At 40.5% G+C, this 72,089-nt stretch overlaps 2 protein-coding genes across 3 annotated transcripts in view; both read right to left on the bottom strand.

The window, feature by feature from the left end:
• The window catches only part of OVCH2 (ovochymase 2), a 17,313-nt gene extending 5,829 nt beyond the window's left edge, over window positions 1-11,484 (bottom strand). Inside the window, exons 1-12 of the mRNA XM_010160575.1 lie at window positions 11,430-11,484; window positions 9,428-9,537; window positions 8,690-8,781; window positions 7,374-7,546; window positions 6,329-6,424; window positions 5,828-5,979; window positions 4,963-5,158; window positions 3,519-3,542; window positions 2,295-2,385; window positions 2,057-2,190; window positions 1,613-1,753; window positions 2-132 (exon numbers count right to left, since the gene is read on the bottom strand). Of these exons, the coding sequence (XP_010158877.1) occupies window positions 2-132; window positions 1,613-1,753; window positions 2,057-2,190; window positions 2,295-2,385; window positions 3,519-3,542; window positions 4,963-5,158; window positions 5,828-5,979; window positions 6,329-6,424; window positions 7,374-7,546; window positions 8,690-8,781; window positions 9,428-9,537; window positions 11,430-11,484 (1,395 nt within the window). The remainder of the gene's footprint in view (window position 1; window positions 133-1,612; window positions 1,754-2,056; window positions 2,191-2,294; window positions 2,386-3,518; window positions 3,543-4,962; window positions 5,159-5,827; window positions 5,980-6,328; window positions 6,425-7,373; window positions 7,547-8,689; window positions 8,782-9,427; window positions 9,538-11,429) is intronic.
• A 24,557-nt stretch (window positions 11,485-36,041) lies between these two features.
• Window positions 36,042-61,880, bottom strand: FAR1 (fatty acyl CoA reductase 1). 2 transcript variants are annotated; one of them, XM_010160573.1, is made up of 11 exons: window positions 61,690-61,880; window positions 59,030-59,205; window positions 56,190-56,369; window positions 53,228-53,405; window positions 52,122-52,166; window positions 51,899-52,017; window positions 51,336-51,403; window positions 49,656-49,827; window positions 41,685-41,814; window positions 37,048-37,175; window positions 36,042-36,533 (listed from the first exon to the last, which is right to left on the bottom strand). In XM_010160573.1, the coding sequence occupies exons 1-11, from the start codon at window positions 61,876-61,878 to the stop codon at window positions 36,371-36,373; spliced, it is 1,548 nt and encodes a 515-aa protein (XP_010158875.1). In that variant the 5' UTR covers window positions 61,879-61,880; the 3' UTR covers window positions 36,042-36,370. The 2 variants fall into 2 exon arrangements, with proteins under 2 accessions (XP_010158875.1, XP_010158876.1); XM_010160574.1 differs by lacking the exon at window positions 49,656-49,827 and adding an exon at window positions 49,172-49,343.
• Window positions 61,881-72,089: the final 10,209 nt, after the last annotated feature.

The raw sequence follows: 72,089 nt of genomic DNA, 5'->3' as shown, positions 1-72,089 counted from the left end.
CCTTGATTACATGGTCCTCCGGCGCACAAATAATCCACTGACAGTCTGCCATGTTGCCGTAGTGCTCTGGGTAGTGCATACTCTGTACCACTCCTTCTTCAAAAAGGACAGCTAAGGACTCACAGCCAGAATCTGGAAATTCAGGAAACAAAACCAGAGTCACTGTGATTTCCTATTAAATCATTCACAAAAAAAAAAAAAAAAGAAATCCAGAAAAACTTTTGTGGTGCTTTCACACTGCTGAGAAAGAGAACAGGACAGGAGCAAAAAAATATTTCATCTATTCTCAGAGAGAAGAGCGATCTGACCCGTGACTCTACCCTTTCCCTTTAGCTACGGGCAGTGCACTGCAGAGACGGGTACTTCCGTAGGGTGATAGAAGAGCAGGATGCGGGCACATCAAGAACCTTCGGCAACTTTCTTTGGAAATTAAAGTGGAGACACAAAATGCAACCAGCAGCTATGTCTTCTTGATGGCCTATGTAGTAGCAAGGCCCCTCAGAGGGAATTCCTCCCCGCGCTCTGCAAAGGAAAGAAACTACCTGGAAACGCTGCAGAAGCTACCTGGAAAAGCTGTACTGCATCCAGCTGTGGTACCCACAACATCAGAAGGATATAGACTGGTTGGAGCGAGTCCAGAGGAGGCCATGAAGATACTCCGAGGGCTGGAGCCCCTCTGCTCTGGGGACAGGCTGAGAGAGTTGGGCTTGTTCAGCCTGGAGAAGAGAAGGCTCCGGGGAGACCTTATAGCACCTTCCAGAGCCTGAAGGGGCTACAAGGATGCTGGGAGGGGGTCTTTTTACAAGGGCAGGGAGTGACAGGACAAGGGGTAATGGGTTTAAATTGAAAGTGGGGAGGTTTAGACTGGATATCAGGAAGAATTTCTTCCTGGAGAGGGTGGTGAGGCACTGGCACAGGTTGCCCAGAGAAGCTGTGGATGCCCCATCCCTGGGAGTGTCCAAAGCCAGGCTGGATGAGGCTTGGAGCAACCTAGTCTAGTGGAAGGTGTCCCTGCCCATGGCAGGGGGGTTTGAACTGGATGGTCTTTAAGGTCCCTTCCAAACTAAACCATTCCATGATTCTGTGAAACAGGAATAACTGGTGTCTGTCCATAACTGGATTGTCCAGACTCAGCAGACAGCCATTGGACCTGCTCCCTCATGATGGTGAACTGGTCTGGCAGCAAAACTGAAAGCAATTCTCCACTATATATGTATCTCAGCATTAGCTGCCTCCCCAGGGCGCCTCCAGGAAAGCATGCTTAGGACAGGGCAAAGCACCTTTCATCTGGAAATTCCCCTCTTTTGGCTAATCTCAATTAATTATGAGTTAAAACAGTCTGGAAGTAGGGAAGGAAATGAAATCTTGTGTAAAGTGGCTGGAGAAGAGGCAAAGTTAAATGAGGGCTTCTCTCAATAGTATCTATCCTACCTGAGATGAGAAACTCATCCCAGTTTCTCCACAATGTCACACAGCAGCCTACACACACTTACCTTGTTCATAACATCATCCACATAGAAAAATCATAGAAGCTTCCTCTGATTTATTTTCTCCTGTTCTTCAGGCCACCACCCAAGAGCACAGACAGATACATTACTAGACTTAGACTTACCAGGAAGAATATCTGGTGTAAGAGCTTTGTAGGTCACAGAAAAACCAGTTCCATAATCCTTGCTGTCAGAAACAAATTTTAGCCTTATACTATCGGAGCCAATCAAAATAGGTAATGGAAGATCTCCTCCACAGAATTTTCCTGAAATATTAGAGAATAATCATAGTTAAAAGCCTTTAGTCCCTTAAGAATACTTGCGTGTACTTGGCTGTGCAAATTTAAAGATGCACACTATTAAAAATTGAGAACACAACTGACAGTTCCCTACCAGGCATTTTCTATCACCCTCTTTGTCTTTTATTTTAGATCATATGTTACAGTGTATTCATTACTAAAACATAAGTTAAACACAATCAACTGCAGTGTGCTTCCTGGGTGTACCTGCCATCAGAATCACAGAGAACACTGACGGATTATTGCAGAGAGTAAGGGGACACAACTCACCGACAAGTCTGTCGTCTTTTGAATAGACTGATAAAGAATCATAGGCACAGAATGTTTCTGGCTCTATATCAAAGTGGGAAAAACGAAGCAATATGTAATTCCCTTCTGGTACAAAGAGAGTCCATACGCACAATCTGGAACAACAAATTAGTTCCCATTCACAAAGCTGCAACAAAACCCCACAACTACACCAGTACGGGGAACAGCTTCTGGGGAAAGTCTGGGCTGTTCTACTTACTCGTGGTTTTGATAGAACTGTTTGGGACTTCCAGGAAAATGTAATTCTCCTTCACTTTCAGGGAGTTTGCCATCCTGAATGCTACAAAGTGCTGCATTGTAGAGTTAAAACAAAATAGGAGGAATCAGGTTTGACACATCTGCAATCATCTGTTACACCAAAAAGCTCGAACATCTAGAGAATACTGTGAGACTCAGGATGGCTCAGCTGTACCTTGTTTCTGCTGGAAGACTGATGCTGGGTCTTCTCTCTCTTATTTTGTAAGTCAGTTGTTTTAAACCCCATAATTTGGGAGCAAATATGAAACACTGCCAACACACTATCATATTTTATTGAAAAAAATGGCAGTGCTTGCTTTTTACCTTAAAGAAACTATTTGTTAAACGAGGATTTCAGTATAAATATTTTTCCGGGAGGAAAAGCGCATTCCTCAGGACACTAGAAAAGTGTTCATTGCAGCCCATTTGTAACAATGACCTTAGCTATGTTACAGCAGGACACTTCAGCAACACGCAGCATGGTACTGAAGACACTTTAGCAGAAGAAGCAGAAGCTTTTCTCTCCAGATAAGTGTCGCTAAAAACACAATCACTTAGAAAAATTATCTCCTCTTGCCTTTCCTTCTCCTTGTAAAGTAAGCCAGTAAGACATTTAGCAACAACTATGTATATGAAAACAAATTTAAGGAGTCATGAGCTTACAAGATTATCTTACCTGAAGCATCCTAGGAAGAGCAGTAAAAAATTTCAAAAAGACACAAAGAGCATTTAAATACCAAATTCTGTCTAGCCACAGCAAGTCTATACAAACTGACTGTGTGCCCAAGCTCATTTATTATCTGAGAAATCTCACTCTAAATTACTCAAATTAAAATCTTAAGATCTAATTCACGAGAGTCATTTCTGTTATCTGTATGTGAACCTGTACCTCGATGAACAGTGTTCAACAAGAACATACACATGGCAGAATCAAAGCAAGACTTCAGTTTTAAAACATGTTACATTCATTGTTGGGGGGGGGGGGGGGGGCAGTATTCTACATCAATTGGGGTTTTTTTTACAGAACCAGGAGGATAAAAGCGTGTATTTAAAATATACATTTAAATGTGCTTTGATGAGTCAAGCTTCTTCACATTTCTTCCTTCACAGATTATATATCAGACAATTTTTAGCTCTTATTATGCTCTAACACAGTTAGAAGATACTGAAAAAATACTGTACTCACCTGTGGAGCTTTTCATTTTCAGATCTAATAAAAGAGAGAGGGAAGGGAGTGGAAAAAGAATAAAAAATACCTGTAGTTTCATATACACCACATAGGCCTTACTTTTTCGTGTGTGAAATTGTAATTTTATACACCTATCACTGAGGCAAATTCAAATGCTTCTTGGGCACTGGTGTCTACAATAAACTAAGCTTGGAATTAAAACAAAATTGCAAGTTCAGGCAATGTTGACATTGGAATAAACAATCCTGGAGTAGCCACTTCTAGAATTAATCACATGTTGAGAGGCCACTGCAAAGTCTGAGCAGCACAGTACTCGCTACTTGTTGAGTAAATTCTACCCATTTCAGGTAAGGGTAGCAGAATCCAACTGCCAGCATCACATCAGGGACACAAACATTAAGTCTGACAGCAATTACAGCTGAGGTCTTTTTCACCAGTGTGACAGCATAACAGAGTGAGCAAGCAAAACCTAGAGCAATGCAACTGAGAACTGTTTTCACTTCACCTCCCAAATGGCCTTTTCTGTTCACTGGAGCCAAGACACTTTAATTACCACCATCGCTAATCACATAATTTTTTCCTGATAATGAAATAAGCCAACTAGTAAATTTTCAATGAAAACAACTCTCTTGCTCCCCCTTCTTTTTAATTGAAAACCAAAACGCTTTACAAAAGCTAAACCCTTTTCATTTTTCTCCAGCATTATGAGGATTTCTTTTTTTCAATCACCATTTGAAGCTGGTTTCTAATGCAAAAGTTGTTTTATTCTCTCATGACTTCTTACCATTGACTAGCAAAACCTTTTAAACATCACTCCTCAGTTTTTCAGTTCTCTGTGTAAATTTTAATACAATCTCCAATACTTTTCAACAAAAATAGCCCAAACTGGAAGAAAATATTAATTCAGTTTCTTAATGCTCTGAGTGAAGTTCAGCCTGGGAGAGAATGTCATTTACATCTCCAGCTCCATGACTCTGATAGATAATTTTCAAGCTGTTTCTCTGCACGGAGGGCATAGAGCCTTTTGGGCAGAGTAAGCAAAACCCCTTCTGAGACCACCCTTTTCCTCATGTAGTCAAGTGTCTGATCCAACACATTTTAGCTGAGAAAAATGACAAGTTACTTTGAAGAGGTGCTTATGGAATTTCAGATAATTTCAGCTCATGAATACCAGGTTAACACACACACACACTCTCGCTCGCTCTCTTTCAAGGTAGAAGGTGAAATGGAAGAGAGGCAAGCATTTACAGTGTTCTCAATTTGGTTTTTTGCAACTGTCAATCCATACCATCTACGTAAGGGCAATGTGAAATGCAATAGTGCTTTTTCATGAAAAATGGGAAAAATGTAAGTGCTATATCTTGAAAAAGATAAAACAGAATGAAATATTAATGCGAGACAGTTGTCAGAAGGGAGGGACACATTACTGGAAACTGAATACCAGTACTCATGTTCTCTTGAATCCAGGAAAGCACCGCACTGAGGTCTGTGAATATTCCCGGAGATCCTCTGTCATAATGTTTCTTCCTCTCATTACTTATCCAGCCACGAGCACAGCCCATCCCCCAGGAGACCACACCAGCGAGAGTCCAGGCACCGTGCTCGCGTCGGCACAAAAGAGGGCCTCCCGAGTCTCCCTGTCAAAACAAGTCAAAGCCCACAACCCACAGCTTACAAGAGCTCACACATCCCACTGAGCAAGCCGTGAAGAATTGACTGAGGTCTCTCTTGTGCCAGGCTAAGAAACCTGCAACACAGGGAATAGCGGTTTTAAAACAAACTATGAAGAGAGACACTTCGGTTTTTATTGTGTTGTCAGGGTTGTCCAGAGGAGAAGAGATAGACTAACTCCCTCGTGGGTGCACATCTGTTGTGTTTTAGCATGTAAAAAGGAGTGAGAAGCTTTATTTTTTTACCTGCATGACAAGGAACAATCACTTAACCTTTATCTCCATTCTTTCCTTCCTGTAATCCAAGGCAATACTTTCCACTTTCCTCCTTAGGATCTTAGCAACACTACCTAATTAATGCACCACGTGCTCTGCAGTTAGAAAGCCCTAAGCACAACCACACTGGGATACATTGCGAAACTGCTCTCAGGAACCTGTCATACAACTCACGCAATAATTAAAATGGAATTGTGTAATTAATACATCGCCCCATACGGAACCCTTGAAAGAATTCACAGCCCAAAATAAATACACTCCAAATATCGCACTGTAGAGTGTATTTATTCGCTAAGGCACAGAGAGCCTTGAGCTTCTGCGAAACACTTGTAAGTACAGGAGGCCCCGTGCCCAGCTGACCTGGCAGGCATCTCTTCCTCCATCTGGAAATCCAGCACACATTATAGTGTCACCTTGGATGGGTTTCTTCAAAGTTGATAATGCTCTTGAACACTCCTTACTGTTCAGGATTGGCAGATTGACTTCATATAAGACCTGAGGGAGTGGTCCATCTGAAACACAAGAAAGTTGTTCATAAGAAAGGCTGGAAGACAAACTTCACGTCACTGTTAATACACCACAAATAAGGTGAGTCACAAAATTGCTCCAAGCCATTTTATGGTTACATAAACACCCACTTTTCTGTACATAAGCAGTTTTACTTGAATGAATTTCAAACTTTTTCAAAACTGAAATACAGGTCTACATATTGCAGTGATTGATAATTCATGGGTAGGCACAATAATTCTTTACGACCAGTTGATGGTTTTTACTGGTCGGTCTACGATGCAATCAAGCTCTTAGCTTCAGAAGTAAAACACTGAAAAACCTGAATGCCAAGGAACAATTCGAGTGGCTTACTCTCATGTAAACGGCCCCAACCACAAGCAGTGCAGATATATCCTGCTTCAAACTTTTCACCTGGATCAGGCAGACATGCTGGCAAAACCGATGAACCTGCCACACATGGACATGAATGTTATTGCTGAGCATTTGGAAAATCAACAACAAAAAGCTTCCTTAGTTTTTTAAAACTAAAAAGTACCGTTACTTTTGTGACATCTGAAAAATCAATCTGGCATTTGACAATTTATCTGTGCCTCCACTTCGCAGTGTTTTGGAAAGGAAATAGAAAGCCACGAGCATCACAAGCTTCAGCCCAGGCCTTTGACATTCAGCTTAAAGTCAGCTGCCATCATGATCCAAACTTCCATTAGAAAACGTAGCCACTCACCTTTGTAGTGGCAAAGAAAGTGCAACACACTGATGTGTGCTGGAGCCTTTGGAAGAGCCAAGTGTCGGGGGGGACTCTCAGTACTACGTAGAGCTGACGTGAGGTAGCCTCCCCAAAAAGCTGACTGTAAGGCCAAGTTAGCAGAGAGCTGCGGAACGGCTGGCTCACAGGCCAGCAAACAGGGAAGCAACAGCTGTGCTCCCCTTCCCCATCCCTTACAGCCCCCAGACAGACCATCCTGCCACTGCAAAAGGAATGCCATGCTCCTGTCTGCAGGAAGGGCAGAGGGCCAGTGGCAGAGGGGGCTGAGTAAGGTACAGACAGTACCACAGTGCTCTCTGGGCTCTGGTCTGCCTTGGGCTAACTTTGCTGCTCACCAGAAGCAGGAATCTCCACCCACATCTACGATAAAGAATTAAACCACCTATTTGGGCAAACCTTTTTCTTCAGTCTGAAGAAGACCACTTAATTCCACGGATAGATTTTTCTTTTTCTGACTTACTCTGGTATTTCAAGTACTTCAGTTGCAAAATACTCTGGAGATTTTCAATGGTATAATCTGACAGATAGGAAGTGGGTTTAAACTGAGTTTCCAGACTTTTCACAGCATGTAGGAGAAGCAAAGGCCTTACCTCCCCCACTGAAAAAGATCACAGGTAACTATGGCCTTACTGAAGTTGAAGGCTCCATCCAGCTTCAGAAGGGCAATGTCGTAGTTCATCGGCCTTCTGGGGTCAAAGTTTGGATGCTTAATGACATATTTAACAGGGAGCGTCTGCTCGCCAGTCTCCCTGATCCTCAAATCATGCTCTCCTGCAGTGACATCCAGGTACTGGGGTAGGTTCCTGTAAAATAGAAAAACAAAAGTTCAGCTGCAGAATCTTCAAAATGAAAGGAAAAAATATAGTTGTTTTTAAACAGAAAAGTTATTACTACTGATACCTTTCTCCTTCAGATTTTTAGAGCACTTAATACATACAGCCAGTGAGAGCTGAGTATGCCCTGCAGTACAGACTGGGAGATGAAAAGGCTTGAGAAGAAAGATGACTTAGCTACACTCCTGACTGTGGTTTGGTGGCCCACTAAGGAAGCAGGTGCTCTTACTATGTTTAAAATGTGCAGTCACATTGCTTTTTGAAGAAGGAGGGAAGATATAGACATAGGAAAACACAGAAAAAATAAGATCACTTCTCTAGCCTTTCTAGTTTATACCTGAAAAGCATAGTGAAACCTGCTTTAGGGCTCCTAGTACCAGGTCAGATGTGCAGCAAGGAAACACAAAAGCAATCATCATAACCTTCTTATTCTGCTTAAAATTCATTCACCAGACTTGAAGAATCACTTTTGTGTCAGGAGGCTTTATGCTGATTTAGATATTGCCTGTCCTTCTCCGCAGTTATTGGCTAATTTGACCAAGATGTGATCACATACAATGTCAGATGCAGATCAGATGTGTAATTCCAGGTGACCCATTAGTACAAAGATTCAGTATTAATTATAAGGGAATTAGAATCTCAGTGAAGCCACTACAGAATCAGGACTGAACCCTTCCATACAGCATTCACAGACCCCTGTTGTTGGTTGGGTGGGTTTTTATTTTGTTTTGAACACTAAGGCTGAAAATCATATGCATGCAAGAGGTCAGTACTATATCCATTCACCATTTAATTGCATATACTCTGACAGGTGCTACCTCTGAAAAAGAAAACGCAGTCACCTGAAAACTATAGTTAGGCACAGATTTTCACCTACACTTCCCAATCAGTCTCCACCAATCCCTATAAGTTCATTTTATTCTTTATTATTTTTGAGATGTTCAAAGGTTTTGGTTTTTCTCCCTCTCTGTTAAAACGTGGAAAATACTGGTTACAAATGAAAGGGTAGCACCTGTAAGTAATTGCCACAAAAAGATGCTACAGCACACAGGCACTTTTACAGTCAGTGTTTATCTGCACCTGCAGCCTGCCCCTGAAATACCACATCCATACCTGTCTAAGATGCAGTGAGCTGCCGTGACCACCCACTGAGCAGAAACAATGGTGCCTCCACAGAAATGCTTCTGCCTTCGTTTCAAGGAAACCTGCATCACACAAAGATGACGTGCCAAACAAGGAAAATCTTTATACCTGCTCTGACTGTATTTGAGGATGAAAGCAGAGAATGCATGCAGGTACTCTCTGAAGACTCATGTGCTGTATTTCAAGCAAAGACACTTTCATAGCATTCTTGGGGTACCTGAGTCTACGAGAGCCTAAACCTAGTTGTTCCCTTCAGCTGTGCCTCGGTACTGGGACAAAAGCAACATAACATGTAACAACTGCCAAGTCACTGAGTACACGGCACGCTGTAGAGGTTACTGGCTGAGAATTTTCCCATTGCAGGACACGGGAGCATTGCAAATCCATGATGCCTGACAACAGTCAGGAGCTGGGGTCGGCCTCCTATTTCTGAGCAGTTTCACCCATTCCTCTTTACAATAGACTAATCTACAGATGCCCTTTTGAAAATAATGATAAACAAAATAATAAACGATAAGAAAGTTTTATCAGGGAGCAGGACAGGTTCCATGTCCTCTTCCCACTTCACTGCTTTTTGTAAAAGCAAGGTGGAGCTCAGCAATGCACCATGTCATTAAGCACGAAGTATGCCTGTTTTCTTCTTTTGTCATTTCTATGGAAAAATCAGGACTGTGTTCTGAAGATAAACCCACATTTGCTTGTGCACACCTGCCACGGATGTGAGCCTTGTTTCACCTGGGCTCCCCCAACAATCCGAGTGAAAAGGTGAAGGTAACTCCATGGGTTTGTATCTTGAACTTTCTGCCCACACTTAGGATCTGAGGAGTAAAATGGGAAAAAGAAGGAAAGATTTAGTCCAGATTTAAGTTTTTCTGCTTTTTAGTAACACAGCATTGGAAGGCACAGGCTGGCGCAGAAGTACGTGTGATCTCTCTGCCACGACAGGAACCACATTTTATACTTCCTAATAAAAACTGCCCAAACTAAGGTTAAACTGGGGTAAGAAAAAGGCAATGTGCTTTATTTTGTGGACATTTTCCAGAGGAGCACGTTTTGGTTTAATAGTATCACAAATATTAAATGTTGCCTGCCACGAGCGGATGCATGTGTAGATATATATACATATGAAAGTTCTCATTAGGTCCATGCTTACCTGAACGTTTTGAATGTGACCATTTTCTTTCAAGCAACTTTTGGAATGATTTTGGGATGAAATCACTGATTTGTTATCACTTTCAGAAATCTCTTTACACCCAGCATTAGTACTTAAAATATTTTGAACACACAGGGTCAAAATGCACAACATACAGTCCTTGATGACCAACAACAGTCGCTAAATTTATCCAGAACACCTATTTCTGGGCCAACTTAATTTCTTCTTAACTCACTACTTTTATCATCTACTATGTCTAAGTGAAGCTGATAATATTTATGTGTTTGTAAAGCAGTGTATTTATAGAAGCAAGTATTTGTAGTGATAACTACTGATTTGGTAGTATTTTAAGAAGCATAGAACCAATTCTGCCAAGCAGCACATCATAACAGGAATTATTTGTAGTGTCCTTTCCAAACGCAGCAGAAACCCCAATTCTTTTTTCCTTAAAGCTGTACGGAAATTCAGAGACAAACACATTTCTGCGATATTGTTATAGATACTTAGTGTTAAACACTACATTGGGAAAAATTTAGCACACAAAAAACTGAATCTTATTTCTTTCAGTGTCTGTTCTCCTGACATATGCAAGATAAGTTTAAAAGTTACAAGTTAATGTTTATATTAATATTATAGCAAATTTATAATATCTGTATTTTGACAAACTTTAGTATCTTCTGCTCCATGGCATTTGTAAGCCCAAGAGATTCCTGCCTGCCTTACAGACTGCTTCAGGAATGATGTTGTTCACTGATCAGATGAGATTTCCATGTAAACTGAATCACATCCATCTGCATGGCATGATGCCGAAGCAGGAGAATCCCATTGTACAGAACGCTATGCTTTGGATTGCTTAACTGAGCAACTTGTTACGATGATTTCAATAACACACCTGTTTTGACAGTCAAAATAGAGTTTTTACAGTGAAAACAAGTGATCTGCAGAATTTAGGAAATCAAGCTGTAAATTTCCCTTTTCCCACTGCAAATCCAAAATAGAAGCAAAATGGTTATGCAAACAGCCAAGATCTGATTTCCATTCCAGTTTGCTATAAACCAGAAAATCTTTATGAGGAAACTGGAACAATTGCAAATGTTAATTGTTCCAAAAAGAGAATACTCTGGATTTTAAGATATAAGACAGAGAACTCACTGTGTTTTGTTTGCAGCCCATGGCTAATATGGTAAACCATAACCTTCATTAACTTGCTGCAAATCTGAAAGTATGCTATTTTTTAAATTAGAAATCATATTTATTTAATGTTATTTATTCTGAATCATGAAGGAATCAGACATCAGTTTCCTAATAATTAGTCATTAAAAGACAACTTTCAGTTACAGACTTGGATTGGGCCAAACCCGAAGAATGGCAACTAGACAACTTATTCTAATGTTACCTGTGTCTAGGAATACGAGCTCTTAGGGTCAAAAACTTCGGGGGTGAAACAGGTACAGCTCCTTTATTTCAGCACTGACTCCCCTTGACTGTCACTGCCCAAGAACGAATCTGCTAGCGGCTAGGAAACTGTTAAAGCTGAATGTCAAATTTTCATCCTACCTTTCCGAAGAGCGGATGGTACAGCACGAAACTCTGTCACACAAACTATCCCCATCAGGAGTAACTGCAGCTTACCAGGGACAACACGCATCTTGGGATGCTAAATGACTGAGTGAAGAGAAGGAGAGTTTCATAGGGAAAAAGTGGCCCAAATACTACATTGCAGAAGAAGAGCAATTAATTGAAGTTACTCATTAATCCAGCCACAAAGCACTTACCTGAACAAGTAAGTTTTCCAAATTTAACGGAGCATGATTCTTTTATATGCCATTATAGAAGTCTGTTGTAAAATACTAGCTAAAATCTTCCCTAAAACTATTTTTTCAGGCAAAATGAAGTCAACATTTCTTGCTTTGCTAGCAACGCTTACCCAGACCGACCTACACGTCGAAGCAGAACACGCATGAACAGAACATGAATTGCTATTTGCCCCTACAATTTCTACAGCTTCTAAAGAGGCAATACTTAATTATTTCCTGTACACTTCATATTTAGCCAATTTTACAGACCTGAAAAACGTACCCAAAGTTTATCATTTTGTTGGCAGCATGCTCAAAGATAGCTCTCTACATCAAAGTGCCATTTTTTCAGAAGAGCAGTGTTTACATCCCATTTCTGAAAGGCAACTCACGAGGACAGGGGTCAGCTTTTTAAAAATATTTCAGAATAGCTGCAATTAGCAGTGTCAGTTCTGAGTCACTTTGATGGCTAAGCTCCACTTTTAATAACAATTTAAGTGCAAGTCTCTTAGAAGGCTATTCAAATCCTAAATAAGGAACACATCAGCAGCTAAATTTAAGATTTCACAAACCAGAAAGCATAAGTTAAATCACCCTGCAAATTCACCACTTAAAAACTTTTCTCTCATCAGTTTTAGCAAGTATTGCCTGACTTGGAAATGACTGAGCAAAGTGGTAAATACAATTAAAATAGTACCTGAACAGAAGTCACAAGTCCCACTTGTACCAGAAAGGGCAAGGGATATTTATACCTGGGAAGAAAGAAATATTTGCACTAGACAGGTAGAAGCATAGTTAAGCTTGTGGGTTTTTTCCTTTGCTTAAGTGGTTGCGATCCTCAGCTTCTCCCCTCTTTGTAAAGAATAATTCAGTATTTCCACCTTCAGTATTCCTCCAAAACCCATAATTTTCACATGGGAAATGCATCGAACTTTGAACACAGATACATGGGGCAAATAATATATGCATGTTAATAAAAATGTTAGTCAAACACCTTCACAGTCATACCTTATCAAAATTACATTTTTTCAAGATGCCAACAGGTAAATACAAAACATATTTTTTAAGATAAGTTGCAACAGTAATTAAACAGTTTCTCTTTTTGCGGTAACCGTCACAATGGACCAGACTCATGTTTTTTCAGTTCTGCTCAGTCTCCCAAAGAAAACAATCTTATACTTGACCCATTAGCCCCAGTCTATTGAATGTGTTCTATTATTTGGCCATGGATTTCACACAGACACCCCCCCAGATCCACCACCAGTCAACATTCCAACAATCACGTATGCATTATTCACTTCTATGTTTTTGTTCTATTCCTCTGCCAGGCAGAGGATAACAAAAACCAGCTTTTACTCTGGATAGGCAATTTCATAACAAACGACTGAATACAAACCCTCTCCTAGAAACTTTGAGTTGCAGTTGTTTTTTTCTGTTATGAATATACAGAAATTCTTAAGACCGCGGTTTTTCTACTGGTCCTGGGGAGAACCCCAATGCTGCAACTCCTGAACCCTGTATCACCAATATCATTCCAGCTCTAATCAAGAACTTTGAAGGCTGCTTTCCTTCGCTAATTCATTTGTTTTCTGCAGGGACAAAACAAAAACCCCAACATCAGTTCTACATACAGTAGACTTCTCTGATCACCCACCACAATGGCATCTTTGGAACAATGCCATCCAACAGGATGATATAAAAACAAGGATAAACAATCTTGCAGTTGTAAGTGACACTGTGCAAACTACATCTGTTACATTACCAGTGAAAATTAGAAACATCTGACCCACTGGAAAATGAAGAAACAATCAGCTCAATTAAAATTTATGAGAGAGAGGCAACACGTACCATGCAGCAGCCAAAGCAGTCAGACAGAAAAAGCACAGAAAGGCACGTTCTGTACAACTTGCTCCTTATCTGGGATGGCAAAACAGAAGTGCAGGCTTCCTTGTCCTCCTGTTCTTTGCTCTTCTCTTTTGCTACCTATTTGTCTTTCTGCTGAAGCACCTTTATCCAGTGCACAGACAGAGGCATTAATGACTTCACCTAGCCCTCCCGCTGGATAGCTGCTACTGCTCCTAATACTCACGGCTTTGGCAGGCAGCCCTGCCAGCATCATTCCTCAAAGGCAGGCAAAGGTCAGATCTTTCAGCTTGATCTCCATCCACACACGGGCTCTGAATCTCAGTGCAGAGCTGGCTTCCTAGCCTGTTAATGTCCCGCACCTTCGGAGTAAGATAAACTAAGCCATTAAATCACTATCTGCCCAAAATGGTTTGATCCATAGTTTAGCAGGTAGAGCCAGTCCCTAGCCCCAAAAAAATGGGGCTAATTGATGCTACTCAGCCTGGCCTGTCCCTTCTTTTGCTGTGAACTTCAAGAATAAGATTCTTGTAAATCCAAGTATGCTGAATGCTTAGGAATGTATATAGCTGCTCCTTCCTATGAGGGTATTAAAAAAATTAACATGCACACATATAACTTTAAGACCAAGAGAAAGCAAAGAAAATAGATAATATTCATTATTAGAACCTTCCAAAATTGTTGTTCTGTTCTTGTGGTTTTGAGGTGTTTTATTAAGGGGTCGGGGCCAATGGGAGGGAACACAGGCTGCTTTTCAGTGAAGGTTAGTGCACTGCTGAGACAGCCAGAGCAAGACACAAAACCCCACTTTCTCCTCCTGTCTGAGGAGGAAGGGTGGAAAATTTATTCTTCTAGTGCCAATGTGAAGTTTAAGAGAGAAGAGGATGAGGAGTGAATGACTGAGGGTGGGGAGGGTAAAAAAAGTGGCAAATGCTGGTTAGTAATTAACCTGTTAGAAGACCAGTAGAAAAGACAGATTTAAATTGGAGGAGTTCCTGTTGGGTTTGGTTGTGGGTTGGTTTTGGTTTCCTTAAACACAATGAGCTGCGCTTTCAGGGGTCACTGATCATATCCAAACCATTTGCAAGGTCATTGCTGGAAAAATGGAAAACCCATTAGCTTGATAAAATTAAGTTTCATGTTTTAAACAAGATATAATGCCTTGAAATGTTAAACTTCATAAATCTTATCATTCATGTATTACATCTATGAATCCACTAGTTCTTAACTGAAAGCAGATTAAGCTTTAATAGGGATTAAATGTATTCATGTTTTGATAGTAGTGCATGAATTTTTATTTTCCAGCAAACTTATTTTTCACCCCTGTCAGCCTACCGTAATTCCAATGACTTTATTCAAATTATGCCCGAGTGTGATGTATCAAGAAAAGCAAGTGTAATTCTCAAGATAAACCCATTATTGCCTACCATCTCCCCAAAATGAAAGAAGACATTAGAATCACAGGATCGTTTGGGTTGGAAGGGAACTTAAAGACCATCCAGTTCCAACCCCCCTGCCATGGGCAGGGACATCTTCCACTAGACCAGGTTGCTCAAAGCCTCATCCAGCCTGGCCTTGAACACTTCCTGGGATGGGGCATCCACAGCTGCTCTGGGCAACTTGTTCCAGTGCCTCAACACTCCCTCCAGAAGACTTTTTTCCTTATATTTAATCTAAATCTACTTGCTTTCAATTTACCCCTTGTCCTGTCACTACAGGCCCTTGTAAAAAGTCCCCTTCCTAAGATGCTTGTATGTCCACAATAGCTTTAAACCAATCCATTCAGGCTGCTACCAAGAGGGCAGTTGTGTCCCATCTCCTCTGAAAAGTGCCTGTTGCTGCCATTCCCCTTGTGCTAGCCTCAGTTCTGGTCAGGCTGCGTGGACAGCTGAATACTCGTTTTTGTGTAGCTGGATTTGCCCTTAGAGCTGGACTGGCTTCTTGATCAAAGCCGTTACTCGAAAATTGAATGCTAATGCCACTGTGAAGGAAGAACAATGAATGCATGCGCTAGACAGATCAGTCTGTTCCTTTTGATTGCAGCCTCCACTTACAATTTAAAATACCTAAAGCAATCCTGAAACTTCAGCCAGACTAGCTTCTAGACACAGTGCTGTCCTAAAAGCTCACCCAGGATTTTCAGTTCTGTTGAAAGCTTTTATGACCTCCCCTGTGGTTCTGGATAGCAAAAAACATTGCAGAACATTTAGCTGAGATATTAAGGATCAACTATTACACTCTGGGGATTATGAAGTCCCTTTTCTTAAGTTATGAATATCCCTGAAAGGACAAGTATCTTCACAGACTTTTAGCAGCATAGCAGAAGTTAAAAGGTACAGTCACCTAGTAACTCCATAGTTCAAACAGGGAAGTTGCTACCACCCCTGCACATCTTACGTCCATGCCACATCCTCCCAAGTATTAGTCAGCCTAATATATAAGATTCCTTTGGATGCAGGTTACAGCCTGAGGATTCATGCTTTTAACATTTCCTCCCCCACTACCACTGTGTTCCCATTACAGCCCTCCGCATAGCTGAAAGGGCCAGCCTTCCTGCCTCACAGAGAGACATTTAGTTATGGTTTATTGCTTCTAATTAACTGAAGTAAGAATTGAGAGGGACCAGTAAAACAAGAAAGGTTGGCTTTTGATAATGTTTTTACTTCAACTTGCTACATCCTCCTAAATTCTTCAGTTGACCTGTCAGGGCACAGAACAAAGCGCACAATAGCAGTACCGGGTGGAATTAGAACCCACAGAAACCCCCCAAGACACTGTTTCCCAGAACATTTGGTCTTTAATTAAGGCCTTTGGATACGCATCAAGATCTATTTGAGTCTCCTGTGCATAAAAGGAGCACAATTTTTGAAGCTAAGCTCTTTTCCATCGTGCAAAGCAAAGCACAATAGCTGCTGTACTGGCCACAAGAACTGAAATAAACAACACCTGCCGGCCTTTTCCCAGTTTTCACAACCCCATTTTTCCTGCTTTCAGACCACACCGATATATGAGAATTGTAGACACCGACCCAGTTACTTGCATCTGCGATGTGTAACGCTGTGACACACATTTTCCTTTTGTAGCTAAGCCTCCTCACAGACACAGATTTTACCTTTCAAAGTAAACAAGACCAAAACCAAACAAGAGCAGCAATGTCAACAAATGCCAAAACACTGCCGGCTATTAAGATACAGGCCAAAGCTTCACTTGGACACAGTTCAGCCTTACATCTACAGCATAACTGATTAATTGGCAAAATACAAATGAAGGAAGACAAAGGGGGCAAAATTGTGCTTATCTCAAGCATTTGGCCTGAATGTCTCAAAATGCTTTGCAAGGGAAAATCGATATAAATGCTTTCCAGCTAAGGAAAAGCTGGCAAATTGGTGACAGTCAGAAGTGTGCTGGTCACTTAGCTTCCAAACATACAGCATCCCCTCAACAATGTTTTGTTACTAATGGAGTACATAATCCTTCGCATAACAGCAGCTCCTCAGTGTAAACAAAAATAAAAAATAGGGGAACGCTGAAACATTCATTTCATGTAACTATTTTATGCTAACATACTAGCAATTACTGGCTTTGTTCTGCAGGTATCTACACCCTGTATTTAGCACCCCCACACACCCAGAAGAATAAAGCCTGAAATTCAATGAACCTGAGCTCATGATGCACTGTGCCACAGAGAAGTTGTTATGAGCACAGAGTGTGAGGTCCTGGCTCTCCTCACTCAGCAGGCAGTTTGATGATGTGAGACGTCAGGCACTGGGCAAACAGGCCCTCCACTGCTGCCAGTCCTCTCTGCTGCTCTGCACTGCTTTGCACACAGGCAACAGTCGGCTGCCACCATCCTTCCCTCCTCAGCCTCTCCCCCACTACTGGTACGGTGTGCAGGGAGGAGAGCCCTAAGGATGCCTCATACAGGTATGTCATGGTTTAGGCCCAGCTGGCAACTGAGCACCACACAGCTACTCGCTCACTCACTCCTCCCATCATGAGATGGGGAGGGAGAAGAAAACACAAGGAAAGGTTCACAGGTCGAGACGAGGACAGGGAGGGATCACTCACCAGTTATGGTCACAGGCAAAGCAGACACAAACTGGGGAAGAAAACGCAACTTAATTAGTTACCAATCAAATCAGAGGAGGACAATGAGAGAGAAAACCAGATCTTAAAAACACTGGTTTTAAGTGTTTTCCCCTTTCCCCTCCCTTCTTCCCAGGCTCAACTTTGCTCCCCATTTCTCTACCTCCTGCCCCCAAGCAGCTCAGTGGGACAAGCAATGGGGGTTGTGGTCACTTCATCACAAGTCATCTCTGCCGCTCCTTCCTCCTCAGAGGAGGATCCTCACACTTTGCCCCTGCTCCAGTGTGGGGTCCCTCCCACAGGAGACAGTCCCCCAGGAACCTCTCCAATGTGAGTCCTTACCACAGGCTCCATGGCTGCAGGGCACAGCCTGCCCTCTCACCACCGGCTGCAGGGAAACCTCTGCTCTGGGCACCTCCTCCCTGGCCTCTCTTCATTGACCTTGCTGTCTGCCTGGTTGTTTCTCACATCCCACTCCTCTCTCCGCTACAGGTTTCTTTATTTTCTCCTCTTAAATACATTAATCACAGAGGCGCTGGTTAGCTCAACCTCGGCCAGAGGCAACAGTAACATCAGGTATCAGGGGCCATACCACCTCTCCCCTGCCACTGGTGTGAAACCAATACAAGTGAGACAACAGTCCTAACCTGTCTTCCCTTCCCAAATTTAAGCGATCTCTTGCCCCAGATACACATTTGCCAGCAAATTCCAATTATCTACTACCTTCTAAGAAGGTTCAAAATACCATAACGGAGTAAGATATAAAAGGAAAATTTGCCTGCTACGTAGAAGACTTTCGCTGTATCTACACCAAACCAACTGCACTTCTCTTATTAAATTGATGCATAACAGACACATGGCCCAAAATAAAACCAACAAATTATTTTTGGAGAGCACAGTAAATACATTTTAATGTCTGATTGTAACATGGGAAAAACATTTACAGTATTATAGTGCCTAAATATGCTCAAAACACACCAACATGCCATCTCAGGCAAACAACAGTGAGACAAATTCTTGCATGCTTTTTCACACACATCCGAAAGTACTATGTTAGCGTGGCTATGCTGCCAGCAGCACCTGTGCTTCACATTCCACCAAGAGCAGGACATAACAGGACAGCACTCCAGGTGCCTGCTAAGTTCAGCAGTGGAAGCCCAGAACTCCTGGTTTCATTGCACAGCCTATTTCACAGAGGGTACCACTGCCTTAGAGATGGAACAGAGTCCAAATGGCAGGCGATCAGAGGCAAATTATTTGTAAAACTATCTTAAAAGTCCAGGAGAAAGAAGTACAAAAGTAATCCATGTATTTGCCCTTGATCAGTCAACAGAAACGAGCCTCCACTATTACAGAAAACTAGCACAAAACCACGATCTGTTTGCACTTGGCCAAACTTGGCCTCTATGGCTAAAAATCTTATTTTCAGGACCCAGGGGAAAATGCAGTCAGCACAGGAAGAATCAGAGAGCAGGTTCACAGCCCTCAGCTACTGGATTAGGTATTCATATTGTGCCAGAAAGGTGGATTTAAAAATCAGGGGGGAATGACGACTTTCCAGGCAGAAAACTAGGTAGTGGGTTTTGGGTTTCTGTGTGAAAGACTGCAAGATTCCTAGTCCACACCTTTAAAGAAGAAAATGGAGACACCAAGAAGACCACTAGACAGGAAGTCTGCAACAGTTAAGACCAGAACAAGTCTTCAATGCACTACCTTATACTACTGGAGCAATGGAAGAGCATGAGCCAAGTCAGCTCAAGCCCAAAGAGAAAGCAATTTCAGAGTGATGGGGAAAGCTAAACCAGACAGGGTTACTGAACAGGGATGGGATATTTCCTTTATTTATAATTAAAATACAACCAATAGTAGAATCAACTGCATTCATGTTTATTCTTCTAGCATTCTTCCACATTAATATGCATAATCTTCATAGAAACTGAAGTAGGAAGTGTTGTGTTCTGTTTCCAGCTCTGCCATAAGGTGGCAGAGCAACACCATTTCGGTCACGAGTAGTTGATTCGCATCTGACAGTTGGATAGTGCCTGATATAGGAAATACGCAGCCATGCAAGTAGCTGTAGAACTAAACCATCAATTGTGTCCCCTCTGTACTGCAAGACAAGCCTTGTTCAAATCCAGCAAGATATCTGAAGTCCTATCAGCATGATGAACTAGACTTTCTCTTGGTAGACTCTGCAGCAATACATTTTAAACTGTTTTCACGATTGCAGAGAACGCTTAAGGAAAACCAAGAAACCTGCAGCATTATCTAACCATAAGGAATGACGTTATAAATAACAGTGTGTGGTGGTGCATTTCTTCCCCTCTTAGCTCCTGGACAGCTTTATGGCCTTAGAGATTCCCATCAAGCCTCAGCCACTGTGCAGGGAGTTGGCATTTAAGTGCCCCTTATCACATCAAAACGCTCTTGCACTGCCAAGGTGGGGAATAGCCATACTAGGGGTCAGTTGCCTGGTTATGGTGGGGGATGAGAGTGAAATAATTCATCCCCTGCCAGCCCTGAACCTTATCACAGTCTGGGTAGATCAGTACCAGCTGGGAATTCCAATGATCACCTGCCACAATTAAGGCCAGGATGTAAAATTATTTATGCCTAAAGTCAATTGTCTCATGACCCAATAGCGGTCCCAAGGATGACCTTTTGAGCTCTCCTGGACTGCAGCGGGCTGTGCCCAGCATCTCCCTGTGAGTGGGACACCTCTCAGAGTTAGTCAACCTCTCATGTTTGTGAAATCAGAGAACAGTCAACACAACCTGGGCTGAAAAACTTCGAGGCTCAACTCCCCGCCCATTGAGAGATGCACTGATATCAACATGAATATTTTCACCAAACTCAAGGGGAAATTTTAACAGGTACCTTTACATACATATACACATCTCTACGTCTATATTTGTTTGTGTGAGTGTGCAACTTTACATCAGTAGCTTTGTTAAGTCTTCGATCAAGTTCGTGCATTGACTTACTGAGAGTTAAGTTCTGCTAGGGAATTGATCAATCTAATCGTGTGACATATCTGAATAGTGTTAATGAACTTTGAATTACTGCTGCCCCACATTGTTGCTATCCTGAAGTTTCACACCAAGCACAAAACTCCCCACACTGCGATCCTTTCCCCAACTCCTTAGGCATAAACCGTTGACCAGGTCTGGGGCTAAGGGTGGATTCAGCCACACCTAGACTTTTCTGAGGAGCTTAGAAAGAAAAGGGGTTCACTCTGCACCTTGTGACCAAAGAGGAGGAATTTCCTTGCCCTTTTTCCCTAGTCCATACCCCAACAACCCAATCCTGTCTTGATTTCCCTGAGTCTGTAAATAATTTTTAATTCATGTACAAGCTACTTTAATCCATTGCTAATTTGGTTTTGCCTTTGTATGCTTTTCCAAGTTGAGTAAGTAGTAGAGTGGACCTTGCCATCAAATTCTGTTAAGTCACACTTCTCACAAATTTATATTAAAGATAGTAGCTTTTCCCTTAATGTTTGCGATGCTGATCTTTTAAGTGGCCTAAACCACTCAGCATAGCCTCCCTTTCCTGACGCAGCGACACAGCACAGAACTTGCTGCATGTTTTGTATGGCTTTTCCAGTTTGCACCTCATTCTCAGTGACGACTGTACGAGGGACAGTAATTGCAAACGCTTGCTGCCTCATAGCAAACCTAAGTAGGATTCATCCTAGTACAGGTATATGCACTGATAAAGAAATAATCATGTGGATTTAAGCTTTAGGTAGCTTTTAATTCTCGAATTTTCTTACCTTCATAACCAGCCTCCTGCAGCCAAGACTTAGCAGACAGCTTGCATCAATGCAGCCATCCTCAGTGTTTTCTGTCACAGGAGGCTCACTGCTTAGGTGTTACTGGCCAGCAAAGAAACTACTACTACTTTCCCTTAGGGAGAGGTGCAACATACATTGTGCTACAGTAAATACCACACAGTAGGGTGAGAGAGGGAAAGTAGAAAACTTCTCTATTGAAACTGAGGGGATTCCTTGTCTCTGCAGTGGTAGACATAGTTCTAAGTAGCGAGGGGCAAATGAGAAGTCTGCCTTACCAAATATTCAGTACTTGGCAATGCGCAAACACAACTGAAGTCTTGGCAAAAATAACTGTGGTAGGGAGAAGAGGCAAAAAGAGCCAAAGCAAAAAAGCAGATGCATAACATTCCACACAAATCAGCCTTAGCTGAAGCTGCTAAATTCCTCCCACTCAGAACAATTGCAGTTCAGTCCACCTAAGCTAAGCAAGCAAATTTTAAGGTCAGCTCTCATTCTTCAAGACACAGTTATTTCTAAAAGTGGTACATGGTACTAGGAGACTGGTGACATGTGAACTGAACCAATACAGTGTTAAATGAAAGTGAACAAGCTTTTTCTTACGTTGATCTAAACAGGAGCTAGAACTAAACGACCTACAAATTCTGTACATGCTTGACTCAAGACTTCATTGCCATGGGGGATGGCGACGTATTTGTGAGCAGCACTGTGCTGATCGTGCAAGTTCTCTGGCCAGTTCTAAAAAAAAAAAAAAACCACCACACACCACCACCAGGCAGCAAATACTAACTCTCTCCAGAGAAACAGCTGAAACACTGAATGGCAGTGTTTCTTTCACAACTTTGTGCACAATGTACCCCTTTTTATGTAGGAAAGTGCCATGTCAAGCCCTCAGAACACTGCAGTTCACAAATACTGCAGAACACTATAGTTTTGTGCCACTCTGTGCTAGTTTATATTGAATTAGTGCACATCACTCACTGCACTGTTCCTTGCCCTAATGCAATATGCATGAGGCTGCATCACTAATTCATGATTTAGGAACTCTACCTTCTCTAGAGCAGAGGTCAGGGAAAAAGGATATATTTTAATGCCAAAAAAGCCGCAACATACAAAGCTTGAGTGGTACATGTGTGTATGAACAGATGGATGACAGGAAATGAGGTAGGACAGATAAATCTGCAGTCAAGTACAAGTTCAGTGACGCACATTTTAACCTCCAGAGTAACCTACAGAAAAAAACAACTTCCAGAAGCAGAAGTCATGTGTGATGTTGAGAACAAGACAACAGGGCTGAGGAGCGTAGTGAGAGGACAAGGGGTAATAGGTTTAAATTGAAAGCAGGGAGATTTAGATTGGCTATCAGGAAGCAACCCTTCCTGGAGAGGGGGGTGAGTCACTGGAACAGGCTGCCCAGAGAAGCTGTGGATGCCCCATCCCAGGAAGTGTTCAAGGCCAGGCTGGATGAGGCTTTGAGCAACCTGGTCTAGTGCAAGATGTCCCTGGCCCCTGGCAGGGGGGTTGGAACTGGATGGTCTTTAAGTTCCCTTCCAACTCAAACCATTCCATGATTCCATGACTAACATCACAAGCACTATCATTAACATTCAAGATTATCCTACCAACAAGGCAACTCCTTCAGTTTAGCAGCTTCAACATCTTTAGTGTGCTTTTCTCCACCCAGACAGACATTTTCTTTCTGCACTGTACTTCTCGCTGTAACATTAGAGGTCATCCGTGGGCCTAGTATCATTAGTCTTTGTAATCCTGAACTGTTCCCTGAAGCAAAACAGCAAGCCAAAAGGCTTCTGCAGTTTCAGACCGTCTCTCAACCTGCAGGATGCCAGGTTTAGAAATATGAAGAGTTAATAATTCAAGTCATCTCCAACATTTGCACTGTAACAGGCAGGAAAGAATCATGCAAGAAACTAGTGGTGACTTAATAGGCATGTTCAGTGTGAGGCATTTTCAAACACCAGATAGAGTTTAACACTGTAGTGCCACAAAGCCTATCCTGTGGACCTGGCTGCAACACACTGAGCACAAGAAGCTTCTGGTTACATTCCAGTTTGGTGTTTTCATAGCCTTTATCACTTGTGAGCTATGTTCAGCCAAGTTTCTCCCAATTCCTAGAATAAATTAAAAATAAAGTTGCATACATAAAGCAACTGTCTAGATTTCATAAACGTGAAAAAACCTTGACAGAGTTTGGGTACACTTTGAGTAAAACTTGAAATTGAAATTTTATTTTTTGTTACCCTCATTCCTCACTCTGAAATACAGGGTTTGCTCTACAAAAGTCCATTATTAAATGATATGATTAAACAAAACCAGAATTTCATCTCAATTAATACTGCATCAGTTGCCACTGCAAAGGTCAAAACAGCAATGGCTAAATTAAACTAAAAATAGATAGAAGGAAAAAATCCCAAAATCAATTCAGAACCTCTAATGCCACTCTTCTGTTGCACATTTTACACACACGTTTCTGACCACTTGGGACACCCAGAAACTTCCAGTATCTAAAACTCTAAGTTCAGCTGAGGCTCGTGAACTAGGCCTCTTAGCAGAAAAACTGAGCCCAGAGAGAAAGCTCCATTTTGTATTAGCTAGACCCATTACTGGCACCCAGACTTCCCAGCCAGCACTGCAGTCTTTGCTAGTGTAAAACTCTCTCCTGTAGAAAGCTTATGATTCTTGAAGTAAAAAACGGCTGTTTGAATTCTAAAAGTTTGCTGGGTATCGAATCTGCTGCAGCATAGTGACAACTGGCCAACCTCAAACAGCATCGGAGATGGGTTGTTTTGCCTGTTTAGTCATTTTTCCCCTCTCAGGAAAATTCTCTTTAAGCAGAACAATCCTCTTTCCTAACAAAAAGAGGGGGGTGCATACACAAGAATCCTTGGGAAGAGTTGGTTTTGCCATGCAGAGTACCCTGGATGTGGTATCTGTTTCAGAGTCCCTAGAAGACTGTTTGCTGGTTCAGTTCACGATCCTGCAGATGACATCAATGGCAGCAAAATGAGGCCTGGCCTGTTTGCCAAGTCCCACCCTGAAGGGCTCAGGCTGCAGACCCAGAGTTAACTACAGAAACACAGCCAGTCTCCCAACAACAGGGCTCTGAGCAACACTGCAGACATGTCAGCAACTTGGAGCTGGCCAAGAGAATTTCCTGTACATCCTATCTCTGCACACAGAGCCTTCAGAGCCACGCCAACGGTGACAGCGTGCAGTATTGCCATGTAACACAGGATTAGGTGTGCCCAGCAAAAGATGAGGTATCCGTCTCAAGGCATTTAACCACAATTACATTGCGCAACAGGCTAACAGCAGCCCCTGCAGTAGTGACACTGTATTTGTCAGAAGGCACAATTAAGTCTTCAAAACACAGCACACAGTAATTTCCATCAGCACGCCAACTTTATCACTGCTTACCTAACCGTCTGCATGCAACAACAGTCCATTGTATGATCCCTGTTTTAAAACCTCCTTTTTTGGCTGTCTCTCTCTATTCAACTGAACTGTCAGTCCATAAACTCACTGAAGCAACAGCATCTACAACATTATTAATGGGGTATCAGCATTTCAAACACTGCTTAGGTGGGAATTCAAGCTTGCGCTAAAAATTAACTTTAGAATACAGCTCCTACAGAACTTACAGAAGGTAAAACTTAAAACGTTTAGGTTCCCCCCACCCACCCCCAGATATGTGCAGTTACAAGCTCCCAGGTTGCCTGCATTAACTGCCAGGAGGAAAGTGCATGGAATGCAACCCAACTTGCTCCTCTTCTCTCACCCTCCATTTACTGCTACCTGCTCAAGCATGTGCAGTGTTTTAAGGCTGATACCATCTCTCTGCAAGTTCATTTACTAGTCCCCAAGTTTTCAAACCCATCAGTAAACAAACTAGAGCCTACACATCTTAATGCAGTCATAAAAATAGTTCTTATGACAGTTTTTAATTTTCCAGTCTCTTTATTAATCCTTTCTATTCAAACCTCAATTGTTCTGGAGCAGAACTAATTGACAACAAATGCACCAGCTCCTCTATATGCAATAACTAAACCAAAATGAACTGTGGCTCCAAACTGCATTTAGTATACTTATAATGATGGAATGGAGATGTAAAACCCTTTAGTTCTGTAAAGTGGTGAGAAATTTCTCGTACACTTTGCACTACAAGTATTTAAGCTTTTGCTATGAAGATTGGAATTGGAAATCCATTCATCCATTTGTGTACATACATGTGTGTATATATACACATATATGCTTGTGGAGTTTACACAAAACGTAAGCAAATGATGTTAGAGAGGATAATTTTTATTTGGAAATACTTAAGCCAGGGCCAATATTTTAATCTTCTGTTCAATAATGACATGGAAAATTATAACTCTATTACAATTAGGACTATCTAAATATCACAATATACCAGGTATTGCATGGATAGCATTAAACTTCAATTGATTTGAAGAGTATTGACTGTATAGGTTATTTACTTCAGTATTTTAAAGACTATATTGGTAGACATGCACCACTTACAAACAGTCCTGAGGCAAGCCTCTCTCCTAAAGAAGTTAATTGCCAGGTAAGAGATCTGGGTTCTGTTTCTTAGTTTCCAACAAAGAACTAATCTTCAGTCATTTTTTCTAAAGAAAAGAAGAAGTGAAAGAACAGGAGCATCAGAAAAATCTGCTATGAAAATGTTACAGCCTGAGTACATGAAGAAAGTCATTGTGTGCCACTTCTTCAGAACACTAAATACTGCTTTTCTAGTCAGCTTACTAATGCACACAGTTCAAAATAATAGTTCAGTTAAACCTAATCAGGGCTTAGCAGTTAACATAACATATATTTAAATTACTTTAGCTCCAAGACATCACAGCCAGTGGCCAGGAGTCTGTTGTTCAAAACCTGCAATCAACATTACAGTTACAGCCTTTGTACCTTTCAGCTTTCCTCAGGTACTTCGTTTTGGCAGAACTGAATTGAACAGCCTGAGAGATACCATCCTACATCAATTTTATCAATAAGCTATACCCAATTCCTGCAGGAGAAAAAAAAAAAAAGGCATTTGTAGTAACTCAATGAGAGTGTTTACTTTCAAAATACAAACTCTGAAGAGGTTATGCTTTCCACCCTAAAGAAAAGGGCAACAGTAGAAATATTTTAAGAGCAGTGATTCATCATCCTCCTTCCATTTTAACTCTCATTTTCCACTTCTCTTCCGGAAAAGTGCAAATACTACCACAAGCTAGGCAAGTTTTATTTAACCCAGTTGTATAAAATCTGACACTTTCACCATTTTCCCATTTCTCTTAGGCACACATATTTCTTAGCAGATCAGAAGGCTTTAGATAAGTCTCAAGAAGTAAGTTCCGCAATAAAGATGAAATGTTTCTTCCCACCTTCCACATCTATGTTGACACACTGGTGACAACCCGTGGTCCCTCACTTGAGTTTTTGTGCCCTTGATAAATCAGAAACTCGACAAATCTAGTAACATTTTAATATCTGTCCCTGGCGTATACTTCAAAGGTCTCTTTTAGAAACTCACCAACAACACAAGCTTAAGAGTATTGAATTCCACAGCATAGCAACTGTCAGCAGCCCCACAGAATTTCCAGTAACTCTGTATCCAGAGTAGCTTCCTATCTCCTCCTCAGACCAAACTGTGCTCTTTCATACAGCCCGCTTGAACACCACGGCATCAACACAACAAAAGGACTTCCGGCAGCACTGTACTGGTGCAGTTTTGACGCAGGCTGAGCACCCAACAGATGGCACAAGTTAGCACAGGCATGCTATATTTAGCCTTCTTGTAAAGCAGTTATGTTTTGAAAATAGTCACGGTTAAGTGCTTCCTCCCTCAGTTCCAGAAGCAGCCACAGGCAGAACATCAAATCAGTAGACAAGAACAAAAGCAGGAGAAACTGGTGATATATATTGCTCTTTATACATTTGTACGTGTTTTATGTAGATTATGAGACATGCACACATTAAACACCTTGGAATGCCTTCAAATTATTATACAATGCTTGCAAATTACTGAGTATGTTCACAGTGTGATTAATACAACCTTAAAGAAGCATGAAGATTCATGTTTGCTGTGGATATACCTGCTCTAAATAGGATTCTGGCAGAAAAGACTGTACCCAGAGAACACAAAACCAGCAATAAACCAGAAGGCTGGTCAACAGAAACCATGTGCATTGTATATATCGAGAAGTCCTATAAAATCCAACAATTAATAGACAGCATAGTATTACACATAGCTGGAAGGAAAAAAGGAAAAAACACACCAGTAGTTTTTCCACTTCACACATTTGTAAAGTAAATGTAATTAAAAAAAAAAAAAAACAACAAAAAACCAAGTTGAAGTGCTGACTCTGTGCAAATGAAGCCACATCAATGTTTTCCTGGTGAGCTGTTTAGGAACTGCACTAGCCTCCCAAGCTACCCAGGCCAAGGATCCTGAAGTGTTAAGACGACAAAGCACTACAGAAAGGAAGCTATTTGCAGCACATTTAGTAGGACAGTCATGAAGTTCTACAAAACCCAGACGCTGTGCAACATACCTGAACGCCCGCTAACGCACTGCATATGCTCCAAGAAAGAAATTGCTGCCCAAGATCAAAGAACTACAGCTGCAAACAGGCTTGCACAGGGGGGCAAATGCTTTAATTTAACAGTGAAGCAGAGGAAGCAAGCAGTTCCTCTGGAAGCAAGTGTTTACAAGGGAGCAGAGGGGCACATGGATGATGCAGAAAAGATGAACAAGTAGAGCAGCAAGTTCACTGTGGGTCAGTTTGAACAAGCAGCTATTCAGAAGAACCTCCGAGCCCTTTCTGTTCTCTCCTTACGGAAACTGCTCATTTATACTTTTCTCTTACCTCAAGCCTGCATCCATCTCCATCTGACCAACTTCCTAGGAATTCTATGAAAACAGCTGATGATGAAAAAAAGCAAGCGAAAGCTTCTAGAAGAGCAATCAAGATACAGCAGCCAACCCCAACAATCCCATGAAAAGGACTGAAGGCAAACTGGGCAGAAAGACTAGCAGCAGGTGCTCCCAGTTTGAAGTGGTAGCAGCCCATTCTTCCACCATCACCTGAGGCCCAGGGGAGCTTCTTGTCCTCCTACTCCCAAGAAGCTAATGTGCAGCAGCTGCCTTTTTGCAACACCACATGCTAATCACTACTTGTTAGAAACCCAGGTGGGAGAGTGTATAAGAAAGTGATCTTAAAATAGGAGCCACCCATTGTTTCACAGGTGGGAAGAGGAATTAATAGCAAGATGACCTATATGAAGATTTTATGCATTAAAGATTATAATCATCAAGATTCAACTCATGATCTTAATAGCTTTCTAACAGAAAAAGCAAGAAATATTCCAGTGTGGTGACAGAACCTCAGCATGCAGAAAGGGTATTACTTTTAAGTCTGCAGCTGACATCAGCTTTCTAGTTAGCATGGGGTGGTTGGTTGTCTTGAAGTGCCTGTCCTCTCAGGCGAGCCATCTCACCATGCCACCACATATCCAACTGCCCCTACAAGATGACAGAAAAAGGTTCATGACTAAACCTGTGTGCGAAGCACCTGCAGAGCTGCTGTGAGTGAAGGGAGCATGTGTTTTCAGATTCCTCATGCAGCTTCCATGCCAGCTACTCTGATCGCTGCTGGCACCCAGGGTAATAACTCCTGACATTTCAACAAAAGACAAACAAGAAGCACAAAACCCAAGAGTTTCCAACAGGATCTTTAAAGTGACAAGAGTGCATTTAACTAAAACAAAGAAAGTACCAAGGACTGGCTGTATTTTTAGCACTGGTTTTACTGGTTTTCACAGCAAAGTCCTCATTAGAGGCAAGGTTACTTAATAGGTACTTGCACAGCCTTTAAAGAGAGAAGTACCAACTGCTTCTATATTCTGTGGCCCTAAGTTTTCCTAGTACTTCTCTTACTAGCAAGGTTAATTAAAAATATTTTATCTCATTCAGACATAACTAGTGCATCCTACCAGTGGTTTAACTTGTAGTACTTTCTTCTTTCTCTACAGTAATAATGGCGACTGGTACAACAGTGAGATCACTTAACATTAAAAAAAAAAAAAAAAAACCCACACCAAAAAAAGCCCCAAACCTGTTCTCTCTCTCTAACCAGAGAGGATTGCTATGAGGAAAGCCTTCACATAATACTATTGGAGTCTAAGTCCCTAAAATATCTTCAACCACCAAACATTCTGCAGAATTTCAAGTCACATTTCCTGCTCTTTGAACTCATCCGCTGGAGCCACTAGGTGCTCAGCACCTAAAAGCAGAAGCCACCATGGAAGTAGCCAATTCATCCCAAACGTGACTTAGTGAACTAAGTGCAGCACATTCCTATTAAAAATGCATAACTTCGTTTTAAGTTAGAGTCGAAGAGTGGAAGTTACCTTGCATGTTTTTCTTTCCAAATCAAATATTTAACAGAGGAAAACCACAGGTGTCACTGACAAGGAAAGATTAGTTGTGGCTTAAAACCACACAGACAGACTGAGCAGCAGCGAGACAGGCTTTGCTAAGTAACCTTGTAAGTGCCAATACATGTTGTCACAGGAGAATTAGAAGCCTTTCAGTTGTTTGCCAGAATTGGAATTTAACATACTTAAAAAAAAAACACCGAAGTGCCCATTTCCCTGATATCTACAGTGCCTGGTATTAACGAAGTGTTTACAACCAACAGCACACAAACTTCTCACCTCCAGAGACCTAGAACTACAGCAGAGTGGGTGGCAAGAGCAGAGGAACCAATGGGAACATCTGGGTGGGGGAGAAAAACAAAGGGGCCAACAGTTTTTGAACAGTTTGCTTGCTCAGTGCAAACTAACCCACCGTAAAATACTCCAAAGATACCAGAGACCTTCCTGAAGAAGTTAAATTCAGACTCTGGTCTTGCTTTTGCAAAAGCCCCTCCCACCAGTGGAGATTAAACATGGAAGCAGCCTACTAGATTGTCTGTCTAGCAACATGATACGGAGGAAAAAGGTGATTATTACCTTAGATCCTGTTAAGTAGCTGACTACAGACAAGTGCTCTGCTTGAGTCCTCCACTGTTGCACTTGGCAAAGAGCCCTTTCACTTGCAGGCTTGGAGAAGGCTGCGTTAACAGTCTGAACCGTGTATGTTGTTAACTCCGTTACTCAGGGAAAGCTCAACAGCCTCATCAGGAGGATTGTGCTGGTCTTGGCCTGAAGCAGACCTGAATCATTACCCTAGTTACTAGGCACAAGATTCTGAAAGTATGTGCTGTGTGCTTCGTGCAACAAAGAGCAGGTCTCTGACCGGAACTGGGAGAGCCGTTATGAAACGGGAAAGGCAAGATGGATTTGAAAGACACAGGAAAACAAAGAAAAGTATCTCAACGTAAAAATAGCTTCACACAATGAGAGACTTAACTATTAAGTACAACTTAAAAATTAGGCACAACAAATATGCCAGCTGACAGCCTTGCTCCCTCAGACTCAGAGTTAACTAGTCTCATTTATCCGTTTGGGCTACAAGCCGTGTATACAATGCAGATCATAAGACACCTGACACAATAGTGTCAATACAGCCTCAACTCCACACACGTACTAACATAAGAACAAATATTAAATTACAGGAGCAGGCTGAATGTTGTTAACCATTTCCTTTCATTTCCACAGGTCTTTCCCCACACCATGTGACTGCTTTTCTAAAGGCCCTATTTATTTTAAGCAGTTGCCTTATGATTCTGAATCATACTAAGAAAACTGTAATAGAGGAAGTCAAGCCTCCTAACTTCAGATTCTTGACTTCAATCCAAGCTAGGTGCCTAAACCAGCAAATGTAGCTATTTGTGTCCCTACACATCCATGCAGGAATGAAGGAAAGGATGAGAGAGTTATCCTCATAAAGGATAAAAATATTCAGCTACACGATGATGTCTTGAATCTGGATTGAGACTGACATGATACATCACAGTGGCTAAGTACTAAATCATTTTCATTTAAGTGATAGGTCAGATGTTTCTTGATTAAAACAAGAATACTGCGACTGCTTTCTGACACTCCTGGTGGCAGAATGATTTGCTGTTTCTGCAGTAGGGACAGGGCATACACACAGGATGTAGTGGAAACTCCTACCACACAAGGCAAGGGCATTTTAAGATTCAATGTTCATTCTACATCGCAGAAAATTTTAACCAAGTGATGGTTTTAATTTTTTCCATTTCAAAGAATCTTACAGTAAGTTCATAATTCAGCTTTTTTTCATATGCTCATAAGAAGCAAAAGAGGTCTTGCTTCTGCATGTCAGGATACTCATTTTTCAGAAGTGATAGTGGCTACAGAATTACCATCCTAAAAGTTACAGCAATTCAATTAGAATGAAATTAAAGACTACTGGTAATAATCATTACATTTACAGCTAATGGATATAACTGAATCAAGTGTAAAAAAGTCCTATTTACCCTACCTAGAGCCCACGGCTCTAAGCTTTCCAATTTTATTCAGTGCATTAATGTGTTGGAACTTTTGCTTTCACCAATTAGTCATCGTTTCTCCTGCTTCTCATAGTAAGAATAAAAGCTGCTCAAAGCTGTCATTGCTCCATATTCGAGAAGACAGTTGCATAATTACTAATTATCTATTAGTGAGTCATATTTGTTGCAGAGCAGGGAAAGCCAAAGCAAATGTCAACTCTGCACTGAAAAGTACTAAGATAACATTAAGGAGGAAAGCATTTATATAAATATCTTCAAAGTAGAAGCAGGGTTAAATTTAGTTCGAGATGGCTGAGAAGCAGCTCACAGTCGGGTTAAGTAACCTTTAACTTGCAGTCATCTGCAGACAGAAAAAGTTGTTTGAAGAAGCTCTGAAGAATCCTCTAGAATAGAACAAGAAACCCTAGAATTTGAAGAGGTGAGACCTGTCAACCTGCACTTCTAAATTTATGATGGCACAGCACACATTAGAAATAAGAGCAGACAATTCATACCAGCTCCACTGGAACTATTTTAGAGTTTCTAGAGATTTACTCAAACACACAGTGAATGTCACCAGCCAAGGCAAAATAAAATCACATGTACTTCAGCACAGAGATTGACAAAGAGCAAAACCACACTTTAAAGCAATTGACTTACATTTCTCCAGAGTAGCTGTTCTTTGGTGACTTTTCTTCACTTCTGTTTTAAGGTCTGCTCAGCAGATTGTGAAACATATAAAAATATTATGGCAAGTTATACTTCCCAGCTCTGTGCAGCATACTTCTCAGATGCAAGTTACCTCTCTAAACCTGTTCTTTGTTTCTGAACAACATACGATGCAATACTGTACTATGAAGAAAGTTCAAAAATGTTTCACAGCACAAGACACATAAGGGATATCATCTTAAAACTTCTATGTTCCTTGCTTCCAATTTTGATTCAACTACAGAGACAAACTACCAAATACAGATGGGTTTTCTTGAACTCAAGTAAAGGAAGGGTTATGCTTTAAAGCAGGTAGCCCCCAAACCACAGCTTACAGATCATGCATGATCTCTAGAGCTGTGCTCTTGATAAAAGGAGGAGACCATGAAATCTGATGATTCCAAAAATTAAGGTTAAACAAAAAAACAAGCCATTTTGGTGCTGCACTAGCTTAAAGCTAATTTTTCCTCCCTCACCACCAAGTGTGGATGCCACAAACAGCTGTGGTTGCATGCAATTCCTTACCATGTTAACCCAACAGCTATTGCAAACCCACAGTACCCTTTTAAACCACATGATAAAGCACCCATCTAGTTAAATACATTTAAAACTAATACTACAAGCGAACAGACAATGACAGCGAGGAGAGAACTAGCTGACATACAAGAAAGTCACCATGACCAAGTATACCTCACCATGTGTTTTGATACCACCCCACAAAGGTTTGGATTGAAGGGGTTTTGTTTGTTGTATGGGGGTTTTTTTGGGTGATTGAAGTTTTATTTTTGGTTTGGGTTTGGTTTTTTTTTTCCCAATGCAGTATTAGTCATTAACAATTTTCAAAGTTTCTCCAAAGAAAGAGCATGTTTATGTATATTAAGATGGCATTTACACTATGCAGTTATTTTCCACAAATTAAACTAAAAGCATGCAAAAATACAATAAACACTGTAACAACACTTTCAAGGGATTTGTTTATTTTTGGTTTACAAACAAAGGCACCCAATATTTCTGTTTATATCTTATAAAAGCTCACGGATTTAGCATTTCTTTCCAAACATCTGTTCCTACAGCAGAGAAAAACATTACAGGAAAAGTGAATTTTTTTCCTGGTCCCCAATTTAAATACCAGTAACTGTTAAGTGATCATGTTGTTTCAGAGTGCTCTTCTTCCTATTTAACCCACTGGAATACCTCCTGTAACTCGCTAATCAGTATGGTAAGTCTAGCTTACTGTATCAAAATAAAGTTCTAGTATATTTTTGATCAACATCTGTTATGTGCAAACACTGGTATGAAGAACTGCAAGAGAACAGGGTTCTGATATGGAAAAACAACCAGTAGCTTCAGATAGAATTTCACAGACTGACCACAGGAAGTGACAAAACTAATGTAATAAACATGACACTGAATCTACTGTCAGTCAAACAGGACAACTGATGAATTTCTGTAATATACCAACAGTGCACAGAACCACAGTCTCCAAAGAGGGAAAAAATATGGGGTTTTATATTGGCAAATGTTTAAAGAGTAGAGGTTAAATATCCTTATGTTTAAAGTAATCCTTTTCTTCATTACTTATTCCAAAGAATAGATTTCTAAATAGTGTTTTGGACCAGAAATAATCAGTTCATTGGCTTCATAGTTCCCAGTATTAACAAATCAACATCAGAAGTATCATGTAAAATCATAGTTATAAACAACCAAAAATTCATGAGTTAATTGCTTCACAGAACCATTTTCAGAATACGATCTATTTGTCTTTTGCAAACTTCAGCCACATGCCAACACGGGACAAGGGGTATCATTGGATAGTAGGCACCTCTGAAAAGAGTCTACAATGCAGGAATCCTTAAGCATACTTTCAGGTCTAGTAAGGTATTCAGGGAAGCTGCTAAAAATGTAGTACACCTACTGCATTTGTTAAAGTGTAACATCTTCAATCTCAGAAGCCATAATTTATTTTCAGCCACTGTCAGAGGTCTCTCACACAAGGTGTGGTCCTAGACCATTTAGGCTACTCATCACTAGCTTTATATATACACAGGTAATCTTAAAAAGGAATTACAGCTTACCTACTTACTACAGAATATTTAGCTTCAACAAGCCATTATTTTTCAAAATGAGATATACACCTGCATGAAAAAGGTGTCCTCCTTAAAGTAAGTTTTCACAAAAATAGCAAAATAAGTTCTTCGCATACTTAACTCAAATAGGACAAAAAAAAACCCACTACCAAGAGCAAGTATAATATAGCTCTTAAATAATTAAGTCATTATTTGCCTTTCCAAGCAGATTCAAGAACATTCATCAGCATAAACTGATTTTAATGAACTAACACTGGGCAAGGGGGCTGGTCAGTGCATCAATTAGAGGAACGTTACAGCATTCTCAGATGGAATACCATGCAACCAAAATTTAAAGGGATCTTCACGTATTGCCTGAAACAAGGATTCAGTCTTTTCTTACAGCTTGCTATTTTTACAAATGTTTTTCCTACTGAAACAAACTAACATGCAGAAAAAACAGATTTCTTCAGATTTAAACCTAATCATTTAAATTAAAAGACAGATGGAAGAATTGTTAACATACTTTCATCTTGAAGCAAGGTGTGTCTTGCTCTGCTTGCCCAGTGAAGTGAGAGGTTTTATCAGGGCAAGGATGAGAGTGTGCTTACACATTGTTCATGCATAAAATCTCACAGCTCAGATTTAAAAAAAATCATTAATTCATGAAGTATTTGCTAACACTGCTTAAAATTTAAAGAACAGGTATATCGCTTCACGAAAGCCTATAGTTTGGCCAACTATTATTACCAGTATTATAAATAGCAACTAAGCATAATAAATTCCTTTCAAATACATTTACCTTTTGAAGTCAAAGTGTAGCAATCAAGTGCTGGCTCTGTGTTCCCAATAAAAGTAATTTAAAAAAAAGAGGACGGTCAATGACTTTATTTTTTCCCCCCTTCAGGGTTTCACTTCCTTTTAAATACTTAATGACAAGATCAAGTCTGCCTTCAGAGAAACAAATCTTCGATCTCATATAAATGCAAGTTGGCTGCAGCCAGTTTTGAGCACAGAACTGAATCACTAAGTGCATTCTGAAGACCAGACTGGACAAAAGGCCTTTCAGTAGTTAAGGAAAGTTATTTGGGTTTTTTTTTTTTCTTTTTTTAAGCAAAGTAGGCACGATTGTTGCATTCCTACTTTGAGAAGGGAAGAAGTGGCAAAAAGACAAATGACAAAAGTTCCTAAAGGTGTTGGGTGTTTGTTTTTTTTTCCCCCCCAGGAGATCCATCATCATTTATATACCTTTGCAACTTGGAAAATCCTTTGTAGTTTAGAAGAATTTCAAATAAATAGGCCTACAGCAACTACTAAGTCAATATTTATCTTGTTCAATGTAGAGTAAAACTTAAAAGAAAATAAATCATGTTAAGGCAGATTTCAAATCAAACACGTTCCAAATTGCACAGTTACATTGGTCAGTGGTCTAAAATGTTTTCCCCAGGCCAAAAAGTTAAAGTTATTTAAATGCTTGTCTAATGCCAATTCAACCTGGCACTTGAACATTCTATTTTCTCTTTTTCCAGGAAGATACACAACTAACATTACATATACCATACTGTATATTTCGCACTCCAATTTAAGATGAAGTTATGCTTTTACAAAGTGTGAGATGACTACATGTTACAGGCTGTGTGCAGTTAGACCACCAGATGCATAGATGTCCTAATGCTAAGTTTTCTTCAGTATCTCTAAGTTTTCTTCAGTATCTCATAGTACTGGAGGCTCTGAAGTAGGAGAGGAACTTGTAACACAGACTAACCACAAAGTACCAGATATTTCTTGCCATTTGTGATCTTGCAATGAAGATACGCCAGATCAGGATCACAAGAACTGTATTGAAGCCATAGCGTATATTCCTTAACCTAAGGAAAAACAACAAAAATAGTTAAAAGCCAAGGTAAAGACTGACTTACAGGAGAACACCACACTAAAAAATAAGTTCTTACACAGAATTTAATTTGTTCATCTATTCATCTCAAGATACATTATGAGTGGTTTTAAGTGAATGATGGAAACTGGTAAGTGAAGGACAGAGAAAGCTTTTCCATAGTTGACAGCTGAAAAGTGGAACACGGGAAAACTAAGGAACAGAGCGAGCCCTGTAACTACACTAGTATACACTAGTGATCAGAGCTACAACCATAATCCCAGACCAATGCTGTAACTATTAATACTGAGAGCAACGCAGGAGCAACAAGAAAATTAACATCTGATTTCTAAAGAAAATGCTTCAGACCACTGGACTGGAACACAAGAATTCTGGAGGACCTATTCAGGTGCTATAAAGAACAGCTAAGTTATAACATGGAAAAGCAAAACTTGACAAGGGCAGGAAAAAATAGAATACAAATGGAGGAAAATAAAAATTATACTTACTTATTCAAGTGTTTCCTAGCTGCAGGGAGGCCAGACATTTCTTCATTCAGCACATATTTCTTCGTTCCCATGCAGTAATTTTCCATGTATTCTGCCCAATGTAGTTGTCGAACATCAAAATTAAACATCTGCATAAAATAAAAGCTTTCACTGTTAGTTACCTAAAAGTTCACTTCTATATATAATAATTTTAAGAAAGAATAAGTGCCTTTATACCAGATAATTCCAACCTGTCTCTGATGCAAGAAAACTATCTTGGCCTTAAATCATAAGAACAATCTACAATAAGATCCCATTTGTGACTCAACCACCATCTCTTCCAAATGTCCAACATTTCAGGCCTTATTTTTCCTCCCCAGCATAATATTCTTCCCTCCACTTCCAAGTGCACTAATTGACCATGTCATCTGTCTGCAAGGAATTCCACTCTCGAAATAACTATTTTCTATTGTTTCCTTTTAAGCAGCAAAAACATTCCAACATGCTATATAATAAACACTGCTCTGTGCCAGGTTCACTGACAAACGCAGAGTTCTTTCAGCTGTGCTTATAGTTGTACAGCCATATTTTACAAAGAACCATGTGACTATCTTCCTCAGGAGAGGAAGTTACCACAGTAAATTCACAACTCAAGTTTGCCACTGATGTATTAATTTCCACATCTTAAGCGGCTGTTACTGCAGAATCTGAAGTCCCAATAAATACCAACATTTTCCTAGTAGGTTTTTGCCTGAGAAACCAGGCAAGGCAGACAGCTGCTTCATTTCCTCTGTCTTCAAGGCAGCTATACCAAAAGCCTGACAGTACCCTTTTGGGTCCTTAAATACCTTCTCCTGAGATAGTCTATACCACGGATACCCCATTGTGACTGGCCTGGAAGCTCTGTTTCCACCACTCATTCCCAGTTAGACTCACTTTGGCCTCCAATACAGTCAGCAGTTGGGATCCCTCTCATCACTCCAGAAAAGCAGATGGGTTCTGCCCCTTGATAGCTTGACAGCATTAGTGTACACAATGCACGAGTGTCCACTAGAGCCTTACACTCCTGTGGGTTTGACATTGCATCCACACAGTCCAGTAAATCCACGTGGTTGTCCCTTTCCTCCACCTAACTGGAGGCAGGGTTCCTCTACTCCTGGTCAGAGTAATCTTTACTCACTTCTCATAAATACAAGCCAGGAGTAAGATCAACCCTTCTGCTCTGCCTGGTAAGCTGCCCACTGGAGACTGGAGCAGCAATTTTCCTGGAAGAACCCCCACTTGTGATTGTTTTCCCTTGCAACTCACATAACCACACCTCTAGGGTCAAGGCAGATTTCCCATCCCACTTCACATCCTCTCTGTGGTCCTACAGGTCAAAACACAGGGTGCCCCATGGTGTATACCTGCTATATCCTCTCTTGAGCAGTGGAACGCTTACTCCTAATAGCTCAGATATTGGTCCATACAGGTGGGAAGTAGGACCTATTCTCTTTGAGTTGCTAGATCTTCCAGGACAGTTTCTCCACAGCTGAGATGAGCAAAGAAGAGAGATTTTCTTTGTATTCCCAGAGCTGTCTAGCCAATTCATCCACTGCTGGTCCCTTTCCATTCTTCCAGGTCAGTTCTGCTAATAAGTCTGCATATGATGATGGTGCACTCTGTAAGCACTTCTGCCACGAGTCATGTGCACTGCCTTCATCTGGATCTTTGGATAACTGCACATTGTCCAGGTCACCATAAGTCACAGCCAGCATGAGCTCATTGCCTCAGGTACTGCATACCTCTATCCATAATGGTCCATGTGCCTGGGCAATATATAACATCTTCCTTGAAGTGATACCATTCCTTCACATTTGACAGGAGTTGACTACAGAGGTTGAGGGCTTGTGCCCCTTTTCCAACCACTTAATTGATGCCCCTTCCCTAGAAGGATATCCCAGCTGCTTGGCTTCCCTACCCTCTAATTCAAGGCTACTGGCCCTGTTAGCCCAGCATCTGAGCAGCCAGGTGACAATGTGCTCACCTGGACAACAGCTGAAATCTTTTTGCATATCTCACAGCTCACTCAGGGACAGGCAGCAGGTGGTTGTGTCTCATTTATGAGTTCTTCCTCTTCCTCTCCTCACACCGACTCTGCTTTTTCATCCTCCTTTAGTAAGTGAGCTGACTTTTAACTTCCAGGATTTCTTCTTGTGTATGGGGGCAACTGATAGCAGCACAGGCTGGTTCTCTGGTTCAGCTGCAGTGCCTGTCAGGGGGGCTGGAACAACTTTTTCCCCCCTCTTCTCCACGAGGATGCTGCATAACACCAAGCAGCATTTGGTAGATACAAGCCAGAGCCCAGCACAGTGCATGAAGTTGTGCCTCTTTGAATAGCTACAGCATATTTTTTTTCCCCCCACACATCCTATCACTTCATCAGGATCCTGTAGGCATTTGGGAGTGAAGTTCCAGATCACTGGAGGTGGAATGTCCTCTAGGTATCTGCCTATACTCTCCCACATGCCATGCCACCCCATGACCATCCAGCTTCAGAGCAGATTTCTGAGTAATTCTTTTAAATAGCCCTTTAACCCAGAACAAGACCTGAAACACATTCAGCATTCAGGAGATACAGCAGTAAGAGCATGCTGACTTGAACATCCTACAGATATTCCTAATTCTCAAGACTGGTGTAACTAGCCTGAAGGAGAAAGGGAAGGTGCAAGAGTGGGGGAAGCATTACTCACCCACCCACCCCACGATGGTGGGATGGGGGCAGAAAATCTGTAAAGTAAAAATGAGAAAGCTTGAGGGTTGAGACAAGAATAGATCAACGGTAAAAATAAAAAAACTCTAATGAAAGTAAAAACAAGAGGGAGAAAAAACTCAAGAAAAACAATTGATGCAACTGCTCACCGACCAACACCCAGCCAGTCCCCAAGCAGTGGTCACTGTCCCCCAGCCAAGTCTCCTAGTTTATATAATGAGCATGACCTCATAAGGTATGGAATATCCCAATATCTCAGTCACCTTGGGCCAGTTCTCCCAGCTGTGCTCCCTTCCAGCTCCTTATGCACCTCTTCATTGGCAGAGCCTGGGAAGCTGAAGTATCCTTGACTTAGTATAAGGACCACTTCTTCAGTCACAACCAAAACACCCCTGTGTTACCACACTGTTCTCATGCCAAATCCAAAATACAGCCCTGTACAGCTACGAGGAGGAAAATTAACTCTATCCCAGTCAAATCCAGGAAAACATCCTACTGAAAATTCAGCTATTTTGAAACAGTAACAGTCTCCCGGGTTATTTTGGTTTTGTTTTTTATACTTTTCCTGAGCTCAAGCTACTGGGGGGAGGTGAGAAGAAATGGAATTCTTCACTCAAGAATCACCAAAAGCTATTCAATTCCTACTTTTACACTGTTTATTTAGAACAGCCGCCAAACTTCAACTTAACTACAGAATCAGTCTGGAAAACACTTGAATAGGCCAAAAATCTTTAAGATAACAAAACCTTATCCAAATGCATAAGGGAATTTGAGATTTTAAAACTCTAACTGGGGGTTTTATCCTGACGATTATTAAATGACAAGACCATAGCAAACAACAAAGTGTAAACTCAGTTCGGGCGGGCAGAGATTTTAGTCGCAGATGCAATACCTCTTTAGCACATACACGTATCTTCCTACAAGACATACTGGCAGGGAAACAAGAACAACTCCACTCCATTATCGCTTCACTATTGCACAAATATATTTTTAATAACTTGGAATAAATCCAGTACGACTTGCGTAACTTTTCACAGCCATAAGGAGGGTGGGGAGGTGGGAATCTGGCAGCACAGGCACACAAGCAGGAAACAAAGGTAGCTTCAGCCAATACTTATCACCAGGGTGACCAGCTAGCCACATCCAGGTGCTTCTGTTAGTCCAAGACTGGTAAAGGCAGCCTAAAAATAGAGGCTCACATAGATGGGCAACAACACAGCAAGATTTTTCCTTTGACTTTTCATTCACTCTTACTCACACCCTGCACTCAGTTTTCATGATTCCTTAACAACCCTTAGGACTTTTCTGTCATCCTACTTCTGTTAGGCTTTTCCCTCTGCATGGAGCAGTTTTAGTCACAAAGCAAAGCATTCCTCAGTAGGAAGTGAGGGAAGCACTCACTCTAGTAGCTTTTCAATTCACTCTAGTTTCTTTGAATACATGTGGCTGTCTGGCCAAAGAATGAAAAGGGTATGTCAAAGTTGTTACTAGTTTAAAAAGAAACAAGGAAGTCCCTCAAAATGCACCTCCTGTTCCTCAGAAAAGAGACAGCAATCACAAAGTCTTGTTTTATTCATGATGTAGGTAAAGTCGTAACAGCTTGGTCACTTGGTTGATATATGGCAACACCAGATCAGGCCACTCCACAAGCAACCATCTTTTACATCAAGCCTCCTTCAAGGGCATCCTGCTCTTCCTCATCTCTGATCACATCACTGATCTAGCTTATAACACAGCCCTGGCACAACTGAAAGGATGACACAGGAATCTCCAGCACTGAGTTAGTAGTAGGGTTCTCTCCACAATACAGTAAGCAGCATTACCAGCTCATGTCCTTATTCAACCCTAAATAAGTGAGCTTCTATTTCACTTTCAGTCTCCATGCCCACATCACACAGATACTTGCCTTTTTGTCTTCAGGGTTTAGCTTGTTCAGTAGCATTGTCATATTTTCAGTATTCCAGATCCAAGAATTGCTTGTAAAGTATTCTAACAACATCATGGCCTTATGAAGACGTGTTATTGTTTTCATCATCCTACAGTCCAAGGCATGGAATGTACAGGTTACAGTGGTAAAGATTAGTTCAAACAAGAAAAAACAGTAAGACCATAAAGTTTTTACCCTCCAATCCCACACCCCAAAGTTAACATATCCCATCTTGCTCTGTACCCAAAGCACATTACAGTATATCAACAGGACATTTCTGCATATTATTAAAGTGGACTTTGGCTGTGCAACCTTCATATGGAATCATAAGTTATAGGACAGTTCTTTTTTCCCCCCAATACTACTTCCCAGTGTCATAGTTTCTTCCACTTAAAAAAAAAAGAAGATGGTAAAATCTTGTCTTCTGTTGGCAACTCAGTTTAGGACAGAACGCTTTTCACTTCAGCATGCTGGAATATTTAGCTGTATTGAAAAATTTGACTTGATAAAAGAGTCAAATTGCACAGTGCAGAGCATATGCATGTGACAACTTTAAGTGAGTAAACTTCCCTGATCTTCCTGCACAATGTGCAAGACCAGATCTCTATAACAAAACTAAATTGGCTTATTGTGGTTAGAGAATGAGTCTTAAATCCACCAGAAATATGGCTTAGCCCCTTAACCCTACTGCTTCTGCAGCAAAGGTCAGGAAAATATTTAAGGGCACAGATAGAGCATAGCAGATCCTGCTAGTCATGTGATCAGTTCTATGCTACTTCAGAATATGCAGAAATATTCTTCCATCATCCCTTATTATGCAGGGGAAGCAACTCTACAAAATCATCACTTGGGAGTACAGAGAAGTTATAAGGATCAATCTGGGCATGTTTCTCTTTGAACAGGCTATCTGAAGTAGACCCAAAAATAGTACAACATCCAGTCTCTCGGACGCCAAGTTCCCACGTTTATGACAAGAATATTGTTTCAAGTGTTACAGTGCTAGAGTTGGTCACTCAATTTTAATAAATATTAACTAGTACCACATAACCTACTGTTATTGAATTCCTGCTTTGGGTGCTCAAGGTCTTTTCATCTTGCAGAACTGCTTCCAATTTGATCCTTATAGCACGACACAGTGATCATTTTAAGCAGAGAAGGGGGAAAGGGAGGGAGGATAAAGAAAGCAGAACAACCCAGCACTAATAGGAAATGGCTTTCTGAAGGTAAGTTTTGTTGAATAAAGTTCATAGAAGCAATAAAACAACCACCACTGATTTTTCTCTGAAAGCTGCCTTGATGTATTCATCCTTGTAGAAGGGATACAGTACATTGTCCTAGAAACTCTTATAAAGAAACTATTTTATATCGCACTAGGGTTCCATACTGTCACTAACAGCTGGCATCTCAGTACCTAAGGGATTATCAAAATTGCCTTTTTCTTCTCAGGAAATGGAGTAATGCAATTTGTAGAGGCTACTGAAGAGGTCGCGTATCTCTAAAGCACAAAAAGCACTAATATTTTTCCTAAAATCCCACCGGAACCTAACTACAGATTAATGCAGAGTTTTGTTCAAATTTTAGACCACCAGCTAATTGTATTAGTAGATATTTCTAGAAGCTTTCAAACACCTGTTTATAGTTTTATAGGTTGGGCAAGGTGGCAATACTGGGAGCTGAGTAGAACCAGAGGAATTCTAATTCAAGAGTTATTAGGAGTATAGACTGCGCATCCAAACCACATCCTGTGCTAGCAAGGCTGAACTGGAAAAAACAACGTATTAGTTAAGTCAAAAACTCAGAGAAGAACTCAAAACTTGGAAAGCAAAGATGCAAAATAGCTTACAGTGGTAAGCAGGACACAGTGGCCAAGTGCTTTTTGCAAAGGTCTGTCCATTGACAGTCTTAAAATTATATAACTTAGCTGCCTCGCCCTTCTGTGCCTCCCCAGTCTGTGCTCGTACACTAAGCTGGAAGAGCAACTGCATCGGAGTTAGTGCTCAGACTGCTACAGTTTAAGAAGGCTTATGCCCCTGCAAAATACTAAATGGTGCAAATGATTATCTGAACAGAACAGTGTAGATTTTGAGCTTGTTACTGGCCACTGACATTGGTTTTCACTCTTTTCTGTAAAGAAAAACTAAACTAAATACAAACTAAACACTAACCTCTACTGGGAAACAACTCTGCTTATGGATATGGTTTTAGAGCATAGCTAAGTTGATTTTAAAAATAATTTAAAAGTGGCTAGAGAGTTTTTCTAACTCAGCTGCAGATTTTTACCCCCTCCCTCCAACTCAAAACTGGTTTAGTGAATGGCCACGGAAGCAGCTGATTCAATTAAATCAGTGGAAATTTAATTTTTTTCTTTGTAGGGTTAGTTTCTTGATATATCAGCCAAAACAACCAAATGTCTCCGCATACTCTCAACTGCTAGATCAACTGCAAAGTTGGCAGAAGAGGACCAACTGTCTTGGTGACAGCTGGTTAGTCTGCACTACATCAACATAAAAACAGACTTTTTTTTTTGGAGAGGGAAAAGTAGTATGGTGACAGCCTCTCATTGAAAGATATTAGCTATGAGTGTCATTTAGGGGACCCTTGTGTAGCTCTGGCAGACTATGTTTTGCAGCTTCAATGGCACCATATTCCTCCTGTAAACGGGAACCCACATGACTCAAAAAAGCACAAATACACATAATGAAACTTTCTCTCTCAGCCTGAAGTTTTGAAATACACATTTCACAGGTTGTTCCAGAGATAGCCACTGGATACAAGTCATAAATACCAAAGCCATATACAAGCAGTCAGTATAATATCAGGCATTGCATCACACCTTCTTCATAAGCTGAAGACAGAAAAAAAAAGTCAGACCTGCTGATCATCATAAAGAACATTAGCAGCAGTCAGCAAGTCCATGTGACAGCATGGAAGATTTTCACCTATACACTATGTAGAATTTTGCCTCTACTAGGCAACCCTTACTGCCATTAACACAAAATACATTACAACAGTTTGAGAAGCACATCACAGGAATTAAAGGTTTTCAGCAATAGCCAAGTCAATTATGCGTAAGTTAAGTGAGCATGTTTCTATACCAGACACTTGAAAGCAACCTGGCTTAAGGCTATGACTGCATTCTGTAGAAGTCTGACACACAACCTATTGTTTCCAGACTAAAAACACATCTGATGCTACATACAGACTGATTCTTCAGTAGATCTACTGGCTGCCAATCTACAGGTCTCTGCATAAGCATTACAGACACTTAGCTTCTTTTTTTAGACAAGGATTCCTCTAAAATACATAAAGCAAGCTCTCAGATTTGTCTTTGTTCAGATTTTCATTTGGCTGTAGATTCCGACGTAAGACATACTACTGGAATTCTTATCTTCCAGCATTTCTGTGGTTCCTTTTAAGTGCACAACTTAAAAGTGCTTCCAAGAGAAAACAACATATTAGTATACTCAAAGTGTACTCTCCACTAATTTCTGGTTTGCAAGACACCAACATTGTGAAAGCTGCTTCACGTTATGTTTTAAGAAGCTTTAATTTCATATCTATCATTTCAATACGTCCTTTAAACCTCCCTACATATATATCAATCACACCTTCCCTTCAGCTTTTAAGCAGTAACAGGAAAAGAATTGCTGGAGAAATCCCTGGATTACAACTACTTTTAAATATTTCATGCCACATTCTGTTCCTCCAGAGTAATTGGAAAGATCTGCTGGGTGAGTATTTTTAAAGGCTTTAAGATTTTGAATATACTGAATTGTTTTTAAATAACATATGGTTCTGTTGTGCTAAGCCCTAAGCAAAGAGAAAACTATGCCTTATGTTAAAGTTAATTATACAATTACTAAGCTTTGCTATGCAACTAAGTATATACATGGCAAGCTAGGGAAACACTATCCTTGAACTTGGACAATAAGGATAATTGCCACTATTTATGTAATCACACAATGCTGAAACAGCCTTAAGTATTTAGTATAAAATATTAAATCTTCATTATGCAAATCTTTATTGTACATGTTCTGTCTATAAAATCTGGAAGAAATACATGCACTATTTCTTTCTTAACAGTTAATATCATAAGAGAATTGTTAAATTGAAGAACCTTCAACTAGATGCAAACAGCAAAGAGACGTCCATCTGACAAAAAACCTCCACAAGTGAGGTGCAAAAGAATAATTTCATATTGTAGAAATATTTCAACAGGTAAGTTTTCAAAAAACCCTGAACGGGAATTTTTTTTCATTATGAACATAATTATGTTGTTCTGGATGGTCATAGGCCTCATCTATTTCATCCACTTGGTAAAAATCTCTCATTAAGTTGCAGTACAATATCCAGAGAGAGTAACATTGTAGTTAAACCCACAGAGTAATTTCATTGCTTAGAGTTTCTCCTATATTGTACAAAATAAAGGCCTCAGAATTGTACTCCTGACTCAGACACAGCAGACTGTTGGCCATGTGAAGTCATGCTAGCAGAGTCTTTGACTTTTCTTGCGATTTTACCACATTTTTACTATACCGGTCAGGTTTTTCTGTTAAATTATGGTGTAAAAGTTCACACTTTGAATTAAGCCAGCCCCTCACTACTCAGAACAGCATTACACCGAGTTCAACAGTCTCCAATAATGTTTCCAAGGCTTTAGAAGTTTCCTAGTACATGCTACCTGGTAATTATACCCATTCTGCCAACTGCACAGAATGACAACAGCAACAGTAGTACACACCTATACCATGACTGTCTCCAGCCCATCAGTTAAAGCAGCTGTCAAAGTACTTTGAGATAGATCTTTACTCTTCTGGCTCAATTTCTTCTATTATCAAACAACACATGAAGCCCATTAGGATTTAACACTGCATGTCTTGCCTGCACCTACTTGCTTCTACTGCTCCTATTGCAGGCTCCTTTTTTTTTTTAAATGCTTAAGAATTAAAAATAAAAGAAAAAGAGGAGCACTTGTATTGGGTTTGCATGGCAAGGTTTTGGTAGCAGAGCAGGGCTACAGGGGTGGCTTTTGTGAGAAGCTGCTAGAAGCTTCCCCATGTCCAACACAGCCAATGCTAGCCAGCTCCAAATTGGACCCACTGCTGGCCAAGGACGAATCCATCAGCAACGGTGGTAGCGCCTCTGGGATAACTTATTTAGGAAGAGGAAAAAACGGCGCCAACAGCAACTGGAGCCAGTGAGAAGAGCAAGAATATGGGAGAAAAACAACTCTGCAAGGCATCAAGGTCAGTGGGTGCTCCAGGCACCAGAAGAGAGGTTCCCCTGCAGCCCATGGTTAAGCCAGCTGTGCCCTACAGTCATGGAGGGTCACAGGAGAACAGAGATCCACCTGCAGCCTGAGGAGGACCCCATGCCAGAGCATGGGAAGCCCACGCTGGAGCAGGCTCTTGGCAGCAGCTGTGGCCCCGTGGAGAAAGGAGCCCACACTGGAGCACATTTGCTGGCAGAACCTGTGACCCTGGGGGGGACCCAGGCTAGAGCAGACTGCTCCTGAAGGACAGCACCCTGTGGGGGGACACACTGGAGCAGTGTGTGAAGAACTGCAGCCCCTGGGAAGGACTTGCATTGGAGGAGTTTGTGAAGGACTGTCTCCCGTGGGAGGGACCCCACGCTGGAGCAGGGGCAGAGTGTGAGGATCCTCCCCTGAGGAGGAAGGAGTAGCAGAGACAACTTGTGACGAACTGACCACAATCCCCATTCTTTGAAAGAAATAGAGAAATGGGGAGCAAAACTGAGCTCAGGAAAAAGTGAGGGGAGGGGGAAAGAAGTTAAGATTTAGTTTTTCCTCATTATTCTATTGATTTAGTTGTCAATAATTTAAACTAATTTTCCTCAAGTCAGGCCAGTGACAGTAATTGGTGAGCAATCCCTCCCTGTCTTTGCCTCAACCCACAAGCTTTTCCTTATATTTTCTCCCCTGCCCAGCTGAGGAGGGCAGTAACAGAGCAGCTTTGGCAGGCACCTGGGCTCCAGTGTCAAGCCACCACAGCACTATATAATGAACAGGATATTCCTGGTAAGTACGCTGGGTATCAAACTTAAAAGCTTTCCAAGTGCATTTCAGTAACCTTAGCGACTGAACATTAGCTTGTTTTAGTCAAGTCTCCCATCCTTCCTCCAGCTGGAAGTCTGCGCACAATAGGAAACTCACCCACTTTCTGTTATATTAAACTTATTAGGCATATTCATATCAGTAATACTTCACAGACTACAAAATCCATATTTAATGTCACCAACTGTACTACCACTGATTGAAGTTACAAATTCCATCTTTGGACATCAAGTAAGAACTGCAGGAAAAGCAAAATCAGTATTCAACAGTCACAGTATTATAATATAAAACTGCTAAGTGTGCTGTAAATAACGTGACTATTCACAGACTTGTTTTACTCCCAGGGGTCAAATACTTAAAAGACTAGATGCCTTTTAAGGGCTGACAAGATTCTGGCAGCACTACCTCCTAAGCATCTGAAAGACAGTAGGTTGGCATTTATAGCATAACTATGTTTAGAGAGTGATGCAGTCTTCACATCTGTCAGGGAATTTCTATCTGGTTTTATAAAGAATAACTTAAAATTGCAGAACAACCTAAAAGCTAGGAACTTGCACGTTCAATACCTCCTTTGACCTGAAGAGCTTACGTCTTCTCAACGTGGGAAGGTAACTATACCGGCACAGCAAGGCTCCTGCCACTACTGTTGTGCATCACACCACTGAGCAGGCTGGGAACAACACAACCCAAGGCAGTTTACAGGTTCTCCTACAAACCACTCACAAGGCTTCCTTCTACTGATCCAGTGCTAAGTCTCAGAGAACACGTTACCCTTCCTTGTAAGACAGACCTAGACTACAGGACAATGAATGAATACTCACTTGTGTTAATACACTGTCACCACAGTGGAGATTTTATAGAGTCTGAAGACAAACACTTTTGAAAACATAACATATTCAGTAAGTTAAGATCATATGGCTTGGCAAATCTGAAACAAATTGAAGTGACATCTTATATTCCTTCTACATCATTTAGCTTAGCCTATTTAGCAGAGTTATGCCATTTTCACCACTTAAGAAGTTAGCCAGATACTAGTGTAAACATTATAAACTGAATGGAATGTTGAGATGATACAAACCAACATATCAGATTAAGTTGTATCATCTACAGGAATAACCCGCCATCAACAGCTCTGCTTCCCATTCCATTTTCAGTTTATAATAGCAACAACAATCTTAATGCAAGCCACTTCCTAGAGTTTAATGACTGACTAGGATTTTAATCCAAAACATATCTTGGACAGCATTGTTGAGCCAGTCATTAATCTCTTCAAAACGCCGCCAGTGGATTGTTATTGCTCATAGTTAGTAAATCTAGATAGTGCCCATGCCATGTCTTCTCACAAGTCTCCACCACCTTACCAGCAAGGTATTTTTAGCCCTGTCCTTCTTACCGTGGTTTATGACCTGTCAATCTGAGCAAAAGATCGTGCAAAAATGCAGGCACGACATGGCTGACTGCAGTCCGGTACTGACACAAGAGGGGGTTGGATTGTAAACTAAAGTTAGGCTGCCTTATGGCATTTTCTAACGGATTTATCTTGAAATTCAACTTAATGTGGTATCCTGTAGGAAAAAATAAGGATCAACATAGTTTGAATATTTATCACGCAAGAGCAAACATCACTTGCTAGATCTTGCAATTCTGTTTACCTCAACTACTCAAACCCCCAAACTATCCACAGACATACTCATTTTTGCTGGAAAGTTCAAAGTCACTTTGAATTCAAGGACCTGTTCTCAGGAAAAAAAGGCTGGGTTTTAGTCACAAAGCATTCAGGGGAAGAAAAAAATTTTTAAAATTAATATACATCATAGTGTAAGCATAGCTTTGTTTAAAGTCAGAGGAACAGACAAGACAGAGCTAGTCACCATTACCTTGGGTTTCTTCCAGTAATCCTGAGGTAGATATCATACAGGAATGCTGGGGCCTTATGGCTTACAGCAATCCAGTAATGATATAAAAGGTGATTGGAAGTTAGATTTACATTGGGCCGTCTGAAGGCCTGTTCGAGAGGATTCCTCTTGAAAGTAGAAATTACATGGTATTCTGAGAAAGAAAAGTTGCGTAACAGCTTTGATAATAACCATGTAAAATGTAATGGTTTCCAAAGTACATTACAGCGTACAATAACTATGTCAATATGTAATTTAAATAACCACTCTAACTCTTCTACAATCCACAGAAACTACAAAGTCATAAGCTTTTAACCTAAAATGCTGTTGAACTGGTTCTTATTATAATCAAGAGGTGTTTCATGCCTTCATCTTCAGTACCGTATTTTATTGTAGCTTCTCTCTTTCTGTTCCTCTTCCCCACCTTAGGAGCTGGTTTCAAAAACCAACAGCCATTTCAATTTATATAGCATGTAAAACTGTTTAGTCATCTCTGTTTCATGAAGAAAGCTATCCTGGTCTCTCAGGTGAAGAATAAATTTAAAAACAGACCGAGGACTAAGTGCATTTCAAATAACATTTTTAAACAACTTAGCCATATTTAAACATTAATAAAAAAGTCATTAGGGTGGGACTCCGTGTGAAACTCCTGATGACACCTGAAAATTCTGTACATGACAGATATGCAGGATCAGTGTCTTAAAAAGTCATGTTGAAATTCATCTCTCCTTTGAATCATCTGTTGATAAACAACAGCATAAAGTTACAAGAGCGTTTAAATATCCCAATCTGAATCGGGGTATACGCAAAGTCAGCCATCTTCCAAGCCTGGCTGAAGCAATAAGATATGTAAATTCAGATACATGTAAAATGGGCAAAAGCAAGTAAAAAGCATGAAGAAAGTAGTGAAGAAAAATAATAGATTTAAGTACTGGTTAACAAACAAAAATAATCCGAGCTTAAGAACTCCTTCTAAAAACTAGAAAGCTAACAGCTTTACCATGCCAGCCAGCTTGTACTGCTATAACAAAAACTATTACAAAGCTTTTGGCACGTGGGTTACCTTCTAGTCAGGATATCTAAGAGTTGAAAATAGGTGGCCATACTTTCTTAAAGATAAGTTTCCCCTGTACATGAATAGTTGAAGTCTCATGTAACTATCTGAAGGTTAAAAAAGCCACCTCAATCAACAATTAGCTTAAGCCAAACTCAAAGAGCTACACAACTGCAAAACTATTATCATACCTCTCAATTATGCAGATGTTGAAGACATCTAATTGTGGCTTGTTTATCCATATGTATTTAGTAAGGTTGGCTCTAAACCCAACATCACTACTACTCCTCTAAACAATGCTTTGCTCTGCATACTACCCACACTGCGGACTAGGTCATGGCAGCATCAAACAGAAAAACCAGCTGTCCAATAGTTTAAGTTATAATGGAATAAAAAAAAAAAAAATTAAAAAACCCTGAATGGTGCAAAGGTGGAGAATTAACAATGGAAGATAATGATAAAGCAAATACACTGCAAAACTGAGAGGTATGGCTATTATACTAGTTTCAACAATAAAAATGCAATATGACCTACTAGTTATAGCCTTTGCTTTTCTTATTTGACCTTACTTTTCTATTAAAGCTTATGAAAAAAGAAACACAGCATACCAACTTCACCCCAGTGGAAAGGATTGGTGCCACCTGTTGTGCAGTTATATACCATGACATTTCTTGGTCTGGGGGGAAAAAGAAAAAAAAAAAAAAAAGGACAAAAGAGCAAGTTAGAAGACAAACAACCTTTCAAACACACACAGACATACTCAAAGTTGTCCTTCCCCTCAAGAGTATCATTTACTTCAAGCAGAAAGGATCAGTCTTGTGTTAAGACTTTTTTCCTCTCCAGATAATCTTCCAGTATTTTTCTCCTCCTTTAGCTATTGTATTTCTTTTCTTTCAGATAAAGCATAACCTACATTACTGTAGATTGTATTGATTACAGCAAGATGCAGGAAAGAATTTTCATGCATAGGTTGTACAACAGTATCAGTAGGTGATGTCTTCCTCTTTGGCATAAGGAAGTTACACTTTGAGGTATGAAGGCTGTTAGAACCTTAGATTCTTTTGTCCTGGTGGAACAGCAGGACACTGATGAGTTCAATAGAACACTGATTTATTAAAATATACAATATAATTTCAAAATACTTAATACTTTCTATTGCCACCTGTTATACCTATTAATTCCAGAATACCAGGCTGCAGCCAGCGTTGTGTTGACAACAACATCTACGGGAACAAGATCTGCTACTGCATTGTTGGAAGCCCTCATTGTTCGAAGAATTCCTTTTCCTGCCTTAAAGAACAAAAACAAAAAAAGAGAGAGCATGCCCACCAGTAAAACAGAGGAAGCTTTTTCTTCTTCCAAAAGGAGGAAAAATAAGTATATTCATTACTTACAGCAATGAAGAGACCACTAGGTCCATTGAAGTTATCAATCCATCCCTATTATGAACAGAGAGGAGGGAAAGGATTTGGTTAGAATATACTGAAGTCAGCAGTTTCAAGTGAAAAACTGAGGTGTTTCTACAAGCCTAAGGGGTGGAAGGAAAAGAGAGTAAGGAGAACTATATTAATTTCCTTGTCTCTAAATGAAGTTCTTCCACAGCAAAATCTGGTGATGTAACAAGTTGCTATGACTCGGACTAGATCTTCCTGTAAATTCACTGGTCCTTCAAGGTGAGATGGCAGCTTCTTTATTTCTTAGCAAGTAAACTGCAGAGCATTGTCTGTATCAGTATGTTTATGATAGAAGTATTCAAATTACAATATTACAAATATTTTACAAATATTTTTAGACTAGCTTCTAGCAACTCATAGAAGACAGACAAGCAGTTTCACTACCAACTTTCATTTGAAAAATAAAAATTAATATTCTTGCTCGACTTTGATGACAGTATCTACAGGCTATATAACGACTGATTTGACTTGTACATACTTGAAAAGGCATGCAGTCAATTATATGGATTACGGGCTTGAGAGACATTCAGCCTTGAACTGGAGAAGCTATTCCAACACCAACCGCCCATATAGGAGGAAAGATACAACATACACGCTATGTATCAATAGAGCATACAGGTCATAGAACTTAGGCCATCCCCTGCAAGGCTTACAGGGTTTGACTAAAAGAAGTGGAGCCAAGACATCTTTATGACCTGCAGTCCCCAATTTTCTCAGTCACCCTTCACAGCTACTGACATACCAAAGCATCTTGACAAGGGAAAACCAGATCAAAATACACAGAATCATGAAGTAAGAAGCTGACAGTTGAATTCAGGTGTGAAACAGTAGAAGTGTATTTATATCTGACAGGAAGTAATTTACTCCTAAATTTCACACATAAGAATATTGTATTTCACGACTTCTATACCAGAGCTGTTATCCCTAAGCAACCACAACTTCATGGTCTAAGAGATTTTTCTCTAGGAAGGTCACTAGATAAACAGGCTGTCATTATGCACTCCAATTTCCAGGCAAGATAGTTAAGTGAAAACTCAAGGACTTACAGGGAAAGGCTCCTTCCAGCTAGCACCAACAATAGATGGCCTTATAATGGCTGTGTTTAATTTTGCACCTTCTTGTTGTACTATATATTCGGCTAAGGCTTTTGTATATACGTAAGTATTAGGTCTGTCGCCTATCAGTTTAGGAGTAATATCATTCACTAGGCCATCATCCATCCACCTACAGAAACAAAAGAGGCAAGTATAAGTTACCACATACTGCTTCACCAGGGCAAGGCAAGGGGGAGCAGGGGAAACATGCGGCAGGGCAGAATTAGTATGTTAAAAGGATAACCAGATAAATCAGAAACACTTTGGAAAGTAAAAAGTAAAACCAAATCTCTTCTTCAAAACAACACCCAAGGCAAAATAAAATTTAAAAAAAAAAAAAATCACACTAAAGCCACCAAGCATTAGCATTCCTCGAGAAGCTGCATATGCACAGAGGAACATGAAATTCCATGAGGAAATTCAGGCAATAATTTAAATTCAGTTCTATATCTCATTTTTCTACAACACCACCAGTAGCCAACACTAAATTAGTATGCTTTAAATCTCATCTTTATTTCCAGAATTTAACACCTACTCCCACTGAAGTTAGCACGTCACATACTACTTTCTGCTTTAAACAGCTGGAAGTGGAAAACATTTCCGTAAGCATCTGCATATCAAACAATAAGTGTCTGCTGACAGCTGATACTGTGCTTGACTTTAAAACCACATAGTATCCTACAATATCACTCATCAAAACATGAGTAATACAAGTTAGGGGTTTTTTCTTGTTTAAATAGGCCAATCCCAGAGGTCAGAAAAAAACACCATGACACTTAATAGAACCTGCCTATCACTCATTTTAATTACAGACTAAAATTAAGGTGGCAACTGCATGCATAGAACTCTTCTGAATGAAAAGGGGTCTTGAAGAATGTTGTATTTGAAATTTTACAGCAGCTGTGGAGCTAGGCTGGTTTGCTTAAGGAGATGACTACCAACTTGCAGAAGACTGTTCATACTGACTTCATGCTCGTTTCACTTCAACTTTAGCCATAAAACAAACATCTCTGAGTAAATGCTAGGAATAAAAATCTTTCACTAAAACATGTGCCCAGTTCCAAGTGTTTTGGAACTATTTTATAGGTGCACTGTAGAGTAAATACATGTATGAACCTAGTTAAACATTAAATCTTTTTTTTTCTTGTGTTCAAATTACCATAGTTTTTTTTTTCCTCCTTTAAAGAAGAGATACAGATTGAAATGGAATAGAGTTTCTCAGCAGAGGAGGAGGATTATTTGTTCAGTTTCTATTGAAAGAAGCATACCACCACAAGTAGTACATTCCTGTAAAATAATCCTAATTCTATCAACTAAACTCTCAGTCATGAAGTGTGGACACAGCAAGTTAGCCTTCGGGACACAGGCACACAGCTCCTCAGGTAGCAATAAGTGATCTAGAAAGTGATGCCACTGCAAAGGAGTCCCAGCTGCATTACAAGCATCCCCCTTTGTGGTGATAAGCAACAACATCAACTCCAAAGCAAGCTGGGTCACCATGTTTCTCTCCTTTATTTAGTTAAGTCTTGCAGTTTCATCTTGCTTTGCAATTTATTCAGTGGTTTGTGTTTAAAATTGTAATAACCTTCAGTCATAGCACAAAAGTAGAAAAGATGTGCCTCAAACTATTGTTAGTTTGACATTCTCCACTTCAAAATGGGTCTTGGATTTTATTTGTCTCAACCACCCAACATCTTAGCCACATAAATGGAATTTATCCAACACTGTCATTCACTAATACTGTTACAATCAAAGCTGACATGCAGACTCCCTTCGTGATATGAATTGGGGTGGTAAAAGGAGTAGAAAAGCCCAGAAGGGGAAACAAATCTGTTTCTATACACCTCAGTCAGCTGTTGGCTAGAGACCACAGTTGTGTAAGTTTACAAAAGCCTTCCCTCATTGCCATGAGTTCCAAGATAGCCAGCTGCCCAGGTCCCAGCCAAGCGGTTTAAGTTATATTTCTCCTACTTGTGAAAAGCAACAAAGACAAATATATGACTTTCAGAATAGCTCATTTGGAAGTGATTTAAACTCAATGTTAAAAAAAGTTGGCTCAATGTGCATTCTGGGTAGCAGCTCATTTGTTTCTAAAGTTATTATAGATGGAAAAGCACTAACAAGTTAAAGAAGATTTTACTTTTTAATTAGTTATTTTTAGTTCCATACTTCTCTTACAAGGGGTGATATTTTGTATGACAGAGAACAGAGACTGATTTACAGTGGAGATTGTTTATTGCATTACACTTGACTTACCCCATAAGTGCCACCTGTTTCAGTTAGGGTCTGACAGCTACTAAGCAAGCTCTCAGGACGGCTAATATACACAGAAAACTATCTAGATTGAGTCCCCCAGTAATGCCCCAATCAAGACTGAAAAGCTACAGAAAAGATACTTAATGTTTGTGAATATCCAGCAGAACTACTGCTACAGTTGTGTTTTCTGAGCAGTTACGTAGTATTATTTCAGTACCTCAGCCTGATCTTGCAATGGCATTTAGGTGGACACAGCAGAGGCTGCTGTTAAAGGGGGCTGTCTTGGTTTTACCCCTTTCCTTCACAAGGCCAGTGCTAGCTCACTTATAAGAGCACAGCTTTTTTGGTTTTAGTATCTCCTGATTCAGGTCCTCATACAGCTGAAAAACTGTCACCCCCAGCACACAGGAGGCATCATGAATAGATACGAGCATCCCCCTCTTTCAGTACCACTCCACACCTAGCTCAGCTGAAAGTGGCCATAAGACCTTAGCACACCTTTTCTGTGAAAGGCAGTGGCAGCCATGTTCTCAGACCTGTAGGACAGCATAAGCCCTTTTCTTCATCTTGCAGGTTCCTAACCATTTTTTCATACTTTATTACTAGGAAGCAAGCGGTTACAGATTACTGATGTAGTTCCATAAAACATTACACATACTCAAGAGAATCTATCAATTTCCTGGGATCAACAGGAGGCGGATAAACTACTTCCTCAATATGTTTCCGATTGCAATATGCATAGGCTGTCGAAACATGCATGAACACTTCCAGATTCTTCATTTGCTGTGCCAAGAGGAGGAGCTGTTGTGTGGCAGTCACGTTTAACTGAACAGCATCTCTGTTGATTAAACAGAAGTTTGATTAGCAGAAAGCAAGACCAAACAAGCAGAAAGAAATAACTAGTCACTTCACTCCTAAGTGCCTCTATGATGGGTATATAACGTATTAATGAATACCCCATCCTGTCCAAAAAACCAGGACTGACAGTGCCCTAACTTCCTGCATAGAACAATGCACTGCCACATTAACTTCAAACATCTCACAAAGTTCAGGATAAATTTCCTAAGTTTTACCCTTTTCTTCCTGGCATCCTCATGCTCCATTACTGGAGTGGGAAAGTCAGCATACCTTCACTCTCTTCAACCTAAATCCCAATCGTGCATTTTTCACTAAGTGTGGAGGAAAATGCAACACAAACACCTAGATGCCATATGAGATGCATCTCAAACTCCTAGTTCAAGTTGAGTTAGGTCATCAGCTCAGAAGGAAGACATAGAGGGCTAGTAAGTTGGAGACTAGCATCTTCTTGTAGGATAGCACAGGGCTCAACAGCATGACTATTACAAAAGAGAAAAAAACCAAGCCACCAACAACCACACTTCCATCCTCCAACTTAACTGCTTCTCATGAAAACAGTCCTTAAGGACACTGCTGGAGAATAGTTCTCTACAGTTCCCACCAGAACACAGCTCACAGACCAACCATTATGTTTATTTTATGAATTTCAGATACTCTTTCCAGCCTGTAAAACTTACTGTGGGCACTAGCTTTCTTGTACAGTGTACTAGTCAACTAAGTTTCAAGAATACAGCTTTACCAAAGTCTGTGCAATAAAGTGGTACATTAGCTAAAAAAAAAAATCTTGGTGCCCCCCCTCCCCCCAAATAAGCATTGACACAGTCTTAGCACACATTACTACTGAAGCATTGGCAGGGACAGAAGAGGGAGACCACTATCCCAAAGCAATTAACATCAGTAGAAAGTGTTACTTCTCAACACAGGAGGTTTGGTTTTTGGGGGTTCTCTTTCAGGTCTTTTTTTAGATAGAAGCCTTGTTCTCAGTCTTCACTGCCTCTTTTAAGAAGTCAGAGGAAGGCACTCGTAATCAGAACTGTATGTGCTACTTTAAGATACAAGAGTGCACAGCAAGTACAAATTTTCTTAAATTCCAAAATAAGCCCAAGCATTTTGGGTTTGATTTTTTTCCTACCGCTGGCCCCAATCCAAGATTTTGAACTGTACACTAGTCATTTGTGTTAAACATCTGATGAAGGCTGCTCTAGGTGGTCTTCAGATGCGTAATGTTCCTCCAATCATTCCGGCACATCTGTTCAGGAAGAGCTGAGGCCAGGGCACCTAAGAAATGCTTGCATTTTCTATTTTACTAAGCAACATACCGGGCCTGCCAAGAAAGCAGAAACTGCAGGAGGCTTTTTGCACCAAAACCATTCCCATTGGTCTTAAAAATTCCTTTGAAGTCCCTCTGGGCTTTTGTCAGGTTGGAAGTTTAACACCTTAGAGCCACTGCACTGCAATAGACACAGGCTACCTACCTTATGACGTTTTGGCATACAATATAGCTTTCTCAGAGAGGTAGTGCCAGCCCTTGTAACTACTCAAAGAAAATCTGAGTAGAGAAGTGTTTCATCTCAAAGTTGCTCTACTTGCTCCATCACCCTCCGAAAAGCAGAGCTATTGCTCACAAAATTCTTCATCCAAATTGGGAGTTTAGTCCAGTGTTCCAACACTAAATCAAGTAATTGTTTTTGCTAAAAAGTAAATGCAATCTTTTCTTGCTACTGGTACTCTTTTCTCTAGCATTTCCTTAACAGACTTCCTGTACAACACTGACATTTTCTACTTTCAGTTTTCATCTTTCTCCCTGTGCATCTATTTTTCCCCAATGCTAACCTCTTCTTAACAAAGGAATTTTTGAAGGCAGGGAGAAAGGTGAGCAGTATTTAATCTCCTGTTTGTTTATCAGGTAAAGAGTAAGTGCTACAACTTCCCCCACACACAGTTTTCCCAAGAAGTTACCCTCTGAAAACATGCATTCCCTTTCTAACAAGGAAGGCTAAAGAAATAGTTTGTGTTGCCTTCTACACACTAGGGGAAAAAGCTCTAATATTACCCGTGATCACAGTACATATAGCTACAGCTTACTCTTACCCTTTCTACCCATCCCAGAGATCAGAGCAGCACAGGATGTTAGCAAGATTCATAATAGTAACACATTACCTTGTCTCTTCAACAGCTTCCCTTTAAAAAGGCTTTGAAATTCGGGTACAGAGATTTAGTTTGAAGAAACAAGAACAAAACAAAAACCACCAGCACCCAAACCCCAAGGGGCCTGCAGCAAAACGAAATTATTATTCTTTTAGTTTAAGTGCTAATAATTGATTTGGTTTTTTGTCTAAAGCTTTAAAAAGATAGAGACTTTTTTATGTTGAATGCTGTAATTCGAACCCCTGGGAAAGCAGGTCTGAATAATATGCCTCCATCCTCTTAAAAAGAGGAAGTGAAAACCCAATAGTTTGAGATAACTGAGGGAAGAGATCATTACCTTAAGGGGCATCATGAAATTAACCATGCCCACAAGTACCAGAATACATGAGGTAGCCTGACAGGCCGAATAGTTACAACAGGACACTGATTAACTCCCTGCCCTTTGGGTACCACTGGTTTACCAGAGCAGAGTATAAACAATTTTTGACTCACCTTAGTGTTTCATTGAATCTGACTGTAGCAGCACAATGAAATATGATGTTAATGCATTCTGTAAGTTTTTCCTTGATTGGTTCGCTAAGGTTCAGTCCAGGCTGGGTAAGTTCACTCGTAATTACATTTATTTTTTCTCTGAAGTCCGGTTGCTCATCTCTCAACCTGTCAAAGAGCTGTCAAAAACACCAGGACTAAATTCAAGCTAACAGGCAGTGCAAGTAAGATACACATTTCATTGAAGTGAAGAAAAACCCCGCATTTTGTGCCTATACACAGAAATACTGATGATCTTGAGAAACAAGGAGGTAAGTTAGAGAAGCGTTAGAAACATTACATTACTGACTTCCCATGAACATATTCAGCGATGAAGCTGTGCACACCTTCTCCCACAGTGAAAGCAGTATTGCATGTGCTGTATAGAAAGTAGTAAGACTTCAATCTGCAGTGAAGTTGTTTTTAATACTCATCTCTATCCTTAAAACCCAATCTATCAATAGGAGAAGAAAGGAAGAATGGCCTCTATTAGACACCAGGACACACAGAAATTTTACAAGACTTAGACTGCTAAGTAGTGTAATCTCTTTTCTTTCAACAGAAGAAAAAGCCTGCCCACTTCCTAAGCCTGATAATAACTATTCAAATTCTTATAACTTGCAAAATTCATGCTAGTTTTTAGGTTTAGAACACTTTCATCAAGCTTAAAAAATTTCCAGTAATTTGAGAAATGCTGTCCTGCAATTACACCGGTTTTGCAGAACTTCCAGAGTTTAAAAATTGTTTCTCTGCCTAGTTAAAAGGCAGGAGGGTTAAAGGCTGCACACCCTGTTAGAACACATGATCAAGTCTTATCAAACTGGTGTTCAATTATTCTCACTGAAAAAATATCAATCATTATATTTCATCACATTCTCCCCATAATTAACTGGGTTCTAACCATGTGGCTTAACACACATTAAAAAAAAATCTTGCCTCATCTTATTTACACTCATTAGTATGCAAGTTTTTCCTGAAAGCAAGACAGTACTGTGGGAATACAACACACTTGAAAGCTTCACCAGAGCAGACTGCTGCTCTTAATTGTACAGGGGCCAATATCTTAGCAACGGCTTCAACACAAGCAGATTAAAATATATTTGAATCACAGCAGTACTTTTTTCTTCTCCAAACATGCAATTATACCCGATGCAAACAGTGAAAAGGAGTTTCTTTACAGAATGAAGAGAAGCTAATTCATTTTCAACTATAATTAAGTCACCTAAAGGTGCAGCTTCTTGGCTCTTAAGGTAATATAAGTTTGTACTGGTACCAAACAGATCAGTCCCTCAACATCTTCATTTTCTGGTTGCTTCTCCCATGCTGGCATTAGCAAGTAGCCTGATGGCTGTGTGTGGCTTTCCAGGTCCAGATGAAAATTTTTTTTTGTAGATAGTGAAAATATGGTACATCTCCAGGGGTAGAGGTCTTCAATTGACTTCCCAAACATGAAGCTTCACCTTAAAGGACAAAGCTGCCAAGACAGCATTTAAAGCCCCTACAATTCTTAAGGGTACAGCAAACAATGCTCACCTAAGGGCAGGAAGTCTTCTGTCTCTCTGAAAATAGGCCTACGATGTTTTTAATTGGAATGATGGTGCCTGCCGCCAGGCAACTGAAGCAACTACGTTGTAACCATACTAGCGTGTGGTATGCATTGTACTAGAAAAGCAGTCCGATGGATAAGCACTTAAAGAACCAGTTTGGTACTCTGTATCTGTTCTGTCCCTTTGCACACTCACAGCCATACCAACCTCGTACTAGCACTGACACCAGTACAAAGAGGAACAAGAACAAACACCCAGAGCACACCCAATACATATGGCAAATTGACAGAGGAATTAGGTATCTGAAGTTCAAAGGAAGCTTGAAAAATTAAACTGTCAACTCCCATGTCTCATAAGAGAGGCCTGAATAGAAATAAACTCTGCTTCAGTAGAAGTCATTCTGAAAAACTCTCCCCTTCCTGTTCATCCTTATCATAAATGGGATACGCTGTAGTAGAGATAGACAACACTGGTGAATGGTTCTGCATGCAGTAAGAATGCCCAGCCCAGCTCATCAGAACATTAAGGCAATGAGCCTTCCTCGGGAGGAAAGTATCCCAGCCAACATACTCAGTAAATCACTTAAATGGTCACTTTGATAATTCCACAGCACATTCTTGCTTACTGGTAGCTCCAACAGCACATTCAAGAAAAAGCAATTATTAAGCCTCATCTTACAGAAAAGAAAATGAGGCAGAAGCAGAAAAAATGACTTGCTTAAGACCTAAAGGGTCTCAATTCCATCTTACAACTCCAGGTCCACAGTGACTCTTACACTTGATTATATATTCACTTAACAGGTTTTAATTCAGGTGGTTTACTTCTCAATCCTGTATTACAGCTGAACATCCTCCTCAATTAAATACAGGTTAATTTTCCACTACTGATTTTGCTACATACTAACAGACTGAAAACCAGCTTCAGATGCACACCCAGGACTTGGATTTTATATTTCTGATAGAACAGAACCAAAAACATTTAACAGTATTTTGGTTCAGGCAAACCAAAGTTATTCTCAAAATGAAATGGGAACATAAAAAAAAGGACAAAAATGTACTTTGAGCATGTGACACATACCTTACAGCTGGTAATTTCTTCTATTCGTGCTTCAGGTGTCTGCCCTGCTTTTTGTCTTACCAATACATACACTGCTTTCACTTTAGGACAAGATCTGAGCAGCTTTTCCAGAAGCACTTTTCCCATGAAGCCTGTAGCTCCTGTCAAGAGGATATTCTTTCCTTCATAGTATTCGGGGATAGAAACCATTATGACCTTAAAAAAAGTTAAAAACAAAAGAAGTATATTAAAGAACTTCCAGGAGTTCAGATTTGCAGAAGATTTAAATAGGCAGCACAGATGCAAACACTTAATCTCATACCTGAAAGAAATGCTTAACAGTTTTTTTTTTTAAAACTTATGAACAGTTCTTTTAAGATGCCTTTTCCCCCCCCACCTTCCAGAAGAGTCCCATAGGATCACTATAGTCACCTCAGATCTTCTAGAAAACTGCCCCTGTTAACAGTGTCTTCAGGAATTAGACACCCACACAGTCTAGGAAAACAGCTTGACTTCAGTCTATTTTTACCTCTATGTGCATGGTCCTTTAGCAGGCTAAGTGGTTGTTCCATGTAAACTAAAGGTCATATCGTTAAAATATAATCACAAATAGATACTTCAAATACATTGAGAGAAGACAGGGAGCCAGGCTTCTGCCAATTGCTGGCCCTGGCATTTTGCCTGTGTCAGCAGGTCCCTGTCAGTGTCAAGCTGAGCCTTCCAACAAGTTAAGCTAGGCCAAAGAGAAGGTCTAGTTAGCTGCATGGTATGAGGTCTGACGGGCTTATATTGATTACAAAAAAAAGCCACCCACCAACACACAACCAAAAACGCACAGTTCCACTGCACAAAGCTCAGAAGCACTGTAGATTTTGCTTCTGTTAGGAAGTTAACTGTAAGAATGATTTTTTCTTTCCCCTCCCTTAATCAACTACTTGGGAAGTTATGTGTATTTTAAGTACTGGGAACCGCAAGACTTCAAGGACAAATATGTCATTATTTCTTACACTAATGTGGTCTGTGGACCAGGACCTTTACTACAGCATATGTGCCTCAGGGCTAGCTTCAAGCCATTCTTTTAGGTCCAATATACCATCTTTACCATAACCCTTCAATAGTTGACTTTTCCTGTAGAAAGCTGTAGCATACAGTAAAACATTGTGGCAGCATGTAAAATCTTTCTAATTAGACTTATAAAAATAATAAGCTGCTGTAATGAAAGTCTAGTTATAGTCTCCTACAGCAGATCCACAAACAAACCATTGCAACCAAAACACTACCAAAAGGGACAGATCCCATAAAACCATGATACTAAAAAAGCCCAAAAGTGAGTCTCCTTGACACAGAGTGAGTGTTTCTTAAGCAAGGAAGAATTACAACACTGAATACCTACACAAGATCCTTTCTTCACCTACCACCCAAGAATAGAGGAATTCAACTTCTAAATACGCTCAGTTCTTTTGGAACAGCAGGCTGCCGCAAGCAGGAACTCACTAGGGAATACACGAGTTGCTGTGCATTAGGAACCAACAACCACAGGCTTAATTTGCCCTTTTTGCCTGAAACTAAGTAAATATTTTTGGAACACTTGTCTACATCTCAGGTATGTGTCATATTAAAGCAACTGTGCTGTGCTTTTCAGGTGCTCACATCACAACAAAGCCTCTGAGCAAGCTCTAAATGATTACGTGGCTAGAAAGGAGTTATCACTTGCACAAGCCCCAGTTTCAGGAGTCTGGGAACAAAGTCTTACAGGTTTTTTCAGTCCAACATTCCAAATCTTGTTTTGACTCCCTTCTTTGACAAGGTTAGCTGCTGCATTTATTAGTGAGGCATCTAAAAACTGATAATGCTACTCTGTCACATTAGACCAGACAAGCTCTACTATTTCCACTGGCCACAGTGCATCATACAAAATTATTTCTTTGAAGGTTGACAAGATCGAAAGAGGCAGATGGAGGGAAAAAGCTAATTATATTAAACCACTTTTGCCACATATTTGAGACGTCAATGCAAATTTCAAAGCACACCTCCTGCAAAGAAGCATGGAGAGCAAGATATAGCATGCTTATGAGTCATTTTTTCCTGTTCACTCCAGGATACAGGCCTGTTGTCTTCACTGTGGCTCTTGATGTCACAATTAATGCTCTCTGCTACTCAAATATGTCCTCCCCAGAAATCTTGTTTTCCTGGGCTTTGCATACACAATTCAATTCCATTTTCTCCTAAAAAAAACCCCAATAAGACATCTCTTCCCTCAAAGAAGGAAAACTCACAGAATCATTACCATACCAATTCTGTCCCCAGGATTGAGTTTCGTTACAATTCCGACATAATCTTGTTACTAATTTATCTGCTTAGTCCTAATTCATCCCACCCCCCCACCGTCCCCGAGACTATGACAGTACTTGGATACAATCAGTCTTCTCACCCTTCCTCAAAGGCAGGCTTAATACTACTACTGGTAGTGCAGTATGCTCAGTCTGCAAACCTGTTCACACAGGCAGAGGCAGTTTTGGCTACATAAACACAGCAACCTTGCTCCAACACTGCGTCCACAGGCTACAGCCCAGCATCTGTTTCTAAAAACAAAACAAAGTTACACTGCCAGTGGAAATATCTGTGCTGCTATAGTCCAGCCTTCTTGCTAATTGAAAAAAATCTAATGTTTAGGGTTAGGCAATGTAAAGAAAACTAGAAGCCAGAATACATCCGAAAGTTTCTTCCCTCAGTTATTTCTTACCATACTCCTTCTAGTACAAGGTTGGTATCAGATCAAAAATAATTATGTTATTCTCCCAAAACTCTTACAGAATACCAGACCTACAAACACTCAGATCCTAAGCTACGACTAAGTGTAATGATGAAATGGGTTCAGTTAAAAGACACGACCATTCATACTCACTTTCATACTTTAGAGGCTGCAACACCAGTTTACAGGCTTTTTTTAAGGATTATTTTTAAGGATTAACAGAAATGCTGCCTTTGAGAAACTCCCAACACAATTTCCCTTTACCCTGCTCTCCCACAGTTAGCCTCAGGTAGACTTCGTTCATAGCAATCTTCCACACTAAGTCTATTTCCTCTAGAAGATCCCAGATAGAAAACAGAATTGGTGACCTTTCCAGTAGTGTACAGCGATAAACACTGGAATCATAAGACAGCTGTCTAGAAGCACCAGATTTGAATTAGGGTTAAAAACCATGTATGGAATCTAAGTGTGAAGAAAATCTGAAATCAGCAGCCTACACCTCACCCTACAAGAAAGAAAGGTTCTCTCAACCACAGGAAAGGAAAAGAACATTCCCATTCTCCACCTACTTTCCCCTGCCTTCTGCTATGCCAGTTAGTATAGCATTACTGGCAACTGTGAACTTCAAGCTCAGAACGGACTTCTCACAGGTATAATATATTACCTGTGTTACCTTCTAAAGTTCTTTGTGGCAGCAAATTACTGAAGAACTACATTATAACTATGTTTAAAAAAGAAAGTTAAGTAATAGACATAGGTCACAGTGGAAGTTTAGTTTGACCTCTAACACAGAACAGGCTGGAATAAGTCCAGGAAAATACTTACCTTGCAAGATAACATAGCAAAATAAATATCAACCTTAAAGTTTGAAGTGTCAGCCATCATTTTGTCTAGTAAGCAGGCAACAAGTTGCACTCTAAAACAACAGCAGCTATTAACCAGCAATACATATTTTCACCAGTTATCCAATGACTTGCTAAGAGCTCCCTCTCCAAACACACAGACAGGTAACTCCTACTAAACACCAAATTGCCTAAGGCACACTTTGAAATATCTGAATCCTTGTATTGTACCTACTTTGAGCTAGTAAGTGTCATCAAAAAAAAAAAACCCACACCCAAAAAACACCAACCTCAAAGGATTAAGAGTTCTGTAAAGGATTCTTGCTCTAGAACAGGGATGATCAAAATCACCAGATGACTTGCAGGAATAACCAGCTTTGGTAGAGGAAGCTTCTGTTAAGCTGCTACAGTGACACTGACGCTAGGATACTTCTGAACTCACAGGTTCAGGGCTAAACCAACGGTGACACTTTGAAGATACTATTTGAAGGGTGCTCTCCTTTGGTAAATTAAGAGCTCCTAAGCACTTTAGTGGGAAAAAACCCCACCCCACACTCCAGGATACTAGTCAGCATTCCCCATCTTGTAAAAAATTCTAGTATTCGAGGCTGAGCAAGTGCTATTATGGAGCAAACAACAGGAGCTCTGTTTGCCTTCAGAGCTACAGCAGCAATATTTAACTCCTTGCTTCAGAGGTCTCTGACTCTCAAAACAAGGACAATTCTGTTTCTAACAGGAAAGAGATCAGTTCTCAAATTTGTCCAAACACTGATCAAGAAAGATCAGGCTTAAAGATTTGCTTTCCAAGTGCCAGGAAAGCCTGCTGCAGTCCCACTGAATGTTTAAATGCTAAATCCAACAACTAGAAACAATGCATGTATGTCCTTTTTAGAGATTAAATGGCCTGTTTTCTAGTTTATTGCTGACAACCATTAGGGCAACAACACGTTCCCATCAGATACAGTCACACTGAGATTATCACTCACAGGAAATAGAAAATATCTATTTCCCAACTCCCAAGCTTCAGCAACAAGCCACAAAGTTCTGCAAATACAACCTGACAAACTAGTTTCCTCCTTTCCCTCCATCAGCCTGAGCCTATTACTAGCAGCAGTACAGCAGAAAAAGGTCTAAAAGTATGGTGGAAGAAACATTTTATCTTTGCATGTTCAGGAGACTTACATCCATCTAGACATCAGATCTGAGTGCACCAAGTATTTTTAACCACCCCACAAGCATGCATCCACACCAGACAATCATTACAGTCCCGCATGCACAGCTTCAACTGCCACATTGCAAGGACACCATAGCACACCATAAAAACCCCAAAAAGTAAGAACTGGAGCGATTAAGGCAACACAGGAAGTAGTATTTAACTCATCTAAACAAGGTTACTGCCAGAAAGACAAGTCTGGGTCATATCCCGATATCAGGTCTCATTTCATTTGGTGACTTGTTTCCACAAAAGTAAACCAATGGATTGTTATCAGCAGAATGTCCACATTTTCAACCACCACAAAGGTCAACAATCTGCCCTATTTGGACAATACCTCTCCAGTATACCACCAAAGGATGACAGTTTGTCTTCACAGTCCAAGGTTATATCCACTGAGAAACCTTATCTGTGAAAGATACTGTTTTCGAAGATGAGCAGAGATTGAAATAATGGAACAGAGTATTTCCTGATGTAAACTGCTTTTGGTTTAAGTTGACCTTGAAGCATACCTATTCCAAGCTTCACAATCATGTGGAAGATTAGGGATTCTTCCCACAGCTAGCAGAAAGACAAGCTTATCCATGTTTCTAGACTTCATCAACATTCTTATCTACTCCCTGCAAGGTCATTTTCTTTACTAGCTGTAAGCCACAGTTCCCTGCAGGATAAGCCTGCCAAGAAAATTTAACACTTCTCCAGGAGCTGGAAAACACAGTGCCAGGTTTGGAAGCTAATTAGAACTACTAAGTTTGGAAGAACTATCAAAATGGGTCCACTGATTTGCTATTAGCTAGCCCATCTTTGGCCTATGCCTGCTAGTATGCCAGATGGTGTCTCACTACACACTTTCTAGACAAGTAACTGGAGTGGATTCAGGGTAATGGTAAGTTCTCTCATGTATACCAACATGCCTTTATCGATGTTCTCTACATACAAGTGAAATGTGGCAGAACTAAATCTATCTGAAAGATTATACCCAGGTCATCACAACTGTAGCATGTCACCGGAAGACCCAAAGCTGTATGTGGAATATGTCGTGGCTGACGCTTGCTATATTAAAGAATTTCTGAATAATAGCAACAAACATTCCAAGCTAGTTAAATTCTTCAGTCTTGAAGACGTTCAAAAAGACTAGCCTACTAGCAATGAAGAGATTTATCCACTTTGAATAATTTAACTATTGAAAAACAATACCAGTTAAGAGTAACTAATACAGTTCGGTCAAAGTTTACATAACTCTGTGTATAGCCTTATGTTCACAAATAAAGTAAACCTGCTTTAAAAAAAAAAAAAAAACACAGATCTTCTCACTATTCTTAACCACAGAAATATGCTACATACTGAAAGTTTTTCCTGGACTGTAAGCTCCAGTTACATTCCTCCTGGATATAAACAATACCATCTCTGGCAGGATATACATTCAAGGTAAGGAGCATTATTAAATTGATTTGAGTGAAACATGCAGTTCATACACAATACTAGTTAACAACACTACAGTATTTCAATACCAAAAATCTACATTGATACCAGGCAGTGAAGCAGTTCTGTAACCTCCTTTAAGACAACGACGACAAAACCCACGTACAGTATTCACTCAACTGCTTTAGGAAGAGGGTGAATTTGGACGAACTAACCCATGACCACCCTTTAATTTATTAGCAGAACTCAGCCCAACTCAAATTATTTCATTTGCCATTTGAAGACACCCTTGTGAAAGTAAGATACATTGAAGTCAGGGCTGTTCCTGAAATCATGGGATCTTCAACCTCTTCTAATCCTGTAGTCTCAAAGAGGGGAGTCACACCCCAGTGTGGGCCACTGTTGAGTTGATCTCAACAGAACTTTATCATGAGGGGTATTCAGTGCACATGGTTACACAGATTCTTCTTATGTACACGTTCACACACCTTCTTTCAGCCAAAATTCTGACTTTGCTACAAATTTCCATTCACTTATGCTTCTATACAGAGGAATTCTGTACCAAATGACTGGAACCACTTTTGAGTAGCAAGTACTGTGTTCACAAAGTACTAGAGCAGTCCCTTGCTCTGCTGTAATTACACTTCTGTTATTGAAAGTCCCTCCTCTTATAAATGAACTATAACAAAGAGGTTTTTACTATCTCTTTGTAATTACATTACAGGTTGATGGTTTTCAGAGTTTTTTTACTGTTTGAGCTTAGTCTTCAAGTGCACTTTGAAGGAAAAAAAACACTCACTTGCTGTAATTAACTTAATTTCTCCAAGTAGCACAGAAGACATAGATCAGTTCAGAAATTAAGCTACTACAGTAAAGCACATACCACATAAGAACATTTACTCCATCTCCAGTTCATGTGGAAACACGTTTAATGCTTACATCCAAGAGGCAGGCAGATTCAAGATTTGATGAACAGGATCATAGTTGCAGATCATTTTATCCAAGTTAATTGGAAATGTGCATTAGAAATCTCACTTGTGCTTTTGGTTACGAAAGGATTACAAGATAAAGCCTTACTGTTTACCAAGGTAGTTGCATAAATCACAGCTTGAATTAACTCTGAAAGGAGAACAAAACCTACCTACGACATCATGAACACAGTAATACCTAACTTGACTACTACATAAACTGCTAAAACAAGATCACTCTTTTCTTATTCATTACATTAAGAAAAAAAAAACACTAAAGGCACCCATTTAGCCTTCACACGAGTGTGTTGATATTCAGTCCAGGTTATCACCAACAAAAGCCTTAGCAGCAGCAGAATTATTGCTGCAGTTGTTACTGTGCTACTGCCATTTTGCTAGTAGGAAAAAGCCAAAAAACAGGTAGAGGGGAGGGGACAGGGAACATAACAGTGAAACTAGACAAACATGAGCCACTTGTGTTAAGAGCCAAATCTAAGTAATTAAAACCCAGATTCACATTCCTCATATTGATCAGGCGTGCCAAAGTTAAGTACCAAAAAACTGCACCTGCAATTACACTCCGTCCAAAACGCTGGAAGGACAAGGTAAGGCACCTGAGCTAGTCTTTCACTAGAACTGCCCTGGCTGTATGATCACATTTATTAGCAAAGCATTTACAACCAGAATGCTTCATCAAGGACAAAACCCGAAGTCTTTCTTCTCCGTTGTTAAATTATACATACCATGGAGTTACAAGGCTCGAGTCACATTTTACAGGAAAAATTACACAATGAATTTGATCAACGCTTCCAGACTCCTTCCATACCTCCCCGTACCTTTCACGATTAAAAGAAATCAATCCAGTACTACCAACTGCACAGATCCTCCCAACTGAAGTATCAAACAGTTTAAGATGATTAGGGCAAATCGCAAACTGTGTTGGTTTTCTGAGGCAGGGTTTCAGTAGCAGGGGAGGGGCCACAGGGGTGGCTCCTGTGAGAAGCTGCTAGAAGCCTCCTGGGACCCACTCTGGCCATGGCAGAGTGCCTCGGTGATCAAGTTATTTAAGAGGGGAAAACAAAGAGAACCAGGAACAGAAGGAAGGAGGAGTGGGATGTGAGAAAGACAACAGGGCAGACACCCAGGTCAACGTAGAAGGTGGAGGAGGTGCCCGGAGCAGAGGTTGCCCCCATCTGAGGGGGGCAGTGACAGAGCAACTTTGCAAGGCACCCACCCTCACTTTGAGCATCCCCCCACCCCAACTTTATCTGCTGAGCATGACACCACACGGGACAGAATATCCCTTTGGTCAACTGGGCTCAAAGACAACAGGGCAGACACCCAGGTCAACGTAGAAGGTGGAGGAGGTGCCCGGAGCAGAGGTTGCCCCCATCTGAGGGGGGCAGTGACAGAGCAACTTTGCAAGGCACCCACCCTCACTTTGAGCATCCCCCCACCCCAACTTTATCTGCTGAGCATGACACCACACGGGACAGAATATCCCTTTGGTCAATTGGGCTCAGCTGTGTCCGTTCCCAACTCCTTGTGCACCCCGAGCCTATTGCTGGGGTAGGGGGGAAGAAGAGGTAGAAAAGGCCTTGACTCTGCATAAGCACTGCTTAGCAGTAACAAAAACATGCCTGTGTTATCAGCACTGGTTTCAACTGCAAAACACAGCCCCATACCAGCTGCTGTGAAGAAAAATCAACTCTACCCCAGCCAAAACCACCACAATATCCCTGTTAAAATTAAAAGCCCATTTTCACAACTTTATCTTTAATAATAGCTTAAACACATACATAAGTAAAGAAAGTTCTACTAACAGATTGCCTACCAGTCCTACAAACAGTACAAAGAAAAGTGAACACCTATTAGATGGGGTACATGAAGCCTCTCTCTTCCTTCTCAGAAGACAGGTATTCACTCCTGTAGCTGATACTAATCATGTAAATGTTTACACTAATGGATGTGTTATTTGGATCTACCAATTACGCTGCTTGCACAAGAAACCCTACAAATTGACAAACATCTACCTGAACAATGACATGGAAAGGTTGGCGTGATGTGAATACACAGCTACCAAACGGCAGTTTAGAAAGATCTACTAAGCCTATTCCTTCCAACCACACCCAAAGAAAGTAATTAACAAGAAACAGCCTAACCAAGGCAAAGAACAGCTTTAATAAAGAAAAGCCTCACTATAAGCCCTGGGTTGGAGTCACTCAGAAGAAAAAAGCATATAGGTATACCCTGTCTATTCAGGGAGACAGTATTTGTTAGGTCTGTTTGCTGCTTCCAAACTTTCCGGTCTTGAGGCTAAATAAAGCGTAGCTGGAGGACTGTATTCCTGTAAGGCTCACAATTAGCAACTGGGAGAAACACTACGGATGTACACGCAGGTAAGTACTAACCACGCCTAGCCATTAAAGGATTACATGAGGTAAGTCCTCCGCCAACAAAGTACCAAACCAATCAAGTACGTTTTGATGATAGTGGTTCCGTTTCAGAAGTTTTTGATTGCTTTAAGTCACCCAGCAGCTCTGCTTCCTGCAGAGGACTAACAGGAATACTGCACTGAAGGCAGACCTTCCTGAAACACTGAATATTTTGTGACAAAAAAACAAACGTGCACACAAAACACACAATTTCTAGCTGGAGAAGCTAACCAAACCCAAAGTCACTGTAATGTTACAGCAGCCTTCAACAATGTCTACTACATTTCCTAGCCCTTGTCTAAACTTTCCAAAATTGTTGTATAGCCATTTCAGTTTGTTTTACATCCCTGGACAAACAGTGCTGGTGAGGAACTGCAAGTTCCTATGACCACAAGAACTCAGAAACAGGAAGATGACAAAGGACTCTCCGCCTCATACCAGTCAGAAAGAGATTCAGTTTGGCCTCAGGAGCAAAGAGGTTCTGTGGATGGACTCCCCACTTACAGGAGAAATGGTATTTCAGGACATCTATCACTCCACCTTTCAAAGACGAACCTCTCAAGCAGAATCATGGCATACTGTCAGGAGTTCCACTATAAAACTGACAGTGATCAGTGACACTCTCCGCTCACATCCAGCTCATAGGCATCCTGTACATTTTCAGTGTCTGAGAAACACTAAATACTGAGTGAGAAGTTATTTGTTATGAAAGTTAGTCTTGCTTCAATGCTAACTTTTTATTGACAAGTAAGATGTTGACAGGTTGGGGTTTTTGTAAACTACCAGAAA

This window comes from Eurypyga helias, unplaced genomic scaffold (genome assembly GCF_000690775.1).
Source record: "Eurypyga helias isolate BGI_N326 unplaced genomic scaffold, ASM69077v1 scaffold3311, whole genome shotgun sequence".
Lineage (NCBI taxonomy): Eukaryota > Metazoa > Chordata > Aves > Eurypygiformes > Eurypygidae > Eurypyga > Eurypyga helias.
Note: the sequence above shows the minus strand (reverse complement) of the source record. Positions and strands in the feature narration are given on the sequence as shown.

Excerpts from the sequence above, each read along its gene's own strand:
- FAR1 (XM_010160573.1), bottom strand. The coding sequence starts at position 61,878 with ATGGTTTCTATCCCCGAATACTATGAAGGAAAGAATATCCTCTTGACA. Across the intron at positions 52,018-52,121 it reads CTAGTGGTCTCTTCATTGCT|GCAGGAAAAGGAATTCTTCG; the intron begins GTAAGTAATGAA and ends TTGTTCTTTAAG. Across the intron at positions 37,176-41,684 it reads TAAACCCTGAAGACAAAAAG|ATGTTTAATTTTGATGTTCG; the intron begins GCAAGTATCTGT and ends TATTTTATGCAG.